This window comes from Lichenostomus cassidix, chromosome 2 (genome assembly GCF_008360975.1).
Source record: "Lichenostomus cassidix isolate B80296 chromosome 2, HeHo_3.0, whole genome shotgun sequence".
In the NCBI taxonomy this organism is placed as follows: domain Eukaryota; kingdom Metazoa; phylum Chordata; class Aves; order Passeriformes; family Meliphagidae; genus Lichenostomus; species Lichenostomus cassidix.
In genome coordinates this window covers 27,376,463-27,443,697 of record NC_139482.1, presented here as the reverse complement: position 1 = coordinate 27,443,697, position 67,235 = coordinate 27,376,463, and the positions used below count along the sequence as shown (strand labels likewise).

The window sequence follows — 67,235 nt, the reverse complement described above, 5'->3', positions numbered from 1 at the left end:
TGCCGTTCCCGCTGCCGTTCCCGCTGCCGTTCCGCTCCCGCTGCTGCCACCGCCGCCGGCGCCGCCTGCACGACTCGCCCCTGCGTCTGCTGGCAGGGGCGCCTCCCAGCGCGCGCCTAGCCCCGCGCGCCCCTCCCCGCGGCCTCCCATTGGCCCCGCAGCGCGCGGGAGGCGGGGCGCGAGGAGCGCTCCGCCTCGCCCATTGGCGGCCGGCGCCGGCCACTCATGGAGAGCCCGAGTCGTACCGTCCGCAGCCGAACGTTTCGGGCCGAGCGCGGCCGGGGAAGGGGCCGCTCCCCGCCCACGCCCTGCCTTGAACGGCCCCCGCACCTCCTCCGCCCCGGCCGTGAGGCGGAGCCGCTGCCTCACACGATCCCCGCGGGGAAAGCCGGCGCGGCCGCGCCCCTCCGCCTACGGCAGCCCCTCCCGCCCCGCGGCGGGCGGCAGCGCCCCTCCGCCGGCCTAGCGCCCCGCCCTCCCTTCGAGGAACGCGCGATCATTGGGCGCGGCTGGTGTCACTCCACTGGCCCCCGGCCTCCCTGGGCTCGGCTCTGCGGTGCCCCGCCCCGTCCCCGGGAGCGCCGCAGCTCATTGGGTGCGGTGCCATCGCTCTGGCGCGCCCCCTGGCGCCGCCGGGCGGTGCTTGCCGCGCACCTGCGGTGCTGCCGGGGCGGCGGGCCTGCGCCGCTGAGGGCCGGGAGCGCTCAGAGCACGGGCGGTACGGCAGGTGCTGCCCGAAGAAACGTGCCCCGGGCCGCCTCTGTGCTCTCATCGTACCTGTTGGAATCTGCCTTTGGCCTGTGCCCGCCAACCCGGAGACACGCTGGGAAGAGCGGGGAATGCCGTAGTGGGTGACACTGTCCTGAGGGACGCCTGGCGCACCGGGGTGGCAGCAGTGCTGGGTCTGAGCGAACAGGCATGGTGCAGGCCTGGCTTAGTGACAAGAAAGGTTTCCCACAGCACAGCGATATGTTAAGTAATTCGGCATTTTCATACCGGGCTGATTTGAGCGGTGATGTATTTCCCAGAGCTAATTACCAGTGTCGGATAACACATTTACTACATTTACTGTCTCCAGAGCATACAGGTTTTAGAGGAGGCCTGGAGGAGTATTTTGTCTCAGTTCTTGCTGTCTCACCGTGGTTCTGGTCCTTCCCGGTTCTCTTTTCACTTGGCGCCTTTGACGCTGCTGCCTGCGCAGCTGTAGCAGTGCAGATGTTTAGTTCTGCAGATGTTGGATGTGCTCCGGATCCCTTTAGAACAGCACACAGAAGCATCAGAGCAGAGCACACTACAAAAGTCGTCTTCTTCTATAACCCTTAGATAAATACGTAATCAATCAATCTTTTTGATAAAAGCGTGTGTTTAACTGTTAACTAAAGCTGTCGTGCTACTCGAGTCTAGCAGCCCAAGTGTGTTCTCTACTCAGTACCTCAATCACAGAACCATAGAATGGTTTGGGTTGGAAGTGGCTTAGAGATCATCTAGTTCCAATCCCTGTGCCATGGGCAGAGACACATTTCATCAGAACAGGTGGCTCAGAGCTCCATCCAACCTGGCCTTGATCACTTCCAGGGATGGAGCATCCACAGCCTCTCTGGGCAGCAACCCAAATCTTTGACCTGCTGGGCTTCAGTAAAAGAAAAGAAGCAGCCTTTTCAATATTAGTCTTGCCTTTTTTTCTAGAGGACTTTGACATTTCTTGATGGCTGCTGATAAGGGTTAAATTATAAGAATATTCAGACAATCATATTTCTTTTTTTTTTCCCTTTGAAAGCATTTTACTCTATATTTTAAATCACGGAGGATTTTATATAAAAGAGAAGTAATTTAATAGTAAAGGGACATATAATAGCAAAAAAAAAACCATCCACCATGTGCTGTAGGCAATGTTTCATGTTATTAAAGTGTTAATATACCCATTCTAGTCCTACTAAAAATAGCAAAATTCTAATTTGCTTACATCTGAGATTAATATTTCACTGCTTTTATCTTTGTTAGTTATTTACATCCTGATCTTGCAGCTGATTCTCTTTGAAGGAAGTGGCCTGTTTGTATAGGAAGGTGATTTTACATCTATGGAAAGGAAGGGTAAGTTACTACCCCTAAGGCCAACTGGTAAGGTTTCTGATTTGGCAGTATTTTACACTACTTTTGCATAGCATAACTGCACAGCATACAATGTAATAGAAAACCATTTATAGTGATGGTAAAGTGGGCCTTGATTATTTCACGGATGGTTTTCAGTAATTTAAAATTGGAGGAAACCAGCTAGAAATACCTTGTTAAGGAATATTACTGGAGATAATCGATTTATTCATAAAGCTTGACAAGCTGAAATAAATCAAATTGACCTTTATTTCCACCTACAAAATTAACTATACCCTATTTTTAATGGAAAAATAAGCCTATTAGATATTGTGATCTTCTAAACCTTCATGTCTGATTGTTACCAAGACCCCTTCAAACTTTAACACAGCTTCCTAATAATACATTTGACAGTTAATTCTGCTAGGATGGATATTGGCAGCCTCCTACCTTTACTGAAGGTATTTTGATTTTAAATATAAAATGCATGAGGCTTTTTTTTATCTCTTGATCTGCTGAAAAACAGTCAATAAATAATATTGTATTGAAAAGGGATACAGAACTGATTTTTTTTCCTAAGGTATAGCATATCCAACACAGTAGGTGGAGAAGAAATCTCATAGATTATGTATTTCTTTGGAAAAGAATTTTATGACATCAGGGAAGTCATTTTAAGATTAAACAGAAGTTAACGTCTTCAACAACATGAGCATAGCCGTATTTGTAAACATATCCATGCAAATAATCCATGCTGTCCAGAGAATGCTTGGACACTCCCTACAGTTAATTTGTCACATTTACCTGTTGTAACTTGCTATGAAGTGAATTATGAACTCTCTGGGGCTGGGACTATTTTTCACTGTAAGTCTTCCTTGCACCTTGATCTTAATTAATGCCTGTAGGCACTTCTGCAAAACAGCTATTAAATAACAATCCAAGTGGATCAACTCCTCCCATACACTTCATGCTACTTTAGAAGTCAAACGTGCAGACCGGGCAGGTGTTATGGAGTAATGGTGTCTAAATTAGTGGGAGTGTAGAAGAGTTGACACATTCAACCTCTGATAATTGAAGGTAAGGGTAAAGTAAGGCTTTGTAGAAGTCTTGAATGAAGGAGATGTACAGAAAGAAGTGTATCTACTTTCTTTTCAAGTGTGTAGCTAAATGGGAGGAGTGGGCTGTTTTTAGATGACAAGATGAAAATAACTGCAAGATACATGTAAGAGGAAACAATAGGAAAAGGCTTGAGCCATGTGGAGAATTTTTTATGCAAAATAAGGAAGTGCCTAATTTCTTTGTTGGAGTAATTTAACATACTGATACTTTTTTCATTTCCTATCTAATGTCTACAGATCTGAGTTCTTTCTGGCTCAGCATTCCTTAGCTCATGAAAACAACTGCAACTTCAATTTCTCTGGGCTAAAAACCTTCTCTCCTTTCCTGGATACCAGTTTACCAGTGTAAATAGCAATATAATATTTTCTACATATATTTCATACATATGTGCTATAAATATTTACCACACAGAAGAGGGCCTGGGACAAATCTTTGTTTCAAGAACAGAAGTAGTACCTGCATAACATGCAGCTTCTTCACTATGGTAAAGTAGTTTGGGTTTTGGTTTATTGTGGGTTTTTGTTTTTTTTTTTTTTAATTCCTTAATGGGCCAGGGATAATTTTGGTTCAGGGCAGGTTAGAGAGGGCCAGGCTTCTAATGCTGCAGTTATTAACTGCCTCTATGAAACTTAGATAGTCCTTATTAAGGATATGGACCATGAAATTGGTTGAAGTGTTGCCAAGAAAGAATTGGCGTAAAGTGGAAAGATAAGATTATTGGAAATTTTAATATTATTACCCATCAGAGACTTAGGTTACCTTTTAATACATATCACCTCCTGCACTGCAGGAGCTATCTCACAGTGCCCAGATAACAAAAATGTAAAGGATCATCAAACATCTACTTGCAAGGCTGTATGTATTCTTCACAAGAAATCATCTTTCATATGGAAATAGCTATTCATGGAAATTAAAAGCCAGCAGTTCATGAGCAGTTCACTGTAGCAGGACATTAAATCAGAGCTTTCATTAGTGCTGGTCATTTTAAAGGTAAATTCCACTCAAGTAGATATGACTGTTGTTATACAACCACATCTAGTGATGCAGTAGACTAGAAATTTCTTCCAAAGCAAAGACAGTGGGCTTGAATTTCCATGGCCAGATAAGCACAATATTCCTTTTGTTTCCACTAAATATCATCATTCTGAAGAACAGGCAAATGACATTTATTATCCAGTTCAATAGATAATCACCTTAGAGTTATTTTTTAGTAGCACCACGTGTTGTGTGTAGCAAACTTGATGCAAATCAAATGAAAAATCAAACGTCAGATAAATGATCCGGAGGCCATATACTGCAGATGTAGAGGGATATGGCCAGAACTATAGAACAGTAAAAGACAGAAGCAAATATAAGCAAATGCTGGAGGGGGGATAGGAAGGAACCAGCTGCATCACAGAACTGAATTAGTTGTCAAACACAAAGGAATGAAGTTATAAGAAGAATGGAATTATTGCAAGGACTTTGCAACGCCAGCTACAGATAGCTGGCATATTGTGATGGGATCCCAACCCCCATCTTCATGAGAGAGATGTGTTAGCAACCTCACACCACCAATTATTGCTGTGCAGTGTGGAAATCAAGCAGATTTCTCAATGTATATGAAAGAGAAAATCAGTTGCATTTCAGTACAATGACATAGCAGACTTAGGCTGGGGTAATGTGTATTAATGTTTGTGTAATAGCAATAATGTTTAGTATTACAGTAACCAACTGTAGCTTGGTTTTACATTCAAAAATTGAAGTTTCTTCTCTTCAACTATACCCTAGATCTCAGATTAGAGCTAAAAAAGTGCTGCTTTGAGTTGTTATATGGTTCTGAAAGTATTCCTTTGAGTTATTATATGGTACCATAAAATATTACAGCAGTTTCACCATGAATTTTGAGAACCCTCTTGAAAATGAGCAGTAAGAATGAAATAGCTGACAAATCAGAACACGAGGTTTTGCTCTGAAGACTCTCTTAAACTGATGTACAAAACGTTTTGCACAAAGTAGCCTTTTATCATCTTTGCTATGTCTGCCAAATTCTTTTATGATAACTTACATGCTGCATTAATTATTTTGCTTTGATTATTAAAAAGTAGTTGGTGGTAGAAAATCTAATTTATTTCCTCACAATAAATAACAAAGCTTACAGCAGTAGGAGATGGAGTTGCTGTGTGTTACAATTTAAGTTACCACTCTGATTAGACCAGTTAATTAAACTTACTCTCATTTCATATGTACCTTCGCATGAAGTCTAACATTTATGTTTTTCTGCTTTCATTTTCATAAGTAAACATAATACCACATAGCAGGCTAACAAACAAAAAGCCTCGTCTTTGATGCTGACAGACTTTCTTGCATCTTCACTTCTGTTTAGGTGTGTTAGCTGAAAGCAAGCTGTGCTAGCTCAAAAATGTTCCTAGTCACACTGAGCAAAGTGTTGGCTCAGGGTGACTGAAACTGTAACCTCTGCCTTCCAAGCACTGTGAATTTTGGTTGTTTCATCCTCTGATGGGATGGCTGTAATGGTGGTGACTCCGTGTTTGCAGAACACAGGGAACAGTCTGAGCACTCTGCGTGCATGAGGTTGTGCAAGTAGTGCACCTTCTTCCCGAGATCAGGTGGGACAGCAGAAGGGTTGCCCCCAACAGCATCTTTGTGTTAAGGACTTGTATTGCAAAACTCTCAGCCACACTGATTGCTCATTTAATAGCAGATTGTAATTAATAATGGTTAAGCATAGATTCCCTCTTCATAGTATACAAATTTTAGAGTCACATAATCCAAACCCACACATAGGACTTGTTATGGGGCAGTTTTAAAGAGTAGTAAAAAGAATTATTGTTGCAGGACCCCCTGGTTCCCACTCCCACTTCACTAAGCAGCTGGTGCTAAAAAACCCCCAGCAAATATGCTTATTTAATAAATGGAAAAAATACCTCCTACCTTAATCCTCCAGTATGTGAGGTAAGACTTCTTCACCATGAGCAGTTTCAAAGTGTTCAGTGTGTGATACTACATACGAGCAAGGCTTGGCTTGCATGTTTTCATCAATGGCTGTGTACTGATGAGAGACTTGCATTCACCTCAGCAACAGGTTCGCCACCTCCTGCCTCAGGTTTGTGACAGCACTTTCATTTTCATTGTTTTTTTTCCTCGGGAACTACTGACTTGAGTCAATCACACTCTTTTGCTGAGAATGCAGTGCTATTCAATTCTACTGTTTGAAAATATTGCCAGTTAGAGAATGGCTTCCAAGATCTTTATTTTCCCCCAGCACTTTTCCTCCAGAAAAGCCATGTGCACTTTAGATGTGTGTTTTTTTGTATGCCAGAGTAGTTCTAAACAGCTTAAAATTCTATCAAGCTGAGATTTCAGTATCAGCTGCCATCTTCCCACAGTGCTTCCTTTGAAAAGGGTCACAGAGTTTTTAAATATATCACTTTAATACGATGGGAGCAGTTTGCAAGCAGATTAAAAGTACTACAGTTACAAATATGAGAGCAACATGTTTTATTTTGTCCCTGCATAGGCAGATTTAATATGTGACAGTATTTTCTCAGCTCCTGAATAATAATGGAAATGTTAGTATAACCACTGCTGTTTAAGATATTGCTAGCACAGAGTAAAAATGAAGGAGAGAAAAAAACTGCAATTAACTATTTTTCTTTTCTAAAGAACTTTATAAATATTGTATAACTATTTAACATGTATAAGGGTGCTGAGATTTGCTGGAATTGTAAAAGACAGGAAAGAACAAACAGACCTTGAACATCAGAATGAAGAAGGCTTTTCTTTGATTAATTTGTATCTCAGTTGATTCACTGCGGTGGAAAAAAAAAGATACAAAAAAAGATACAAGTTCTGACTGAGGCTTCTGAGTAAGTGTTTATGGGATGAAACATTCATTTAAGCCAGTTATTTCCTAACAGTCCATCTGCTTGCAACAGTTACTTATTTAAAAGCTATGCTTTGTGTGGCTAGCACAGGTTTTTCCCACGAGAATTCTTCTTGTGTTTTATAAATAAAGATAAAGTTTGGATGTTGTTGGAACAGTGTCCCAGAACTTGGGCAGTGCAGGCCTGGCCAATCAGGCCTGGGGGAAGGCTTCTGACTGACCAATCTGGGTGACTTTTGAGAACTCCATATATGTGATGAAATCAAAACAATAAAGGTCATTCCTTCTTGCCACTGAGAACTGGTGTTTTCATTACTCTGCTAGCTGCTCAACAGCGACAGCTTTGTTGTTCAGGTGCTGCATATAGCCAAACGGAAGTGCCAGGGCAGGAAAAGCACACAGCACTCAGCTCACAGAGTAGGATTTAGCATATGGTTAATGAAATGCTTAAATGACAAGTATAGTGCACTGAAACCTGCCATGAGAGAATTTCAAAGACAGTCACAAGAAACAAAGCATTGAAGCTCCACTGATTTGCAGGGACCAGCCTATTCCTGTGGCTGGCCGGAGCAGGGAGCCTGTGCCTGTGTGGTGTGTGCACAGCTGGCTCTTGGGTGAGTTCCCACCATTTTGGCAACAGCTGAGAGGCGATGCCCATCCAATATACAGGGTTCACAGTGAGAACGAGCGGGCTGTTGATCTGTAATGACTTTGTATACATCAAGTTAAATGCACATCTTGAAGAGGAAATTCAGTTGCTCTTCCCTTCTAAAAGAGCCACAGCAGCAATAGAAACAGATTTCACAGAGATTGCATTGTATGGAAATAAAATTTTATGGGAGATATGCCTAAGCCCCCAGGAGAGCTGTGAAAAATCTGAAGTCTCTACTTCAGTGTATAATAATGTAGTAGTACAGTGATAATGTCACAGCTCCTTAAGCCTGATGCTCAGAGGCAACAGCTAAGAGAAGTTCCCACTGAGACAATGAAGTAGACCACAATTAATTTGTTTGATGTTCTCCAACCATTGTTTGGTAATTTATCAGTGCTCCTAATAATAGGAGCTTGCAAGTGCTCCTTGTAAATCCTGGTCACATACAGAACAAATAGTATGGAATATAACTACTTTCTGGCTTTCTGAAACAATTTCTTTCTTAGATGTGTGAACAGAAGACCTGCTGGCTCCCTAGATAGAGGGAAGGAGTTTATTTTTATTTTTTAAAGAAAGAAACAATTTATTATTAATTTTAGTCAGATATCTGGGCTCAAATGTAGTTGTCTTTAATGAGGCAATTATTAGATTAACAACGTTCCTGAAGAAAAACAGCCAATATGTGCTTTAACAGATAAATTAACTTGGTCTTTTTAAACCACAGAAGACTGGTAAAGCCCACTGAGCAGCTATGCAGTCCACTGGTCTCATTCTCTGTACTGCTTGCTTCACTTCCGACCAGAAGTCTTTCCCAGGCACTTCATTTTAGCTCTTTGGTGATGAGGCATTTGTGTGTTTTCAAAAACTGTGTCACTGGATGGATCTTTAACCTGTCATTTTAGTAACAGGCATCTCAAGTGCACAGTGAAATACTTAATCTGGCCCAGCAAAATAAAATATAAATTTGCACTCAGCATTATATATGACCCAATTCTTTGCTTGCAAAGGAGGTCATCATTCTGACTGGCTTTTCATTTGGAGACCTCCAAGGCACTAGGAGTTTTGAGGTAAGACTTACCTGCATTTGCCCCTCTTCCAATACAACAGCACTCCCAAGTGTAGTACATGCAGGTCCTACAGTTTTCTGTCCTACAGCTGTGTGGCAATTGCATCCATCCCCTGGGCATGCTTGGATTTTGACCAAGACATTAAATTCTGTTTTGAAGCAAGAGTGTGTTCAAAATCAGCTTTACAAAAGGGAATGGAAAGAGCAAATATTCCTTCACTTTGATTTCTGGTAAGAAAAGTAAACTTCAGTCAGCAGAATATGAATGAGAGCTAAGCATTCTAGATTGGATTTTTTTCAAGTGCAAACAGTTGTTTGGCTGTAAGTGATAAGAACTACAGAGTTTCAGTGCCTCCAAAGGAGCTCTTTGCCCCCAGGGCCATGGACAGTTTCACCAGCTAGCCTGAACTGTGTCATGAAGGTTTCAGTCTCTTCCATTGAGAAATGATGGGCATCTTATACTTAAGTACTGAATATTTGTTGTAGTTTCTAAAACTTAAGCCAAAAAAAAAAAAAAGGTAATTCTTCTCAGTTACAATACTTAAGAGTTTCAGTGAGAAATTACAGCCTATTACAGTGTGCTATAGCAAAAGGAAAACCAACCTTTATCCTAGGGAGCTCCCAGGTTTGTATTTATGATTAGATGAAAAAGGGAAGAAGAAACAAACCAGAGAGGAGGATGAAAGAGTAAGGTTTCAGGGAAGACAAACATTGTGTGGGTGGGGAGGAGTAATTTCATCTCCTTGCTCAGCTGTAGTCTAGATTTTTAAAATCTTATCAGCTCACCATGTCTTCTTTTTAAGTTAACAGTAAATCTCAAAATTACTTCAGTGAATGCAAGGTTAGGCCTACTGTTTGCTAAACGTTCAAAGCTAAGTCACTTGAAAATTTATTTGGAAGCTGATCATGGGGATGCTAGGCGGAAAGCTTTCTTTCACACTCCTAGGTTTCAATTCTTGGAGGGAAACAACAGTAAACTCACTTTAGAGACCTTATAAAACCTGTCCCTGCAAAATCGTTTTTGCTTTCCTCTCACAGGGAATATGATTCAAACAAACCACATCATACATTCCAATTTCATAACACTGGAAAAGAGAAGACTTTCAGAGAATTCAGCACCAAACTGCTTCTGCCACAAGAATTACAAACTCACATAAAAAACTGCCAAAGTATTAAATTTTAAATGCATAAATTTTTAAGCCTTTTGTTGACATCACAGCATTTTATCAGAATATAAGTTTCCCCTTCTCTGGCTCTCATGGCCATGCCACACTACTTAGCAGGCTTTAAACAAAGTAAGGAAGGCAGATAAACAAACTTGTGAAGGAACAGATTGTTTAGCTGAGATTTTTATCTCATTACTTAACTCCAGTGAATGGAGGCAATACTGCAAGAACCAGTAGTTGGAGTGCTGCAAGGGTAAGATCTGCAATTTTCATCTCCTCTTTGAAGGCCTTCCTCTTTACGTCTACCAGGACTGATCATAGAAGATTAAGGAAGAGTCCAGGCAGGAGTCTAGGGAGCAGAAGCACCAGTGGGATAGTAGAAACATAATCAATGTTTTTTCTAATTGAATTATTCCATTCAAGGCCTCTCTACTGCTGGAAAAGAAAAATAAAACAAACAATACCTCCTTATGTAAGGAAAAAATAAGCATGGACATACCGTGAACAGAAAGAATCTATTTAAGGAATTCTTCATGCTTTGAAGATTTTGTATTTTAGATGGCAACTGATATGATAAATACATGATACATTCAGCACATAAGTAGATGCAACCCCAAACTGAATCTTCAAAGGAAGCGTGAGAAAGCTTTAAAGACAACAAATGGTTATATCCCTTCCTTCTGGTTTACCGAAAGGCCTCTGAAGCCATAGGTCATTCTGTGAAAGCCTGTTACTAAATGTGAGATACTGCCTGCTGAGGGTCACTTAAAGAGTCCTGCCCTTCTGTTTAGGGACACTGACATCTGCACAGTCTTTCATCTCAGCACAACTGCAGATACAGGGATTTTTAGGTTAGCACCACTGCACTCCCTGCAAATTGTTCATCTTGGAGTCCCTGCTGAGGATTGATTGAAGGCATAGCAGTCTGGCACATACAACATATATGTGTTTCCGTGTTTTTCAGACCTGTGATAAGTCAGAGTTCAGATAAAACGATAGCCATTAGCAGTCACCACAGAAGCCCTAATTCCAAGCTTTTACTGGGACAGAGTGATAAAATTGTGTGAAACCAATAGCAGCAGCTAGCAGGTATTTATTCAAGAATGGAGACAACATTTAAATGCAAAACCAAAGCCTCAAAATTAACAAGAAATTTGGTAATCTTCATCCCTCCATCTGTACTCAGTGGGCACTTTTTATTTCTCTCTGCTCATATTGAGTGTGGACAGGACCCCTTATGCTCAGTCTCTGGATTGAAGCCATGTCACTGGATGTCTGTTATCCAGTATAATTCAGTAATAACAGAAGAAAGATCCAATAAATTATCAACAGCCACAGTCCTTAAGTCAACCACAAAACAGCACTTGCCAAAACCAAAATGAATTGTACTGCAGAGAGGCCTCATGTCTTTAACAACAGCAGCAGAAAAATTTCAGGACACAGATCAGACAAGATGCCATCCCTTTTAAAAGCAAATGATCTCATTCTCTACGTTGAAGAGGCACCTGAGGTTTTTGCTAGTTCTTTTTAAGCACAGCAGAACCTTGTCTTCCCTTCATACTTATAATCCCCAGAGCAGTTGCTCCCAATCTGGAGAGGAATTTATATGGACCTGATGCAGTTATACCCATAGTTAGAGCTCTAACAGAGTGTCAAGGCTGAACAGTATGGCTGTGGGGGTGAGGGATCTATTTTAGCTTATATTGTTTTATAACATAAAAGCTTTCCTTCTGAGCTGAGCTAGCCTCTGCCCTTCCTCTGCTGCCCTAATGTCACTGCTGATAGAATTGCACCCATTATTCAGCAGGTCTCTGAGGCATTGCACTCATCTCATCTAATCCTGCTCTGAGCAAGTCTCTGCAGCCTGGCACCACTAACCTGGGCAACTGTCTGGATTATGAGAAGTACCTACAAGATGACAGTGTTGAGAAGTGACTTCGCTAGGTCAAGCATTGTACAAACACACGATAAGAGACAGAGCAGCTTAAACAAACAGGGAAAGGATTGAGAAAATCCTCATTGAACAGGTGGAGAATAGAAGTACTGAAATTCAGTGATTTAATTCATGCAGACAACAGGAAATACCGGTACCAGAATCTTGTTTGCTGCTTTGAGTATCAGTCAAGTTTTCAGCATCTTTCCTCACACAAAAAAAAATTGCTTTGTGTTTCAGCATTTCACATGTGGGATTATTTGGATACTGAAGCACATCTGCAAATGCTAGGATGAGGCAGAGTCTGGCAGCAGAAGGCACACTACTTCTGGTAGAAGAAGACTACTGTTTACTGGGCCTAGAAAGAGCATAAGGGAATGGTTGGAGTGGGCTTCTTGCCTGTTCCTTCTAGTAGGACATTCATTGCCACTTTCCTTCTTACCCAAATTCAGTAGGAGAGTAGCTGATTAGTGGTGGCAAGGGCAGCAATCTTTGGGGGCATTAGAGTTATCTGCAGCCCACTCAGCTGGTTAAAGGGGGACTCTGATGTGCTGCCAGGCCCATTACAGGAAATCTGTGACCTTTTTGAGGCACTTCTGTGAAAATCTAAGCCTCGAGGGAAATTTGTCATTGTAATCTTCCAATCAGGGGTCTATTTTAATCACAATTGTTTCTGTAGCTGCTTCTTCTGTAGCAAGGGCATCAGACAACACAAAGTATGGTGAACTGTTGGGCAAATGATACTGAAACCACCTGATTGCATCCAGCCTTGATGTTAATATTGTCAAATGCTGGTAAATCACCCTTAGTCACTTCTGTGATATCTGTTGAAGAGCAGCAGGGAGAGCTCTGCTCTTCTAGCACTTGGTCAAGAGGCATTTTTAAAACAATCAACACGTTGCTGCAAGAGCAAACATGTCTGTCTCTGGGCCTTTCAGTGATACACCGTTCAGATCGTTCCAGTCTCCCCTGCTTGCCCCCATGCAGCTAATTTTTGAGGCAATGATCTGCAGACTAACAAACAATAAAAATCAATGCCTTCACTTGATGCTTTCATTTGATGTGCATACAGGCCCAAATTTCACTGCTGACTGATTAAAAGTGGTGTTAAAATGTACAGTCTTATGGTTCTCAATATAGTCGTACCATCCCTTTGAGGAGAGAATACTCACAGGGTGGAAGTGTGGATGTGTTTAGAAAGAAGCCTGATACAGACTGTTTCACCTTCTTGCTCCCCTAGAATAACTGTTTGCTATTATTTATAAGAAAAAATAAAAATCAACTTACATATTCTGTTCTGTAGGGGTAATTTTTTGTCCCTGCAATGCAAATATGCTTTAATATCAAGAGGAAAATGACATGCAGAGGGAGAAGGGCCAAAATAATCATCCACTAATTTTATGTCATGGTGGGCCTCCCAGTTCTCATTGGTCTGCCCTTCTCCTCCTTGAACCTTGGAAGCTTTAGTGAGGGTAGTATATTCGTTTTTAGCATAAAGTAACGAGCTAGTAGGCAGAGAAGGTCCAAGTAACTTTAGGCCAGTCAAGGAGGATGTAATTAGACATCAAGGACATACAGTAGATTAAAGATCTGATTGTGTTTTCAATTAAATCAGAAGCTCCTTTGATTTTAGCATCAGAACTCCTAGCCGTAAGAAGGGAAAAGTGTACTATTTCTTTATCTGAAGACAAAATTATTGCCTTTAAAAAAGAAAAGGCAAGGATTTGTAAAGTCAGCCCAGCAAAGCATTATCTCTAGTCTTATTAGATAATATTTTTTTTGTTCATATACTTGTATTTGCTCATTTAAGCTATAAAGACTAAACTTCAGTGAGATGCTGATGAAGCAGTTGTATCCCAAAGCAAATTGAAGGTTTTTTCCCAAAGCATCCTATAGAGAAGTCAACTCTGAAGAGCAATTTCAGTCCATGGAAAAAGAACAGGCTTGTTTGGGCTGTTTTTTTTTCATTTTAATCCTCTTACATTCAGTAAAAATGAAGACTACAAGAAGATTATGAAGTTCGTAACAAGAAGTGTCCTTGTGGCCCCTAAAGATGTCTAAAGATGTCCGAGAGCATGTCCTGCTAGAGTCTAGTGAGCAAAGTATTTTCTGTATGATTCCTCAGCTCCTGTGAGAGATAGTACCATAATCCCACTGTCTACCATTTCTCATCTCCAGTATTTTCTTGCTGCACTTGAAGCCTGTGTGAGTCTGCACTGGCAAGAAATCAGTGTTCAATTGAATTTAGCTGCATTTAACATAATTATTTACAGCAGATCTGTTTCTATATAGCACTATGTGCTATGGTCAAAATGGGTATTTAGAGCAGTGATTCCAGAAGTTGACTCTTGTCCTGTGCATAATCTGTAGTTATACTCTAAGATTATGGTATTTTATGTAATATGCATACTACATAATACTATGATGTTTTGTTAGTTCTAAGGATTCCTAACATGTTTCTGTTGCAATGAAATAAAACAAAGATGAAAAATGATGCTGTATTTACAACCAATAGAACCTGAATGCTTTCTGTTTGGCAGCATAATGAAACTCCTAAATCAGAGTCTAATTTTGCCATTACAAGTGGAGGGAACATACTATTACTATGTGATAACACTGCAAGACATACCTTATTTTTGATTGAACTCAACTGTATATAGATCTGCACAATTTTTTCTATTATGAAAACAAAGCAGATAGATTTGCTATGTGTATTCACAATTATGTGCATAAATACTTTCTTGAAAACAGCTTAATCTTTAACATTTCCAAGCACTCATAGTCCATCCTTTCTGTCCTCCCTCCTTCTCTTCTTCTTGAGAGAAAGAAATACATCTTTGTGTGTACTGTGCATATATGTATGAAAAATAAACTTCCTCACTGGCAAGAACAATGTTGCTAGCAGCTGTTGTGCTTAAAGCCCAGTGGAGAACACTATTTCCTTATGAGCTCTCAATGCTCTTCTCAACATCAGTAATCAACATGCCAGAACAATGTATTACAAACTCAAAAGCTCAGGCCAGGAGACCACAAAAGCTCCTCTGTCTTGTGTGAGGGAACTGAAAAGAGGCTTTCACAGTGCTGGAGAATATGCTGGCAGCCTGTGCCAGTTCAGAGCCCTCAGTGTTCCGGAAGATGTTTATGTACAAGAAGGGCAAATCTTGTCTAATCCCTGGTTCAGAAGCTACTATAACTGTTATTTTTTAAAAATGAGAAGAATCATATGTATGTGTTGAAGACAACAATCAGATAATTATAGGCTGCTCAGTGGCTGAGGCGCTGAAGAGGCCTTTGTGCTCCTTCCAGCAGGAGAAGGACTTCTTATCTACTCTCACAAATAAAAAGCAAGACGTATCCTTTAAAAAAAACCATAAACCTATTTCCTCCTATTTTATAGAATAGTTATTTCTGTAGTAATTATTTTTTCAAGCAAAAATCTATAAAACCAAAGAGTTTGATTAACAACAATGGTGTTTTTTCCTTAAGATTAAAATAACCTAATAAGCACCCAGTTCTTTAATTTTCACTTAGGTTTGCAATTGTCAAATTGTTGACAAGAGTTAAGCTTCCATTGGGTAAAATGGCACCAAAGTCAAAACAAGTAACTTCTCATGGCACTGTCCATCTAAAAAGGAAGGGACCTACTTGGGTTTTCAGGAAGTCTTCCTAGACACTGGAGGAATCACTGCCCTACAATGTGTCAGAGAGAGGAAGATTAGCTTGGCATACACAATACTGGGTTTTGCAACTTTATTTTAAATGAAATTACATTCTGATACAGCCCAGCTATATTGGTAGACATTTAAACAAATGTTTAAAGTTAACAAACTCTTATAATCTCATAGCTTCACAATTCTTTTGTCATTGATACTATGAGCTCAGACTAAATTCACTCTTTTGCATTACCCAGATTCAAAATCCCAAGCATGTTAAAAAAATACAAAAATGTCTAAGATTTCACTTTCCAACCTAACTTAAGAATAATAAAACCGCTGAAATGCTGTCATTAAAAAGCCACATTGATATGATTTACAGCTGTACAAACTGTTGTTTAAAATAAGCGTTATAGTATAAGTGATCAAAGCAGTGCTAAAGACGTGAAGTTTTCCCACTGCCCTTAAGTAGACTCTTCTGGCTAAGTTACAAATAAAAACTCCTTTGAAAATGTACTCTTTAATTCACCTGAATTAAAAAAAGCCCAAGGAAGTTGTGCCTGAGAGAAAAGAGAAGGCTGTATTCTATAGTGCATACTCACAGTCCAAATTTCCAGAAATGCTACTGAAACCAGGGGTTTCCTTGCTTTTGATGTGCTTGATATTTGTCTAAGACCTGCACAGAAAATTAGAAATACATCCTGCACCTGATAAGGTGAACAGTCTCCATGCCAAAAAAGAACTGAGTACTGCTGAGTAAGGCAACTGAGGCAAAGTATGGCTTAAGAGCAATCTGGTTAAGGCAGAGTATATGTTTTTGGAGCTGTTACTTCTGCTTCCACTTCAAAGCATTAGTGCACTAGAACACATTGAAGAGTTTTAGTTAAAAAGACCTGGTGGAGCTGGAGCTGGTTCAGAAATAAATCTAAAGGAATTAATCACAATATGCTCAACAGTCCCTTAAAAAAACCTTTGTGGATATCATATTCTTACAGCATTCAGTCTAAAGCTCCCCACATATACGTATGTATGTATTAACAGGGTAAACAAACATGTTAAGCATAGCTTTCTAAAAATATCCATTCCTTATCTGCCCCCTGCGAGCTATAACTCCCACTGTGGATCAGACATCATCTGAAATTTCCAGTGAGTGTAGCAATATGTGGGCCTAGTAATTAAATCAGATCCAGTCCTATCCTTGCAATAGTTAGTCCTCTATCAGGTCAAATTCTGCACAGTATTACGTTCATCTTAATCTAAAGGAATTTCTGTGGCATTAGTTTGGATTTTTAAGTGAAGGCAGAATTTGATCCATTTTAGCACATTAAAATAAACTGATTCACAGCTTCTGTGTGAAGAATCAGTAGATTAAAGCAAAGTGTATTTCTTTCTTTTAAGATTAAAGATTGGTAGCACTTTCTGTATTTACTACTAGAAAAGCCCCGCTTACCCCATTTGGCCAGTTTGCAATTATAATTTTCCCTTTCCAGTGCTAAGAATTTCTAGGTATTCACAGAAATACACCAAAGCTCAAGAAAGTGTAACAACAGATGCATCATATTATTGCATAAGCTTATGCTTAAAAATACTAGAAAGTAGCTGGGCTCTGATCATTCTTTGGCTTGAAGCTGGAGTCTCCTTGGACAGATCAGTTCTTCCATTTGTTGGAATCCCAAGCCAGGAACCAGCCTGTGAACGTGGGAGGTTCATGCCCTTGCTTCACGATTACAATGGGAGTTCCCTTATCTCTGCCAGAAGGATCTGTTTCAATATAGCGTTTGGCTAAAAGAAGAGAGGACATAAAACATGGAATACATTAGTTCATTCCTTTAGTATAAAAAATACATTAAAAGCCATAGTGAAAGAACACAGAGCTGCTATAATACGGTATTCAATTAATTATTTCAAAGGCAATGAGATGATCAGGTAATTTCTGATTTTCCCCAGCTGGGAGTGAAGGAATTTTCCATGAAGTTAAAACTGAGGGATTGTTCTTCTCATCAGTTCACTGCCATACAGCTGGGTTTTGGCTATTAAACAGGAGAAAGAATTTGCTGGTGCTGTAAGGATGCACAAGCTTCATTCTAATTTCATCCATGAAAAAGCCAGTGTAGTTTCCCTTGACATTGCAACCTGACATCAATGGATATGGAATCACAGCCAGGTAACCCTGGCTCCTCCAAGGAAATACATGCAAGGGTTTTCAGCCTGAACTCCAAAAGAATAGCTCAGCTATGTGAAGTCACACCAGGGATGACACATGATTTTTCAAGGAGGTACATGCCACTTCAGTTTCCTTGATTTGTTCTATTTGTTCTGTAATTGGAATTTCCTCCTGCAAATTTAACTTAGTGAAGGGTGGCACTATAAGGACTTGCTGGCAATCCTTTCTCTATATTCTTCAGTGAGGGTGCAGGTGAATAGGGACCTCCTTTTAAATTCTTTCTCTTTTCAATGCAGTTACTTTTCATAGGGCTCTTCTACATATTGTTAAAAAAACTCTGCAGCCCAATAATGCCACCTTGGTTAATTTCATCCTTCATAAACTTACCAAGTTTTAAAGCACATTTAAAGGTGAAAATAATCATCTCCTGTATTAAATCCTAATAAGCTCAATAACACTTTTAGACACTGAATATGTAACTACATTTCTTCTACATAATATTTTCCTCTTCATTAAGTAATACTGATGCTACTTCACTCAGAAATCTGCCAAATTGATGTGACTTACCTGATTTAACTGATTCCTGTCGCTCAGTTTCATTTGCATCCTTCCCAATCCAGATGAAAACCTGCAAACAGAGGAAAGGTATTAACTTCCCTGGTGTTACACAGATGTTGTGTACAGCTGGTAAAGTACAAAATAGATTCCTCCAGGAGAAAGAATATACACTATGAAAAGACTGCAGAGATACAGAGCTCTCACAAACCACAACTGATGGGTTTTTTTCTCCCTCTTGAGAAAATGTAGTTATGCCCTCTGAAATCTCACTGCCATGACACCGGAAGGCCAGACCTTTATTAATTCTGATGAAAGGCACTCTAATTACCTTTTCCATGGGTATTTCTAACACTTTGCCAAGCAAATTGCTCTTTGGGTGCAGGTAGTAATACTGTCTCTGGTTTGAGCTCTGTGTGCACATCAACATTTGTGCCCTGTGATCTGTGCTACCCTGGCTGACTGCTAGGTAACCCACTGAAAGACCCAACAACCAGAGCCTTGATCTGCAATCCCCCACACCCTTTTTTGTCCCTCTCCAGAATTCTCTTGGAAACCAGCTACATGTCCCAAGACTTCTTTACTTCTTACTTGAGTCAGTATGTCCCAACTACTTCCCATCCAGCTCTTCCCCTACCATCCCCCATCACTCCTTTCCATATAGACCATGGACTTTCCTTCTTATTCCCAAAGACCTCAGCCTTTTGTTCCTTAAGGGTCAGGCTGAAGAAGATAAATAGTGTTGGTCCCTTTCTCTACTAGGACTTTTTATAGGTGCTCCTGCTACAAGGATTTAGTGGCTTCTAAATACCTTTAATGCAGTAACTTTAAAAAAAAATTAATACATTTTTGTGATAAAGTCAAGAATGCTATTGAGAACCTTTTCAGAACACTACTGGGGCTTATACTCTTGCAGCCTCCATTGGTTTAAATAAGTGCCTGCCATGGTCTCATATTATGCTTGGAAATTCAATCACATGTGTGCACACTAGCACATCATATACCTCAAAAAATAGAGCTCCTTTTGGTATAATTTATACAGAACAAAACTGCTTCCATTCTCCCAAGATGATTGTTCCTCTCATCTTACAAACTAAGTGATAAGAATAAATTATCCTTGTTGTCACAAAAAGCAGTGGTCAAGTACACAGCTCACCTGCTCCCAAGCATCCAGCAACATGACATCATCTTCAGCTAAATCGTCCTGAGTGAATTCTCCTGGGACCTCTTCAATCTAGAAAGCATAATACTATTTTGAGGGTTTTTTTTTTTTTTGTTTTTAATGGTTTATCAAGATATACAATTTTGCAAAGACCTAGGCTATTTTTACAATGATAAGCGCAGAGGCTGATGACCCATTCTCTTCGCTCCTAAAGGATCAAGCCACTGATTTGATGAATGTGTTAAGGGTGTTTCTCTGAAAGGAAGCAAATCATAATGATATGTCATACAAAATCAGCTCTCAGTTTTTCAGAAATAGTAGGATATCCTCAGGAGAGGCAAAGATTTACACTGTAATTGTTGACTACTGTTAAGCTAAGACTGAGGTGTACCAGAGGAAGGGGACAGGGAAATTTCCATAGAGCCCCTTGAACCAACCAAGCTGGTATCAGCTGATACATTCATGCAGTTTACACTCATTAATGAGGAAAAGAAACTGCTTTGATTTGCAGTGGTGAGCTCAGCGATGAAATACACACCTAACCAAGCTTTCCAGTCACTTGACAATGGGGCATTACAGTTGACTAAGCCATTGAGGATTAGTCCCTGAAGAAAAGGCAGACTGCTTGCTTCTTCCAAGGATGTACAGGCAGACAGAAATGCAGTTTAACATTATTCTGTATGAGAGGGAGATATAATTATGTAGCTAGTGGTTCCTACTTTGAAAGGATTGTCAAGGGTTTGGCTCTGTGTGGTCATATAGGAGTGCTAAAGGGACGACAAGCAGATGGTGCAAAAGACATTCCTTTTCTCCACCCTGTGTTATGGTGGCCAGAGGGTCAGAGTGGTCTGACTCACCTCTTGTGGGACCTCTAATGGTGGTGATTCAGTTACTGAAGAAATGCTACAGGAAAGAGGGGATTTCATAGAATTTGGAGGGAATTTAAAATAAAAAGCAAGTCCATAGCTCCCAGCAGACTACTACAGAGAGGATGGTTCCTATTACTGTATTTCCCAGGAGTATTTTAGAAGCTTTTTAGAAGAATACACTTTGCTACTCTCATAAGATTTTAAAGCCCTTATTAAAGGATCCTATTTGTTTTATCCTTCTCCAAATGACTAGGCTGTGCCTTAAGGAGACTGCCAGCTGTGTCCCCTACCTAAAAATGAGTGCATCCTTGCCAAATGGTGACACAGCATTGCCCTCCCAGAATACGGTAAGTAATTAAGCCTGAATCACAGACTTAATACCCAGTGCATAGCTCTGGGTATTTCTGCCATGGAAGTAGGTCTTCCTACCTCCTTGAGCACAGGCCAATACCTTAAAGGCATAATTACACATCTTAAATCTCTATGGAAAATTTCAGACTGCTAGGGATTTTTGGCAAGCAGCATTTCTTTTCCGCACCACCACTGTCAAACAGATAAGGGGCAAGGTACTGACCTGTACTTTCTCAGCAAATTGATAGCAATCTGGTGATGCTCTGCAAGAATTAAATTGCTTTTGACTGGGCAAATGCCTTATCTTTTTGCATCTGCATGCCTTTAGTTCCAGGCTGGAGCAGGTTCTGCATGCAAACGTCTGCAGTATTAATTGTTCTGTTCATCCATTGCATTTGGATAGTTTAAAGTGCTGAATGTCCACTATCTAGCTCTTGCCAAACCTGGCTAACTAAGCCAGATCCCCAAATTAGTTTAATGACCACTGATTTCCAAGGCAAAATATACCAGAAACTATATAATTAAACAGAAAGGAAAGTATTCGTCGTATACTCACAATAAATCTGCCTGTCTTATTAGAACAACCGTACAAGCGAGGGGGATGATCTTCAGCCTTTGTCAAGAGTTGTGATGAAGTCTGGTATTTTTTTTTACCTCCAAGTGTTTTCCAGAATTCCTCTAAAATACATAATATATAATTTATTCACCAGCTGATTTAACACTTGATGTTTTAGCTTGTTAGACAGAGTTTCAGAAATCCCCAAACAATCTCTTTGCTGTCTCTAAGTTGAATGCATTTTTTTTACAGTAATTCCTGCAGTTTGTCAAAATACCAATATCAGTTGCATACTTAGAAAGAATTGTAGAATTGTAGAATGGCCTGGGTTGGAAGGGCCCTTAAAGATCATCGAGTTCCAACTCCCCTGCCATGGGCAGAGACACCTTTCAGTACACCAGGTTGCTCAAAGCTCCATCCAACCTGGCCTTAAACACTTCCAGGGATGAGGCATCCACCACATCTCTGGGCAACCTGTTCCAGAGCCTCACCACCCTCACAGTAATGAATTTTTCCCTAGTATCTAATCTGTACATACTGTCTCCATGCAGTGAAGTGTACTCTCAGCTCTCATACAAACCTGGTTCCTGGCCTTCATTAATTTTAGCAGTTTGGCATTTCAGAACACTGGCAATGTATTGAGCTCCTTGCTCCTCTTCTTTGCTTGCTCCTTTTCCTACCCAGGTGTAGCCAGAGTTGTTTGGCAGTTTCAGAACAAAGACATCATTAGAGTTTAGTGACGCTGCATCAACATCAACCTAGATTGAAAAAGAAATTGTTTTATTCTTCAAATTTTCAAATAATGTAATTACAACTTTGCATGTTTATATAAAATGTGTAGACATGTTAATCTGCTATGCTTTTGGTGTTCAGTTCTTCCCTAGTTCTATACTGATACAAATTAGACAAGAACTTAAGCCAGGGAACTGACTTGCAGGGCAAAACTTGCAGGACTGTTTGCAGTAGGAACAACCACCTTATAGGTGTTGCTGACTTCTTGACTATTCTTTGTCAACTGACTGTTCACTGTGTGTATTCTTACAGTTCCTCTGAACAATGTGGACTGGTTCCAGCCAGTTACAGCATATTGTCTTTGGTTGATTGGTTGGGTTCATCAAATAGAGCAGTGGATTGGATTGGACTGGATTGGACTAGGAGATCTGTATTCCTACCAGATGTGACTACCCAACAAGATCAGTCAGAGAAGCTCATGGCAGCTGCATCACTTCCCACTGGGAATAGCAGGTTTAGGAAGCAGGTGACCTTACCTCTGCAATCCTAGTGATGGCTGCTAGGTTCCTGCGGATTTGGAACAGTCGTGTCGGCGGAGCAGGTTTCTGACCTTCCTTCCTGGATGTCCCATCCTTGTAGACAATAAGTGGTTTGTTTTTGAACAAGCTCAGTAAATGTGCAGGCTCTTTGCCTTGAGTGACCCGGATCTATACATATGTAAAGAAATGCAGTAAAAGAAACAAAAGGACGCAAATGGTTATTTTTGGTCTTTGCTGAATAGCTTAGGGGACCTTAGCCAATAATGCTAAGTATGTTAGCAAAAACGAGAAACAGAAAGCTGAAAAGATCTAAAAATATCGTTCCAGACATATAGAGTAGCATTTGTGGGATTTTTTTGTCAATCATGCTGACACAAAGACAAGATTCAAACTTCTAACACAATATTTAGCTGATTAAAATGGCTGCTATCTTGTAATAAGAAAATCACTCATTTTCAAAAGAACTGTCATTTCATAGTGTTTTATAGAATGACTTAATTCCCCTGAAAAAGTATCTTGGAAGTTTAGGTGCCCTGTATTTAAGCAGAAGCAAATGCTTGTTCATTTTATTCATTATTTCTATATGTATTTTATCTACAAGAGGATGAAAAAGACAAGCATAAATTTCTCATCCATCGGATAACATGAAAAAATGAACATGACAACATGAACATGATAACATGACAAAAATGAACTTCCATTACAAATGAAAAAGATGCTACTGCCATCTAAAAAACCACACTGCACTACGAAGAATGACTATTTTTAAGTTAATGTACGATAAAAGTTATTTGTATGTAACCATTTAATCTTCCTTTATAACAGTACCACCAGCCAAAGTGGAGGGCTGCAACTCCCTGCCTTTCACTCCCTGAAAGAAAGGGAAAAAAGGGAAGGAGACATGCTGTGTAGCCAGCAGAGTAGGAGAAGTAAAGAGCCCTCGGTGAGGCCTGGGGCAGCTGAGAGCCAGGGTGCCCAGAGGGGGCAGCTGCAGGTGGGCAGGAACAGGTGCTTTTACTTATTTCACAGGTAGATAGGTTGGTACAGTTGTCTGATAAGGATACCCTAGGAGACATATACTTGTAAGGGACAAACTGCAGCAGGATTTTACAAATGGGAAAAAAAACCCCCAAACCACAAAAAACCTCCAAAAAACGACAGCCCAAAAAAACTCAAAAAACCCCCAATTCCCCAAACTGCAGAGCGAAACATATTCCCGCAAGCCTAACTTTTTAATAGTGAGTTGTGCTGTCATGCCATCTTGTGGCCATAAAAAATAGCACACTTAAAGCTTTCAAATAATACTGATAGAAACGTTAGGCACAGGTAATATATTCTATTTGTTTACATAAAAATGCGCATATACATACATAAGTGCACATATATATACACACACACACACGGATATGTACACCCATATATATTCCTAAACTCACTGCAGGCTCAAAGTACTTTTAAGTATCATGTCTATGGCAGTGAAATGAATCTCATTTAGCTTCAATAAAAAGACTTTTTAAGCACCTTACTATTGCAGTTGTTAATAATAACGTGTTTAAGATTAACATTAGCCTTAGGTATGAGGCAGGACCACATTGTGCTGGACACCGTCCAAATAGAAAACATGTTAGGAATATTTCAAGCAGTAATTACCTAGAAGTGTTCTAATCCTTCCTTAATATAATTTCAATCAGAAATCATAACTGATTAGTGGCTAAAAGTATGGGCTGCCATCTGAATTAACTGTACCTTAGTGGATGGGGGAAACCTTTTGCTTTTGTAATTAAGAAATGAGAATCACAGAATTATCTCCTGCTGCCTAGAAAATCTCTGCTTGCCCCTTGTCATCTTACTGCTCAAGCTTTTCTGTGAAAAGAGACCTCTCACATCTTCACCTACCCACCACTTCTCAGTAGTGATGTAAGGAGAGCACACTGTGCTCTTGAGAGAGAGCATGCTTGTGCCAGTCAAGCCAAGGATTTGCTTATCTACTAACACCTTTTAGTTGCCAGTGTCCTGTGCCTTGCCTTGCACACCCCATTTCTGCACATGAGGATGTGTATCCTGTTTTCATGAAGCTGCAAGCACTATGGGATGGGAAAACCCAAGTTATGTTCCTCACTAAGGTAAGGAAAAGTCAAACCCTGTTGCGCAATTCCAGCAGGCTTTCCTCCTCTGTCTGTCATGTGGTTTTCATATCTCCCAGTTTTGGCCTCCTAAAAGTCAAGTGTCTTGTCTGGGCTAAATATCACAACTTCCTCTATAATCAAAAGGAGACAGGGGAGCTCCCACAGGGCTATTGACTTGTCAGACTCCTGCTTTGGAGTAAGTTGCCCTGGGACAGTCTTATCATTCACTCTCCACTGGCCATGCACAGGGTCTGTAAGTCTTGGCAGGACTGAAAACTAATTTTAAAACAGTGGAAATCAAAGGGAAGAAAAGGCAGTTTTAGGTTCTGGCATATCTGTGTTCTTTTGGACAGCTGCATACAGAAATGATGATTCAAATGGGCAATCTCTGGCAACTTTAACAGGATCCCATGGTGCTTGGCTTGATACAGACCTCAGCAACTGACATTTCCAGTCTTTAATTGCTAGCTCCTCCTTTCAATTCTCACTGAAATTTCCATATATCACATGCTCTGTTGGATTTTATCCAAAAGACACTAACCTGCACAGCCTGATCGTTTAATAACCGATCCAGCTGAACAGTCAGAAATGCAGATGCAGTCAGTTCATCTTTTGTAGCATGGGCTCCTTGCCTAAGGAAGACCATGAGAAAGACAATGGTTAAGTTCAGCTTGAAAATAACCCAGAGCTTATGCTGTATCACAAATTCACAGTGAACAATCTTACATTTATATGTGTTCTACTCAGAAGGACATAAAGTCAACATAAAATAATATCCACACACTGCAGGTCTGTGCAAAGGCAACCAAACATACCACGTATAGATGATCTGCCCTCTAGGGTAAGTGTAGAGGATAATGTAACAGTCACCCCCATAGAACTGTCCATATGTCTCAGGTCCCACAGGAACTCGGCCACTGCTTTCCACACGCCAGATCTGGGGAAACAGGGAAATTGCTGGAGATTGTTGAACTTCATCCCATGACTCTTCACAAAGCATTTTACTATCTTAATCCTTGAGTGTCCTTTCTATTCCCAAGTGTCATTGAACAGAAGCAGGGAGTATTCTTCATGAAGTAGGTAGATACATCCTGTGCCCACTGAATGCATGAATGTTAATCATCAACAAGGGACTGCAATACACTTTTCTTTGTCTTGATGCTTTTTTATCACACAATCACTTAATAATGCTATGCTGAATTTACTTTCTTGAAATCTTGAAGTGACAATATGACATGGCACAACATTATGATCCATCATTAAACTAACATATCATTTTGGAGAGGCACACTGCAGTCAGATAACATGATTGCATAACATGCAGTTAGGTAGATTTCTTCCTATGTCATTCACTATAGCCCAGCTCAGTTAACAACTGGCTGCTCAAGCCTATGGACAATCAGAAGTGTGAGGTCAGAAACCTAGAAAATACACCAATGAGGCTGTAAGTATTCATCCCTTCTTTCTCTTCCAGAATCCCAACATGCAATCTGCATTCAACAGGCCATGTTGATACAATTCCATGGCAGACCTGTGTAGTCCAAAGATAGTCCTGAAGTGGGATATGGACTGATCTAGAAAGACTGTACAGTCCTCTTTTTATCTCCAAATCCAGGCTACCTGAGAGACACACTAGGGAGAAAGAAGGTTCCTCTAGAAACCAGATTGGATACATACATAAAGACATAAAATGGATTTCTCACTCCAAGGGCAAGTCTTCCCATTCCAGATTTCAAGCTGGTACGAGCTTGAAGTTTTTCCTTTAGACTAAGGATCATATTTAAAGTATATATTTACAAGATATTGTGTAGAAGGGGGAATATTTCTGCTGTTTGATTTCTCTTGATGACTGGTACATCTTTCATAAGCACCAAAAGAGTACAATCCTGATAAAGAGACTCCTGAGAATCCTGAGAAAACAGCTGATAAAGAGATTCACACTCTACTTCAACCTATCTTTTCTGATGCTAGAAGTAACACTTCCACTAATGTACCATTAATCTGAACAACAGGATAAAAATTAAAATACAGAGTAGCAGCTTAGCCCATTACAAGTAGCAGACTACGTTAATTAGATAGGACACAATTTATTACACCACAAAAATTACCTCTATTTTCCCTGAACCATCATCTACCATGTTATGCTGGGCAGCCATTTGTGGAGACTCATGTAACTTAGTAGCATCGAATTCAATCTGCTCAATTTTAGCCACTCTCTCTGTGACATACACTTTGCCAAGGCCATCGCTTTGATCTTTATCCTTCCAGTCTTTGAAAAACTGTTTGAAAATTGGCGTTTCACCTCCTTCGGGAAGGACTTGAATCTGAAATGAAGGAAGACACATGAAGCAGAAGGAAAACAACACTGACACAGTTACTCAAACAGAAACTTTTCTAGATAACACGTTAGTGAAATATTGCCCTTATGTTTTATAAGCCCTTAAAAATATTTTTTCTGCTGACTTAAAAACATCTTTAACAGAGCTCATGTTCTCCTGGTATCACCTCATAAACAGATCGCACCTGTGTGTTGGCTGGATAATTCATCTGCTGTATGAATTGTTCAGCATTCTTCATGGCAGCTTTTCTCTCTTGAGGGTTAGCATCTTTGCCTGATTAAAACAGAAGGATAACAGTACATGGGGAAGGGCAATAAACTCGCAGAACCTTCAAAAACCAGAGGTCCTGGAGCCAGGTTCTCTTTGACATTGCTCTTCCCTCAGTCTTGAACAAACGCAAATGCTGAACATAGCAAAAGCAAGAAGATTCACATGAAGTTGAATGGCCAAAACAGTACTTCAGTAGCTTTGAAAACAGTTAATTTAAAGTGGGGAAAAAAAAAGAAAGAGAGAGTGGGAAAAAGGGGTCGTTTTGTTTTGCTTAGTATTTCTATAAACATAAAAACCAGTTAATAATACCTGCTTGGCTCAATGTACCCCAGGTCTTTTCTCTGACTCTTCCTTTGCTGGGCTGCAATATGGTCAATACAGCTGAACTACTTCTGCTTCTCCAAGCAGTGCAAAAGAGTAAAAGAAACTCCTATTTTGTCTGTTTGGGCTTTGCAATTTATCCATTTCCCTACCCACTGCTCCTTGTTCAGCCTTGCTCAGTGTAAGACATCTCTGGAAATCTCTGTGGGATGACACTGTGAATGGGGTCTGTGTCCCAGCTGGCTGTCAGTGACTATATTCCAAAGACCTCTGAGTCTAATCAGATCCTCTGATAAGGTATTCATTGTATTCCATTTTCAATGAGACTATTACCAAAGTAATTCACACTTCTCAGCTTAGTGGAAGATTTCCAGCAGAGATGATAACTGCAGTCTCCTGTGCCAGGGTGAGACTCACAGTCTAATGGGGCTTTCCACACACTATTTTTACCAGCAGTAGCAAAGTAAGGATACTCACAGGAGTACACAATGCACAGTCAAAGAGCCTAGATCATATTTTATTTATTTTATACCTGACCCTGTTGGCTTGGTTCTTCTAGAAGCTGTCATATAGAGTGAAAATCGGGAATCAGGGAGTCAGATAGACCATAGGCCATCTGAGCACAATGCTCCCAAAGTGTTTTCTTTTAAAGGATGTTTCCCTAACTGCAAATAAAGTTTTCAAGCAAAATGTTTACAATGCTTCCTAAACTGACTTGAGATGCTTGACAGGTGCATCAACTAATTATCTGCTATTGCATGTGGTAAAACAAAATACAAATTCCACACAATAATTAATAAGCTGCCTCAGACAAAAAAAAAGAGATACCCAGCACTGGATTTAATGGCAGCACTACAACAATCCAGCTACAAGGTGTCAAGACCTAATTCCACAGCAGTAGTATTCTTCCCCAGGGAAGCATTCAGACAAAGCAACTGCAGACACTACTACATGCACTGATGATACCTGAGAGAAACATTTACAAGAAAAAAAGGGACATCAAAGTATTTGCAAGCTTATGCTTTTAGTTTATGCCCTGGACACGCACCTTTCAATTTCACACCTTTGTGGAGCTACCTACCCAAATGGAATGTTCAATATCCAGATTTTGTCCCAGAAGATAGGGATTTGATGATAAAATACAGAACTCATAGAATTATTTATGTTTGCTTTGTACTTGCCACTTATATAAGCATTCAATCACCCAAGCCTACCAATCACCCAAGATACCTCAAAAATAGCATCCTTAGACAAGACTCAGTCTTGAGGTCCTTACACGAGTGAGTAATCCTTGTTCACAGACTGCACTAGGGAAGAGCTGTGTGCAGGGTACAGTTTCCAGCCAGTATTAAATTCTTGCTAGTGTCCCAAGGGTGTTGTGTCAACTCTGTGTAGCTTCTGCATTTGCAATACAAGTGACCTCTTACCCTTCCACACAAAGATCTTCCTGGCAGCACCATTGTCCAAAATGAAGCACTCCTCAGACAAAAGCATAGCCATAGAGAAGGGGTTTTCCTCTGCTACCACAGACACCTTCATGGATCCACTTGCATCTGACACCTAAGAAAACAATAACTTCAAATTTAGATCAACTCTAGCTTTTATTGACAAATTCATTTCTGCTCCCAAAAGTACTATAAAAATCAGTTGGCATTCCTACAGAACTGGCTATATGAAATTTGTGTACTGCTGGAAAGTAAAGTAGCCTAAGGATTATTACTTTTTGTTACATTTCATTTTACATCCAATAGAGGGAGATGTAGCGTTAATTTTACGGAGTTTGTTGGATCCTTGTCTCACAGCTTCTTAAATTAAACCTACAGTTCAACTGCTCAAAGTTAAAGATCTGTGTTCTCTTCATTCCCTCTCATATGCTCAGCTGAACTGGTATTGTCCCTGCTGTCAAGCAACTCACACTGAAGCCAAAGGTACATATTCATGCTGAACAACAACATTTGAAACCATAAAAAAATAGTTCTACACTGACACCAAGTGAAATGCCCACATTTATAATCTACTGTTCTTTAATTGGAAATTCTAATGTAAGACCTGTTGCAGAATCTGCTTTGTAACCTCAACCACCACTGTTAGTTCATGGAGACCTTTTAAAATTCACTCCCGTGTAGCTGAAAAGACCAGTTATTACTAGTTAAAATAAGTTATTAATATCGTAATGATTTTTCAAGCAGTCTTTATTTCCTTTCATAATTAAATATTAATTTTAAATACACCATTATTTCTTATATTGTATGGAAGTACAGGAAGGAAATTACCACTGCACACAACAAATAAAAATCAACTATTATACTTACTCTGAGGGCTCATTGTAGAACTGTCTCCTGCCTTTGGTGCTCACTGTTGCATTGCAACACATTTAAATCTAGCTAACAGAGCTCTGTTAGCAGGACCCATGTACTTACACTAACTGATTTGATATCCACAGAGATTTCAGAGTTTTCAGGATTCAAAAATTCACTTTCCCTTTTGTAGTTATGTTACTACAATGATCCTGATCATATATGCAGGCCTTCTTCTTTTGTATTCCATTTTTGTTCCCCTAAGCCCCTGCTATGAAGAGAAATATGCACCAGATTTTCGACATGAAAGGAACGATTAATGTGAACTAAATGCAGCACACAGAGAACTACGACTAAAAATGGCCTTGTAACAATGACCACCTCATACAAGCTTCTTGTAAACCCCAGGTACTTCTATGGGTAGTGGAAAAATCACGTAAGAGACAGGAAGAGAAGTGGCTCTGTCCTGTGGTCTGTGTGGTGCAGGAGCTGCAAAGGGAGTGACTCACCCTCCCTCACACTTCACAGCCATGTCGAAGTTATTGTACAGGGCACCTAAAAGGTGACACACGTGGGGATCCAGTAGCACTAAATGCTGTCAGAGTGTTGCCACTTGTTGGCCAAATCCTTCTTGTTAAGTGATGATGGGGAAAGGAATAAAGTTATATATATATATATATATACATAGAAAATATAATATAACTGTCCATCTTTTAAACTCTGTTAGGAATAACTAAGTCATATATGTCTACTAAAACTCTCCCTGTTAATAATTAAGAAGACAGGATGATTTAAGAGCAGTTAATTCGTCTTTGACCTGCACTGAGTGGTTCATAGCCCATGCTTGTTTCCTGACTAAAGAGAATGTATTCCATTGTTTTTTCCTCAAATTACCTGGACTATCTTGATTGACATCCTTTGAGAAATTTCTCCATTGGCTGCAAATCAACTAAAAAACCAGCAGTTCTGTAAATGAACATGTAACTCCATATATGAGGAATAAATGAATGAATGCATGACTACTATTGAGTATAACTAAATATAAATAAATAAATAACTTACCATGTATAGTTTAGCACTTCTCCTGTTTGTGACATCAGCCTGCTCATCATCATCATCACCACACTCAGGAAGCTCTGGCTTGCTCCCTAAAACCTGTATAAGAGAATAACAAAATCAATGCAGTGAGAGAGTAGGTGCTGTAGCAAAAATACCCAAACACTAATTTATCATTGCAGTAATCAAACAATTGGGATCATCCTTATATGTAATCTGGTCTGAAACCAAACTCATGTCTGACTTGTTCACAAACATACGGATAATCTACATGATGTCTTTTCCACAGGCCAACTTGCTGGTCATCTATACACGACAAAAAACACATAGAAAGGTTTATGTGATCCTGTTCCATGTGTGTTAAATGTCTGTTTTCCCTTTTTCTTCACAATAACTTCTGAACCATCATCAAACAGCGAACTTGGGGAACGACATTACTCTTAAAATGTTTAACAATACTAAAATTAAAACTGACAGAATGAAATATATTAGTTGAAATTATAAAGTATTTCACTTAACAATATAAAATATCAGTTTATCAGCTCAATAATCTTAAAAGATACAGATTCTTAACCCCATTTTAAGGAGAAAAATTTAGCTATGGTCTTCAAAATAATTTATGGTGTGAGAAAAACATTTTCTTGCTCTACCACTAGAATATCAATTTTAACACTGTGGTACTTTTGCACTATGGGCAATATTATAACAACTATCACCACAAGAAATTTACAGAGGTTCATAAAGAATATGTTAGGTCAGGTTGTCATTATTAAGTCCTAGTTACCCTTTCTTAATGATCTTTCCTTAATAATTCATGTATGACCAGATCCAAAGGTTACACACAGAATATCCTGGATTTCTATGAAATTATGTCCCAGAGTGAAGGTAGCAATTGATATGTCTGAGAGACTAAATATTAACATAAAGTACAAAGGCAGTGCCACCCTTCCTATTAACTTGAGCATTATCTGTATAACATGCTGTGTATTTGCATACAACATGGAGTCACATCCAAAAGCATTGTAAATATTTGAAAACAGGGAAGGCCAACAAAGCATATAGCTGCAAAGAATTCAGAAATAAAAACAATACAGAATAAGTATTTAATAGAAAGCTGTCATCTGTGGAGTTTTCTGACCTGGTAAAGTCAGTAAAATAGTGAAATAAAACTAAAATAGCCTTAACAAGTGTGATTGTTGCACTTTAAGCTAAAATATTTTATCTGTGACTCACTGCAGACAAGAAAATAATGCCCTGAGTATTTAAGACAGATGGTACCTTTAGCTCTTCAGCAGCTATCAGTCACTACATGGCTGCAGATTTGCTATTGTATAAGCCTATATTGTATATTGTAAATTTTATATTGTATATTGTATATTTTATATTGTATATTGTATATTGCATATTGTATATTGTATATTCACCATGCTGGTGAATGGCTGAAACAGTGGGCATATGTGGTTTATTGGCACCAAATTTCTAAAAATGTTCCCCTTCCTACCTGTCTTTGTAATGCCAGGGTCACAAAATTGCCAAGTAACAGGCATGCATCTGTATCTTAACCGACACTGAACAAGTTTGAGGGTTTTGTAACACTTGACTTTCAGTAATCAATATGAGACTAAAAGTGTCCTGTTAAAAAAACTCTCAAAAATGTGTACTCACTAGTTCTCTGCTTAATTAGGCATTTACAGTAAAAGGAAAACAAACAAACAAACAAACAAAAACCCAATAAAAATTTTGATTTCTGACACAGCCAAAGTCAGTGTTGTCCCTTGCTGTGTATATAGAATGCTTGGGGCACCACAATTATTTTGCAGCACCTTTGTAAGTCATGTAAGGTGACATAAAATGCCCTTTTTTTTAACTATGCAAGTGTCATTCTGAATATTTCTAAACCAATAGTGCCTGTTGGTGTTTCTGAAAGCATTTTGACAGAAGCAGCCTCTATTCACAGCAATGTCCAGATGCTGCACTCTGGTGGCAATTAATGTAAGCAGCCTTTATAATTTGAAAACTGGGCATTAAATTTGGGCCCAGCACAGGTTAGATTGCTGGCCTGACCTGTTGCTGTCTGAAAACCAAATGCAGAAACGTTTTTCTGATCTAGACAGAGATTTATCGTCAGACACACAAAATCTGGTCTTAGGAAATCTTAGTTCATTGGTCCTAACACAGGGAGAGAGGTCAGAACTCCCTTTGTGCCCATGCTCACAGGTGTGAGATGAACTCCCCTGGAAAGAGTAGAGACATTCTGGACATTCTGGTTCCAGGGAAACCCATCCACAGCTCATTAAACAGCAGCTTGCACAGTAGCTTCTCTGGCCAGCTTCTCCAGCCCTGCACTTCAGCACAGGCAAGCAGAATATACAAATTACTAATTTCTGTAATTCTTTTTCTCAAAAGTGCCCAAAGACAAATGGAGAAGGGCCTTGAGAGTGTCCCCTTCTCCTGCATTTTAAGTCACAATTTCTTGTTGCTCCTGGCATTGTGGTGACGATTGTTAAGGACACAATGTGCTTCTCCTCCCACCAGGTAAGAAAACCCATGACTTGTAAGGAAGGCTGCGCAGCCAACACAGTTGTCAGAAAATGCCTTGAGCTGAATCACTTGTGGTACCTGCAAGTGTTGATATCAAAACCAGAAGATGATTCAAGGTTAAACGACCTAAGGCCTGTAAAGGCACCAATTGTGAAGACATATATACACACACATACTCAACAGATGAAGTGATATTGTATGAAATATATATAGTCAGTACACAACTGTACTGTATGCAGTTTCCAACATGCATTGACAGTTTGTCTTAAAGACTGGAGGATGAGACTGATCATGGAAGGAAAAATTCCACACTTAAAACACAAAGCATGAAAAAATTCTGAAAAAATGTTCTTTCACAAAGAAATGCCCTCCAGTAAAGTTGCCTTTTCTCCTTCTAAGGCAGACTCCCATGGTATGGCTGAGTCTACATGCAAATGTCTGCATGTTATGACAATTAAGAGTTTTATCAGTAAGATTACAACAGTATTTAAACAACAGCTAACTGCTATGTTGGAACTGGGTTATATCATCACATAAGCACATGCTGGCTGAGCTGCAGCTCTCCAGGGCACCTCCCTTTGTACAGATAACACTCATGTGATGGATCAAAAAGAAAACAAATCATGCCAGCTGAGACTGCAGTCAAAGGCTCCCAAAGCTCTGCAGCAAGGTACCCCAAAAAAATGACTTACACCAACAGACCATTTGAATGAGATTAGGTCTTCTGATACTTGTCTACATACACTCTTAGTTTCACACAAATCCTGTGGTAGCTAAATCCACAGGTCTTTGCTTATATAATTCTCTCTGTACAGTCAGGCTGCTCCACTAGGTCTGGACACCTTATGGCCCAGTGTACTGACAGCCCTAGGCTGGCTCTCCTGTGTGCTTGAAGGTTTGAGACCCTCACTTAAAAACATGCCAAAAACTCAGACCCATAAATCCACGCTACACAGCTGGAAATAGCAATGCTCTCTTGGGGACACAAGACAACCTAGCCACAATTTTCCCCAGACATACAAACATATTGTCCAAGAGCAGACTTTAAACCCTACATCTCATGAATACACAGGTGCACACACAGGCCTTGAAACCACTTTTAAAATCATCATCATCATCATTATTATTATTATGTTTATCATATTATCATTATTCACTATAACAATAATCAGAAGAGTAATCAGTAACAATAATCAGAAGAGTAATTAGGGACCCTGAAAGCATATCCATGCCCCATCTTCTTCATTCTTTGGGCTTAGTGTTGTTTTAGCAAAAGAATTCATTAACTCCATACCATTAGATCTTGTCTGAGGCCATATAACAGGAAGTCCATCTGCATTAATCTTAAAATTTTGGGGGGTTTAAGTTCTGTTAGACTTTTGTGTTGACACTCTTAGGTTACTGCAAGAATACAATTATGCAAACCAACAAAACATCAGTTCCTCTATAATTGCCCAAGATCACTCTTCTGGTAAATGCAATGTAGCTTATCCTGCCTGCAAAACCTGTTTAATATTTGCATGTGCACAAGCTCTTCTCCGTAAATATCTGCACCACCTCAGATAAGTGCAAAATACTGAGCCAATGCTTTTAGTCACAAGTGAAACTCCACCCTTAAAAAAGAATAGAAAAAAATCACAGACAAAAAGTTTTTAATCTAAAGGAATGTGATAAGGTAAATAATTTAAAATAAAGTAATCAAAAGAAATTTGGTAAATACTGTCTTCATAACTGGAGAAGCGAGCTCTGCATAATAAAATTGTTGATATTGATTTAATGGGAGCAAGAAGGAATTCAGTGAGGCTGAAAATCCAGCTAGAAAAACAATACCTGAAGAACATGTCAGGTGAAGGTTAATTAAGAGAGAAAACCAGCTTTATACAGTTTAACTTGTGTACACTAGCACTGTGTTTGATTTTCTTCTTCATATACACACTTTGGGTTAGGTTTCTGGGTCCGAAACTGAACTGTTTGTTGTGGCTGTGATCCCAAATGTCAGATCTCAAGACCACTCAAACTCCCATCTTTATATGCTAAGAGCAATAAAAAGAAAAGCAAGAAATTTACATAGCTTAAAGCTGTCTAAATGACCTGATATTTTATTACTTAATACTTTTGGAAAACAGTCAGGGTAGTAGCTCATAATTTACTTTCTTGCATGCTTTGACATAAGCAAATATATCCTGCTGCACAAATTCAACGTACACATGTAGGTTGTGACAGAGAACAAAGCCACTGTGCAGGACAACAGGTCTGAACAACAGACACAGCATGAACTCACTGGTAGATAAAAGCTTAGATTTTTATTAACCTTCAAACCAGAGAAGAATATTACAATGAACATCTCTCTGAAGTAAATATTCTTTCATATATGCACTTGAGCAGCCAGCAAAAGGAAAAAAACCCGTCAGAGAGAGGAAGGGACAAACATGATGCAGGCTAGTAACCACCTGGCTGCCCCTGGGTATCAGCACAGAGGATCATCAGGCAAAGGTGGCCTTAGGGCTTAGCTGCTAAAATAACTGGCCACAGTTTAATTTCTAATTGTTTTGGGTTACTAGCTCCTCTGCCAGATCATGAACACTGCTGAGGATATTCTGGGCCAGACAAAAGTGGCTTGTCACGTTGGTCGGATTATGAATAACCAAATAGGCTCATTTTACTGGTTATTGTAACCTGGAATTCTTCCCATCAATTTGAACAAACATTCATTGTCTTACAAAAAATTACATTCCCAATGGGAAAATCTTATCCTTTCACTGAACTGCTCCCAAGGTTTCTGCCTGAAATTGCCTCTCACTAGCAATTCTAGCAACAACAGATCTCATTACGTGCTCACCTTGAGCAGACAACCTCCCACCCTCTAAACAGAGATTGAAAATAAGATGGAAACAGCCATAATGCACCGAGAAGCAGACAAAAGGATGGTTTATGTTAACAAATAGTTCTGGCATGCTGTTAATTTCTGGGTGTTTACCACGTAATTTATCAAAAGGACTTTCTGGCATTAAGGTCTAAATCTCATCTGTATGAATTCAGATTGCTATAGAACAGCAAAATACATCAGCAGCTCATGGCAATTTTGATGCTTAGATTACGGCCTACATTTTTAGCCAGTTTCTGTTGTCTCAGGAATTTTAAATGCAAATCATAATTTTATTCAAAGCTCTATGCTTAACTGACTAAAAATAGGGCATTAGGCTTTGGCAGCTTTTCACAAAATATCTGCAACTTTGCATATCTGTCTGGTACAATTTGAATATAAAGCCTTTACTCACATGACAACAATATTCTAACATTAATTGTCTCTTCTATTAAACTGGCCATGGATGTTCACAAAAAAGGTATCTAGTTCAGTCTTGAGAGTACAAAATCGATTTTCTTGATAGTTTGGCTCTCAGGTAAAACAGGCTACCTTCTGTCCTGCTGGGACTGCACAGCTGGCAGTATCTAAACTAGTTATTTACTCTGAGACTGGGTGTGCATGAAAAGAGGAAATCCCCAGCCTACATTATCTTCAAATATCTGGCTTTTGGGATGCCTCCAAGATGGACAGTGATCCCATGCTAACGAAACCTGGAGGGTGAATGGCAGTAACTGCAAATGCAGCAGTCTTTTTGTTGCTGCATTACTGCTGCTGAATGAACATGGGAGAATTGTTCAGCATCTGCCCATCTGCACCACAATTAAAAATGAACTAAGCAATCATTGCAATAATTTTCATATTTTATTTTTTGGCATTTATATTAATTCTTTCTACCTAAAATTTTAATCTTACTCCTTTGTTAACATTGTCCTCTGATACCAGCAGCAGTATTAAAGACGGGACCCAAATCCTGCAGAAACTTGCACATATAGTTTAGATGCCCATTTTTTCTGCTGTATTGGAACATAAATTTAGGCACACACGGAAGTATTTGCAGCTTTGCAGATCTCTGTTTGAAGGCCTTGTGGATAAAATACCTTATGTGCTACATGACAGTGCATGCTTATGTGTTGGATAACAATGAAATAAATCAGTAACTAATGCCAACAGGGAGCCTCAGACATAAAGAATATTTATCTGATAAAATCCACGTTACTTTCAGCTTTTCATTCTTTAAGTACCTCCAGTTCTGCAGCTGGGCATTTGCAGTGTCACCACGCAGGCTGGTCCCAAGGCTGTGGCAGGCTGTACCAATATGCAAATAAAAAGAGGAGTATAGCAAACACTCCATGAAGCTTGAACTGCCATGATTGGCAGCCAGAGACCCTGCTAGAAAATCAGTGTTCCCATGGGATGCACAGCAGCTGGAAGAGCAGCAGGCAGCCATGACACACAGCAGCATCAGGGTGAGCAGAGTAGCTGCAGCAAGGTGTTTCAGCACTTATTCCATGAGATGGGAAGGTGGAAAAAGCTACTCAAGGCATTGGAATATTTTTGCAGTGCAACAGTGACTGTATTGACAAGCTCAGCATTTCCAGTCCCATACAGCAAATAGACCTGGTATGCCAGGGGATTCTCTCTTATATGACACCAAACTCTTCAGTCCAAGATAGAGCACAGATTAAGATCCTAATGTTTAAGAAAGCAATTCAGAGAGTATTTGATAGATTTTTCTCTAATGCTTCCTGCTGATGTTTCAAATATATTAAATATTTATTAGGACAGAGAGAGCAAGAATGTGCCTTTCACCAGGTTGTCTAGGAGATATATCCTGCTTAGCTCGTTGAAAATAATTTCCTCTTGCTAGTTTAGGTGCCCTTCACTAACTGATTTATGTCTTTAAGTTCCTACCCATCCTCAAATTTTGTGTAAAGGAGCCAGACTGTTCAGCTATGATTTATAGTTCTTAAGAGTTAGAAGCTGCAGCACTCATTACTGCAGTATTTAAATCCATCTTAACTTACCTACCTTTTATTTTTACAGGTAAAGCTAGGTAGTATCAAAGTCATAGGCAGCTATGTAAGAAGAAGACCTGGCCCTTACACCCTGCTCTGCAGTAAACACAGTAGTTATATTTACAGATTCCTTCAGCATTACACACTCAGTAGTGGTGGAAATACTGAACTGATCCCACAACACATGGGATGCTTTCTTCCATACAGGTGTGCTTCACTCTTGCCCAAATGTGAGAGGACTCTTATTCCAGTTTTACATGGCATGGACAGGGAACAGCAATCTGTGCACATGCAAAGTTATTTAAAAAAAACAAACAAAACAACCTACAAAGTTTTCCTCCCTGAGCCCTTCCTGCACTACACAACTCCCACTTAAGAAAATTCAAAGGCAACCTTGCACACAGATACCAGCTGCTCTGCAAGACGCTGGAAGGAGACAGAACTGCAGAGAAAAAAAAAAAAAAAAAGGGAAAAAATCCCGTCAAGGTGCATTTCTGTTAGGGAGATGCAGGATTCCAGGAAGAACCTCTCCCTGAGCTTTTTATACAGCAAATAAAATCCACCCTTTCAGGTCTTTTCCATGAAATTCCCCTGTTACAAGAAAGCACCTTGAAATGAGAGCTAACAACCCCACATGGAGATAAGTGCTAACAACTCTTGTCTTTGGCTTTCTCTTAATTATGCTCATTTAATAACTGAAAATTATAGTACTTTTTCATCAACAGATGTCTTGATAGTCTGGCACAGAAAGGAATAAAGCCATTACAAACTCTATTAATATTCTAACATGTAATTATAAGATTGTAATTGACTTACATGGTAGCCCTGCAAGTGCTACAAGCTGGTAAAGAAGGAAACATAACAAAGATGAGTGCTTTTCTCACTCACAAGAATGCAAACGAGACACATTATAATTTGATCGCAAGCACTTCCAGAAAATCATTAGGATCTTAGAAATTCACTAGAATACCTAGTATAGAGGCAACTTTCCTAGCATAAGAAATTAGGTTTTCAAACATCTGCTAGTAGAGCTGTTCATAAAGAATTTAACTCATCCTGTGCAGTATGACACACCTGAACATTTTATTTTCTGAAATTAATTTTCTAATGCAGGCACTGAAATTCATATTTAGAGACTTAATTAGAAGCCTGGCTTTTAGATGTGTTTGCCACTGGCAGCTCCTATTCAGTTCCCTGTCATTTAAGTACCTAGCTTCAGGCTGCTAAGACTGAAAACAGCAGCTTGAAGAATATTATGGGTAACTCCTAATGTTTAGGAAGATTCCTCCTTACCAGCTTCTGCCATTCTCTGGCAAAACCCCTCTTGATTTTCTGCCTGGGTCTGGGGAAAACACTGGGCCAAATGCTCAGCTGGTGCAAAGCAGCTAAGCTGTACTGGAATCCAGGCCATGCATGTTTTGTCTGAGTATGGGTTGTGTAATTTAGTAATTTAAATGCAAATTTGCATCACGAAAAGGGACTTTCCTTAATGAAGGAGATAGGCTCAGTCACTGTAAAGAGAACAGGACTCCTGATTTTGACAGCTTGAAGCTGGCACCCTGAAGGGCAAGGGGTTTGTGCTTTGTATCCACATTCTCAGTTCATCACAAAGTTTAATTAAGCAGTGCAATGTTTCGTAAACTGCCACTCCTCAGACTGAACAGGTGTTGCTGTAAAAGGTGCACAGTCATGTGTAGGATTTTCCCCCCGTGTAGGATTTTAAGTTGTATCCAACAAACTCTTACTGCTCAAAATGACAGGACCCAAATTCTTGCTGGCACCTGCATATATCCAAAATCATTCCAGTGAACAAGCATATTCATCTTCCTGAGGGGTAAATTTGACCCATAGTTTCAAAGCAGCCTGAGAAAGCTGTCCATTTAAGTAGCCAATGCAGCTACTAATAGAAACTACAGCAGTAGTTCTGCTATTTTCTGTGCATTAGCTTTCTTAAGTCTTGGCACTCTCATGAAAATGTAGTTACTTTCTCTGTGTGCCTGTTACTGAGTCTTTGCACTGGGGACTGGTACAACTTCCACTGTCCCCACCCCCCATCAATGCCTTTATTTTCCTTTCAATAGTGCCTCTACCCTGGGACTGAAACTCATTTCTAATATTTATTTCACAGAATTCCCTGGAATCATGTCTATTTTTTCCAGCTGTCTCAATTTAGATAATAAAATGCATTACTTTGGTTCACATATGTCCACATATGTCCACATATGCATTTTTTTGGTAGCGAACAGGTCAGGCTGGACCCTGTTACATGCAATTCATAGCTTATGAACACATAGCATTTGAATAAAACTGTGTACAAGCTACACAATTAAACAATTGTCTAACCCCTAACAAATACCTGGAGTTTGTAGTCCACAAAAAACTTACAATAAAATATTATTCTGAGAAGTTACCCCTCTTCCTCCTCTTGCATCACCCTAGCTCCCACTGTTCCTCCACTCCTCTGCATACAAAACAAACAAACCTCCCCTTAGCATGACTTGAGCTCATAATACAACCAAAAGCAAGGGAACAAGAAGAAATGCAAGTGTGGAGAGCAGCAAGAGCAGCTTTTGTGGAGCTGTGATGACAGATCCTGCTCTTGCTGGCTCTGGGAAAGGAGCAGGTACCAAACCGCTGTCTTCACTAGTGGGACACGTGCTGCTCTTCCAGCCTTATGTAATGATCCATGTGACAAGGCCAGAGACTGCAGGAACCTGCCCAGCTCCTTCAGAGAAACATGTCCTTGCACTCTCACACCCACTTACAAGTCTTGGCAAGCCTCACTTTTTCCCAGCTACCTCACTTTGCTCCATGCTGACCTTGGAAATTATTTTTGGTTTGTAAAAAGTTACTTTTAAGGGCTTGAATTTAATAAGAAAGGAAGGAGTGATCCTGCTTTTCCATCCATATGGGCTATGGATTTGTTCATTTATTTAAGGATTTCTGGAGCTTTATGTTTTCAATGTCTTTGCATTATTTGGGTCTCTAGAGAAACACCCTCTGTAACTTGCATTTGCGATGGCATCTCTTTATTGTCTGTGCACTTGGGATTTTATCCACAGGGCTGAGTTAGCACTTCGTAGTGCTGTCAGTCCCTTTCCAGCTGCAGAGGGAGAAAGGTGCCAATGGCTGTAATATGATCAGACCATTCGCGCGTAGTATTTATTCACACCACAGGCAAAAACAATCGTCAGTGAATAGGGTGGCATTCAGGAATTCTCGTGATTAAGCATTGCTTAGGGGCTTTAAAGAAAAAGCAGGGACGAAAAAGGCTGCTTTATCAGAAAGGAGGAAGAGGTTGCCCCTGTTGCTTAATATTTACACTGGCTGAATCTTTACACAAGTATTTTATGAGAAGTTTGGACCCACCTGTTGTAAGGGCACTAGAATGCTAACAAAACCAGACACACAACAACTGCAAATGCTGAGTAAATAAAAATCGTGGAGCTTTCTGTTTAAAGGCAGAGGAGTGATTTCAAAGATACACACTAAAATGATGATTCATTTTCTTGTGGTTTTAGATCTCAGCTGTCACATTTCTCAGGTTTCGTTGTTTTCAACCATGAACATGAAAAACCTTCACAAAATACAACAAAAGCCTCAGCAGTAAAACTACAGCAATCATATGATACCAAGAGCTGCAGTCTTAAGGGAGTAATTTGTAGGGGAACAGTAAAGCAGTTCTATGAATCTGACAGGCTCAGAGAAAACAGAACCATCTTGAAAAGTGTTAGCTGAACAGGACATGATTAAGTAGAAGGCACAGACACAGACTCAACACTTACTGAGTTTTGGTAAAACTCAGTCTGTCTTACTTTTTCATTAGTTCTTATACCCTACAGACTGACAGAGCTCCCTGACATACTTAAAATGCATCACAGAGAGATGAGTGTATGTAGACAAAAAGTACTATCAATGTAAAAATATTTTAGGGCAACTAATATTTCAAATTACAGAAGTAGAGGAAAACAAATAGGCTTTCTCCTCCCCTTTACTTCATCTCTAGAGTTACAGTACCAGATCACAGGTATACTGAATGGAAAATTGGATGCTTTGCATCTTTCCCTTGGGTGACTCAGAACTAATTTCTATGCTTCCTGCATTACTTGCATGCACCTTCAGCTTGCTGGCTGACTAGAAAACTTCACAAATACAGTAATTTCTGATTCGTTGTTTCTCTATTTTGCCACTGCTCTGATAATGGAAGCATAGGTTAGATATCCATTAGTCAAACAGTGGGCAGTAACTTCACTGGAGAAAGGAAGCAGGGTGCAATGAGTCATTGACTCATGCCATTCACCACTTCCCACAGTGTTACATAATGAGATCATGGGTAACTCTTTCTAAAATTTAGCTTCCCTAGTTTTGTCCTCTCTTCAGAATTAGAGCAGAGATTCCAATTATATTTAGAAAATTACTCATGCTGAGAGTGGCTACCTGTTATTTTGGCTGCTCTCTCAGGCCTCAGTGATCTCTTGCGTATCCAAAAGTGGGGCTCTGAGATCTCTGCTTACCACTGCAAGCAGCCAGAAAGATGAGCATCAGTGTCAGCACAGTGGGCCCAAGGGGAAAGACAGGGCTGACCCTAGAAGATTTTAGTCCTAGGTTATCTTTGAAATTTTATATTTAGTCTTCCTTTAAGAAAAAAAAAAAAAAAAAAAGTGCAGGTAGCTATAATCCTAACATGGTCACTTGAGCTACCAAACTGATTTAAGCATTGTTAAGAGCTGGTTTTGGGTTGGTCCCATGCAGGTGAAAAAATTCCTGTAACACAATTTGAACATTCAGGGCTAAGATTGAGCAGAATGGGTAACCACTCAGAGCAGAGTTGGCATTTGGTGAATTTTATTATATTCTGGTGTGACTGGTGATCAGTCACAGCCACAGCAGCAATTTGTCCAGGGTGGTCTGTTTATTTTTTAATTTTCCAAGGTAGCAACCCCTATATAGCACTGCTTATTTAAACCTGCCAGTCAGTACTTCACCTAAAATGCAAACATGGAAGTGCAGCCAGGTAGTTTAAATATCTTCTATGTGCTTGCACAGAAAGCTTCTGCCTCATCGTCACAGCCAGAGTTCTAGTGATTCCTGAAGCGTCTTATAAGAACTTCTGTGCACCCATTGCAGGTTTAAGCTTTTCAGACACACTGTGTTTCCTGAGTGCAAGCACAGGATGGTCACTGTGTGTTCCAAGTGGCCTGTGGTTGGTACAGTAGATAAAAACAGGGCTTGCTGCTGTCAAAACTACTCACATACCCAGCTTCTAGTAATTCCCCCTTCCCAGGGCAAGCAAGCTGTATCTTGCTGGTCTGCCACAGCAATTCATCCAGTCCTACAGCAGCTCCAGACAGTTATTACCCATGGGCAAATTCAAGCAGTGCAACCTGTTCCCAGTTCATGCTAAAAATGGTAGTTGGGAGCAGGTAACTGCCCTTGTCAGACAAATTCACCTAACCCACAGCACCACAGCTCCCAGCAGGAAAGTGGGCTGGCCAGGAAACACCACATCATCACAGCACTGCTGCCTCTGCTAATCCTATAGCAGGACAGAAGTGTGGCAGGGTTAGTTCAGCCAGCCTGTGTCTTGCCTCCACGGTGGGGAGTAGGCACAGAAGTCTTGCTTTTCTGGTTGGGAGTCACAACTCTGCTGATGGAGCAGGAATAAGATCACTATTGGCTCTTTCTGCTAGTACTCATGGTGGGTATGTCAGCTGCTGCCTGGTGCTTCTACTGACACTGCACGAGCAAGTTTGGCCACTGATATAGATGCAGATTTCTAGCTCACAGGAAGGGGAATCATTCCTGACGTTTGTCAGAGGAGATAATTTTAGGAAATCTCATTCTGATTTCAGTGGCATACTGGATGACAAAAGAAATATTTAAAGTATCCAATTCTTTTCTCTAGAAAATAAATCAACCTTTTTCTAAAAAAGCTGGAGATGCCAAAAATCCACCCTTCCTGATGTGGAGGGAAGAAACAAACACAATGTTAGCTCGACAGCAGTTAGCCCAAGGGAGTGTAACAGCAAGTTAAGAGACAATTTTGTGGGAGCAAGGAAAAGTCCAAGCAAAGAGCACTAGGAACTGGATACAGTGTGAGCAGGAATAAGGATTAATAGGTTTTATACATTTGTGAGTTTAACTACCCTCCTGGCTTGATAGCAGCACATTTCAGAGCTTGGATAGGCACAGCCACAGCTGAGCTGCAGACTCTTGTTATGAAAGCAGCACTTCCAAAAGCAAGGCTACCTAGCACAATGCAGGCTGGAAGGTAAACCCTGACTACAGATACAGTCAACTCAAACTGGCCTCATTACAGTGGTGGTGATAAAAGTAATGAATCTAATTGCATTGAACTACCCATTTTTGTTTCTTCTATATTCACAATCCAAAAGGAAAAACAGAAACTTCTTCATACACTGCTGTGCAAGTGAAGAAAAGATTTATTCCCTGATACAATAACAATACACTACAGGATCAAAATACAACCTTGGTGTTTTCCTGCTCTCATTCATGTGTCAAGGTTGCTACAAAACAACAGTCGCACACAAATGGAAGTCTGGCAATCAGATGCAAGGGGGAAGGCAGCATATCCTTGCCCCTCAGAGCTTATGGAGGGTGACAGGTGGGGCAGGGAGGCAGCCAGGCTCCCAGCCCTGCAGCTGGACGGTGTCCTCACTGGGGTAGCACAGAAGCCCAGCTTATCTTCATCTGCACCTTAGCCAGATAAGAGGAGCGAGCAAAGAGCTTCTCTGATCAATGCTTCCAACTCACATGTGAGTTTATCAGAAGCCCTGTGCAGAGCCTGCAGTGGTACCCGCAGGATGGGCTTGGCAGTAGCAGCTGTGGCCAGGGGACTGTGCCAGCAGGGTTCCAGTGCCACCCAGCCACAGCAGGATGCAACTCAATGCCGTGATTCAAATCAGGAGCAGGAGGTTGGGCTCTCATTGTCAACCTGTGCTCTTTTCAAAAGAGTTATAGGTGTAAAACATGTGCCACGTCAGAGCCAGTGGGAAAAGCCTGTACCAGGAAGTAAAAAGCCAGACCGAGAATTGTTAAACAGTTTTTTTTCCCCCTTCAAAAATCTGCAGTACACTGGGTGCCACCTCCCCAGCTTCTGAGCACAGCCACATCTGTACCCACACCCACAGGAAAAGTCTGTGCAAGCATATGGGACAGTCCATCCAAAGGGGTCACCACAGCCAGCACGGCCACAGGCTGGTGGCTCAGCACCTGCTTTGCTGCTCAGGCAGTTTCTAGTTACACTGCCTATGACCACACTGAATGTAAGCACCACCAAAAACAATGCCATACTTGCATGCACCATTAGCTTTCCTTCCTGAAGTTAATCTGGTGTACAAGAAAATATCCTAGCTGTACCTATTCCATTTTATTGAAGGACTGCTTTGTGACCCTGCTTCCCTCTTCCTTCTTTTCAGAGAACGAATGGAAAAAGCTTAATTTAGGACCCAAATGCCAAGTGACAATGCTTTTATTAGTATGTGGCCTACAACAACTCATGAGTGTTTGTTAATTTTTCAAGATCTGAAAAGTCTATAAATTGGGAATTTTTTTTCCACTCCATTTTGATCAACTCAGTTATGAAATCTGAAATCTGGGGTTTTTAAGTAAATGATTAAACTTTCTAGACATACAGGGAAGGGACTCACTGGGTTTCCTAGAGGCTAGGTGCATACAATCTTAAAATAGAAGCAGAAGTATGCAAAGCAGAGTGCTTGGCCCCCTGCACCAACACGCAATTTGCTACATTTTTTTTACTTTCTAGACACAGTAATCCTATGTCTTTCCTTCTTGGGTACTGTCCCAGCTCCATACTCATTCCTCACGCAGAGTAGACAGTGTGCTTCGGGTATGAGCCACACTGTTAATTCAGTCACTGTACAGCTACTCAATAAAGCAAACATTTAGTTCTTGTAAAAGTATTCTCAGATGATTAATTATCTCAGACTCTAATGCCTAATTAACTTAACACTGCTTGGATAATTAAGGAAGGAAAAGGTATAAACTAGCTTACTGTAGCCTGTATCTGTCTTCCTGGCGCTGGCCCAATCCGGTTTAGTTCCTGGGGGTGTATAAACTTTTTATTCACAGCTATGTTAGCAACTGGTTTGCACATTACAGTACCTCTATGAGCCGGTCTGGTTCGCTCCCTTCTTCCACAGTAATTAATTTAGATCTTCCATTCCGTTCATTGTCCCGAATGCCAACAGCAACCTGAGTAGCCTTCAACCGCTCGTATTTATTGCACGATGAGCCACACCACTGATAGATTTCCTAAAAGAATGAAAAGAACACACCCATTAGCAATAGGATCCAACATAGCAAAAGTATGAAACTCATTTTATAAATAATTATCTTACTCTGAGGCAGGGGAGCTACCAGAACCAGCCTCAGACAGGTCACCTGATCCAGCCACACCAAGGACCGCCAGTTTTGGCAACTCTCATTATTCATCCAGAACTTGAAGCATTTCGGATTAAAGAATTTAGATTTCAATCTTGATGAAAATTACTAACAAAGGGCAGAACACAAGCTGCAGGGCTGCTAGAAGCTGGGCTGGAAGGAGCTAGCCAAAGGAAATCACTCTCCTTGGCTGGTTGCTTCCCCCACCTTCTCCTGGAAGAAAGTAATTTGATTCTTCACATGATTCTATCAAATAGCCCAAATAGTACAGCAATAAAGGTGAACAGTAATTTTCAACTTTAAAAAAAGGTTGAACTGGTTTGTGTTCATCTGCATTGCAAATTTTAATCAGAGCCCTCACTGAATAAATTACGTAGGCTTAGTTTTATGGTGCATATACAACTGTATAAAACTTAGATTTGAGATAAAAATCTTGTTTCATTAAAAAAAACAAAAAAAACCCCAAGTTATTTCTGCTAACCAGCATTGGTCTTTAACAGTATTTGAAATGGTGGTTTTTGATAAGTGAGGGATGAAGCACAGCTTCTCAGTACTAGCAGATGCAAATTTTTAGAAGACAGCTAATACTGATGCCACCTGCATGTAAAACGGTGCTAGTAACTTCCAATAGTTACTTTTCACCAGTTTGGACATAAAATCCCTCCACAGTCTCAAGGATCTCACTGTTCTCTTCCAACCTCCCTTCCCTTCAAAAGCATCTTCAAAGACAAAGTTTTAAGCTTTATCAGGATCGTACCACAGATTCCCAGAACTGTGTCCCTCTCAACTTGCAGATGTTATGAAAGCTGTGAGGTTTTCAGCTTGCCTTTAACAACTTGACTGCAGGCTTAAGAAAAAAAAAAAAAGCTTCTAAATTCTGGTTTAAATACAGTCAGTTTACTAAATATCCAGAATCTGGAGACATAGCTGGCATTAGGTCTGAACCTTCTCTAAGATCTCTCTACATTCATCCAGGAAAACAAAATGTCTGTTCATATTTAGGGAAATAATTTTCTAAAAAACTGAATGTATAGAAAGTAAAACATTCCACCCATTCTGTTCCAAATTCAGGGAGATTTTCCACACAGACTCCTTAGCATCATTCTCATCTTGGCCTGCCTCCTACTAATTGAGCTTATTTGCAATTATGTGAGAAAACAGGAGTCACTAGAGATATAGGAGCAATAAACAGGAATTCTTTATTTCCTTTAATCTATAGAAGCAATAAGGAAGAGAAAGAAGTCATATAATAGAGCACTTGGGAAAGAGGTAAGGCAGCTATTGCCTTATCTCAGTGTTGATGCTGTGATTGGTGGAGATTCCACATTCAGAAAGGTTAAAAGTTCAGCTTCAGTTGTACCCATTGGCCTTCTCTTGCTTTTTTGGTAACTGGTGATAACAAGTAGTTGCATTTACAAAATGAATAGTATTTGCTGTACAGACCACAAAGGATATTGTGAGACTTAAATTGTCACTGCAAATTACAGAGACCTTTACTTCTTGGACAATAAAGTCACATTTTCTTTTCTTAGCATCTCCTAAAGGCCCCACAGCACCCAAGTTACTCCACATTCAGAGTTAATCCTCCCTATCTGCCTACAGTCAGCAAGTGACTGAACTGAGCTCTCCTACAGTCCACATGCTCTAGGCTTCAAATGAGCCTGAGGAAAAAGGACCTTTAAAAATCTACAGTAATAGATTTCAGATTTTTAAACTTGCAGATTCCATTATTTTCCTTATGGAATCCCTTTTCCAAGTTTTATTCTGCTGCATAAACCACCGCTTGAATCAACAAGCAGTGTCTGAAAACATTCTTGATCTGGAGATTCACAAGCTCCATCTTACATGGTTATTTAAAATATACTGATTTTAAGAGATAGAGAAACAAGAATCTGATTATTTTTAGCCCTAGAGAATAAAGACACTATTCTTTATTAAAAGCCTGAAAATTAAACTTCATGTACTGTATAATCAAATAGAAGGAAGTGAGCAGCCACAAGTCATTAAAGTGTCCCAAAGTACATAATATTTTAATGTATTCACTATGAGCACTAAAATATCTTAGGTATTCACTGCTGGAAGCTTTCAGAAGCTTGGATTTAGTTAATTTTCTCTTCTGAAGTAAAATCATCTCATTTTCAATGTATCTAACTTTGAGGCCTCATGTTTGAGAACCTGAATATTTAGAAGTTTGCCTTCCTGATATAACTTACCCATGTCAACCTCCAGGCAGATTCAGTTTTTCAACAATTTAAAGCCAGAAAAAGATTTTTAGACGTTAAAGCCACTTCTTGAGAAGGCTAATATTTAGATGTGGATTTACTTGAAATTCAGTCAATTACTCATATAATCATGTCCAAGAAATGACTGAGCTTTTGGATCATATTTTATTATTCATGTATTTATTTTCTGGACACAAAGTGCTCAGCTATGGGCAAAATATGGTATTTAGCTTTAGCTTACTCACTACTTTCACAATTTCCTAGCTGTACTACACCTTCACTATTTTTAGGCTTGTTTTGCTAACTTTATTTTGAATTGGCGGGCTGACACGAAATGTTTCCATTAAAATGAAAACAGACTTCAAGTGTTCACTCCCCTCAAAATAAAAGGAGTTTCATTCATCAGTAATTCCTGTGCCAAGCCCAGTTTATTTTCAGAAGTTTGCACTAGCAGTATTTATTTTTTTTACTCTCTTAAACAGAATTTTGGGAGAGATGCCCCTATGTTAATGTCTGTTGGTATCAATATAGTTATTAGATCCTGGTGGGACAATTAACAGCTGAGGGTGAGAAAATATTATAATGAATAATCACCATGAGCACCCCAGAATTCTTGAGAGAGGTTGGGAAGGCAGGCTGGGTCTGTGCCATGTCTGTGGTCATCAGAAGGAGGTCTCCCCTTAACTGCACATTTTGGGGACACAGTCTGATCTACTCTTAGAGTACAAGAATTCACTGCTCTTACTCCTAATAGCTCCTCACCTGCAGAGTGACCTTGCGCAAGTCACATGAGATTTCTACAGCACATTAAAAATGACCCAATATTTAGCTTCTACACAGAAATGTCCTTCTGCTTCAGGATAATTAGGCATGGCTCATGTGTAACCCTGAGCAAGAGCACCTTGGCATTTTTCCCTGTATGGAGTGGGACTGTTTTTGTAAATAAAGCAGAGAGTCCTAAAGAAAGAGCATGGCGCTTTTTAAAATTTTTTCCTTAAGTACAGAAAAGTGCTAAATCAAGAAAATTAGTACCATGTGGTGGGGAAAATAGCTGAACCAAGTAAAAATAACTAGAATACAGTACTTTTTGTCAGTTCACTGATACCCAGGGTTTCTTCAGGAACTAACAATATATATTAAGAAGAATGCTTGGATTCAAGCAGACTAATACAGTCTTCTGAAGGCATTTTTCTCCTTAAATTATTTAATTTTTTTCCTTTCTTTACTGCTGAATTCTTGATACAGGCAGGGAAAAAAACCCCTCATTTCACATATCCATCAAATCTACCTTTTACATTTGTTGAAACTGTAATACAGTGAACCATTCAAAGTTGTGTTTTCATAATCCAAAACAAACTCCAAATTCATTCAGCCAGAATACCACTGAGGCCACCAGGAGCCTGGCCCTAGTATAATTAGAATAGTGTCTTTGTAACCAGTCTTTGGAGTCACCCATTTGACTCAAGTGGAACAAATTTTTAGACTAAAAATAAGACAGATATAGCAGAGGCATTCACTTACTACATTCATTTTTCCTCTCACACCTGTTTTGCTAGTATGCACTCGGAATAGCTCTTGCTATACCACAGTGCATTAAGAGGCGAATACCAGGAGGATCTTAATTCTAAATAACAGCAGCTCAAGCAGCAAAACATCTAGATTTCCTACAACATCAGGAAGTAAACTAACTTAACTGGATCCTTGTGCATGTATGTCCAGTCCACCTGAAGCTTAAATGATGACCTCTGGTTCAGCTATTTTTCTGCGTACAAGTGTGGGTGAGAGAAAACTTTCCAGCCCATAGAGTATGAAGAAAAAAATCCATACTCTGAACACTTTAAGTGTAATACTGAAGTGGGGGAAAAGGGCTTAATATTTTTCCCCCCCATATGATGACTTTGAGACTGTAACAACTTCCAGAATGCTGGCATTTACACTGCTGGAATAACTGGTCCACAGAATCATAAAAAAATTAAGATGTCTGCTTACCAAGATACAAATTGTATAGACAAAACAACATTTTAATGATGTTAATAAGTCTATACAGTTAATGAAGAACCAAAGCACTTTAGTTCTTCAAGCTCTGCTACTTGTTTGGAAGCTCCATGCCACGGCATGAGCAATAGTTTAACTCTCAGCTGGGGGAAACTGGGGAAGAGGCTCATTGTAGGAGAAACATGTGAATGGAAAAACATAGAAAAACTACATGAGTCAGTTGTTAGAGCCAATGAAAGCAACTAGAAACATACAGTGATGAATTGCAAAATCCAAGAATCTGCTCTTCCAGCCCTGTCTATACCTTAACAGTGAGTTTAGCAAAGCAGTTAATATGCCTGTTGTGAACTGCTCTTCTCTAAGGGAAGAGAAGCAAAGCCACCTAAAACAGATAGTGAGGCAAGAAGGCAGGGAAATTACAGAATCAACCAAGACAATTGTGCTTAAGGTTGCAATGTGATGCTGAATCATAGCCCATGGTCATAATCATAAGCCACATATCTGTTCTCTTGCTCTTTAAAATGCAGAAGTTACTTTTCTTTTTGTAAACATAATTTAATCTATACCAAGTTAACAGTTGTTATGAAAAGCAGCTGTCATAAAAAGCCAGCCTTTTTGCTTGATACATTTCTTCTAGTGTCTTTGTTGCAAGGCAGCAATTTTTCTTCTTTTGACATGCTTATTGTGCCAGGAGTTCAAATAGGAACACACTGACAGATACATGATGACAACAGCTGTGTTCAGGCTCATACTTTTGAGTTCTAACTTCATAATTTTCACATGGATTCATGGAGCCCTTGAGAAATACAGACATTGATTGCTAGATAGTACAAGTTGTTTTTAAGAACATTGCAGGAGCTTAAATTTCAAACCAGCAAGCTCTTGGCTGTTTATAAATCAGCTGGTAAGTACCACTATAGGATTAGGAAGAATGGACAACTGAGTACAGTTTACCTTCAATCTTCATTTAGCTTGAGCTGTAGTTATCACCTCGCCCATCTGCACTCTTCCTTTGGGAGAAGGGTAATGTTCTGTCTGCAGAACTGCTATTGTGCTGACAAAACTTTGCAGCTGCAATCAGGCCCAAGCTCAAACCTTATTGGTAGTTATCATACATGGCCCTTCACCCCCTTATTTTAACAACTGTCTCTTAATTTCTTCGAGGAGGCTGAGCAGTGCACAGCCCTCTGCCTGCCCTCTGCAGTCACTTAGCTCACAGCACCGCTGCTGTCTCCCATCAAGAGCTTACTCAGGCAGAGAAAACCAAGTCTTACATTTTACAAAGCTCTATCCAAACACACACACAGAATATTTTTGCTGGTCAGTAAAGATACAACTTCAGACAACCTTCATACAGCATGGCTTCCCAAACTGAGTTGGGAAGCTTTCAGTAAAATCAGCTGATCAATTAATATTGTTTTATTTTGTTGTTAGCCCCATTACTTCTGCTCCATATTTCAATAACTACCCAAATTATTAACACATCTCAACATTCCACTTTTGTAAATCACCAGTATACATCAATATAGACAGGGCTATTTTCAAAATGCTGACAAGTTTCCTTCCCACTTTGAACCAAGAACATTGACAAAAGATAGGGAAGTTTTTAGCACATCTTATCAGAAATATATACATGCACAGTAATATTTACATATGGGTCTAAAAAATACTAAAATAGCCTGGAAAACTGTATGTATGTTATTCACTAAATTATTCATCTTTTCCCTTGCCTTCTGTGGTCATTTTCCATGCCCTATCCTGCTCCTTGCTGTTCTAAGAATTGTCTTGGTGATGAAGGAGGAAAAAGGGATGTGTCTAAGGGAAGGTGACTAGAGGATGGGGAGAAACAGAAAGAGCTGCATCTGCAGGTAAAGAGGAAGGCCAGACAGTTTAAGGCCAGAAAGAACTGTGAAACCCATCCTGGTGCCTCTCAGGTGGGATACCAGCAGTAGTTCAGGACAGGATTGGAAGGGCCTTAAAGGGAAGCCACATGAGGAGCAACTGAAGTCACCTGACCTGTTGAGTCTCGAGAAGAGGATACTGAGGGGAGTCTACAACTTCCTCATGACGGGTGGAGGAGAGGCAGGCAATGATCTCTTCTTCTCAAACTTATTTCCAGCCAAGGTTTGACTCCAATAACTTAGAATGCCGGATCCAGTGACATGACCCAAGGGAATGGACTGAAGTTGTGTCAGGGGAGGTTTAGGTTGGATATCAGGAAAAGGTTTTTCACTCAGAGGGTGGCTCAGCACTGGAACTGGGCTCCTCAGTGAAGTGGTCACAGCACCAAACTGATGAAGTTCAGTAAGTGCTTGAACAACAGTCTCAGGCACATGGTGTGACTCTTAGGGCTGAACTGTGTAGGATTAAGAGTTTGACTACATGATCCTTGTGGATCCCTTCCAATTTAGCATATTCTGTGACTGTGTGGCAGAAGATAACACCTCCTGGGAGGCCTTGAGCAGAGCTATGCCAGGACAAGATGCACTAAGGAGTGCCTGACAAAGTATGGTGTGCTCTACTTCAGGCCTTCTCAACAACTGCCCTGCTCTTGTCTTGCCTGCCCTGTCCCAGAGGCTCCCTTACAGAGACATTCCCAGGTTCAAAGAGGTGTCATGGAAACCTCATGTAGAAAAAAAAAAATTAAAAAAAAAAATCTTAAATCAGGGTCTAGCACCCCAGGCACTCACTGTACAGAAACATCAGTACAGTCACAGTTCTCAGTTCATGGTGTTACAGAAGACTGCATGAATTAAAGGTCTTCACACATTTCTGACAGAATAAAAGGTCTTTACACATTTCCTATGGATAGTAACTCCCCTCATATCACAGACAGTGCTTTCTCTGCCTTCTGCAGCTCTTTTCTGTTCCAGCCAAGAGAATTCAAAGGAAGCAAGATCAGACCTGGGCAAGGTATTTGAAGTGCTGTAAATGTGGTTTAGTAACACATCCAAGGTGCTGTGTGGGTTGTGCACATGTGAGACAGCCCCTTGGGATACTGACCACTTTTAAGAGCATGGTCAGACTTGGAAAAGAGTTTTCCCAGGTGTGTGGAATGGCTGCAGCAACAGCTGGTTGATTTGCCAGTGGATGGGAAGTCCACACTGTACTCAAATGAATAGCACTAAATATGGCAATGCAAAACTCCAGTCCAAGAAAAGAGACAGGCAGTTACAACACTATTTTTTAAACTTATTTCCAGCCAAGGTTTGACTCCAATAACTCAGAATGCTGGATCAAGGTAGAATAACCTTCATTCAAGGTCAGATCGAACAGGGCTCACAGCAACCTCAGCTTGTTGAAGTCATCCCTGCTCATTGCAGAGGGAATTGATCTAGATGACTTTTAAAGGTCCCTTCCAAACAAAACTGTTCTATGATCTAGGTATGAGATAAACATTAGAACTTGAACTGTAAATATGTGAACCTAGCTGGAAATGCACACAAGTACTTTTTGCTTAAAGCATTACCCCCTATAAAGGAAACACTAGTGATTAGTAACGACTTTATTCCTAATCATTATTACCTTTCGTAATTTTCCCTTATCTGTTCAAACCATGAGTTTAAAATATTGCAGTAATTGAGCTCAGTGGGAAACAGGAAATGATTTTTGTTATATTAGATAAGTGGCTTGATAAAATGTAACAGGAAATGGACTAGAGAACCAATTTTTCAGTGCCATGGAGACCATCCTTCTCGTTAGCTAAGAGACTGGGGAAGTAAATCTTGGAAATACATCTTAAATGACACACTACAATAATTTGATATTAAAAGCAGTGACCATAAGCTCATTTTATGCAATTACTGCCCATTATTCTCAGACAACGAGTCTGTAGTTCTCTGCAATAAATCCCAAGACCCAAAAGCAATCCTATTTAAGATTAATTTTATTTCAATTAAGTAAAGGAATCTACTTTAGCCAAAATACTTTTTTTTTCAACGGAACTTTAAATTCAATTAAGAGCTCCTATAAAGACTCATAAATAAAGCCTTGCCCATTTATAACGGGCCTCTAGTAATGGAAAATTTCAATCTGAAGTGCAATTATTTCAGCTTGAAATATGGTTCTTATAAAACTTGCTCAAGATTTCTTGTGACAGTGTATTTTCTATCACCTCCATTTATATAGAGGTACTTGACTAGACTTGCATATCTTCATCCTGAACTATGTCACACATTGCCGTTTCATCTCCCACAAGCATGGTCTGGTTTATATAATAACCTATGAGGAAATTACTATGAAGGTCTAGATGCTAAAACATTTTTTTCCTTAACTTGTCAATACATCCAAGAAAACCCTTCTCTCTTATACAACTGACATGACAAGACCAAGAACTGTTTCAGTCATGTGATTTCACTGACATTTCCCATAGAATGGCAAAAAAAGAAAAAGGAGATCTAGATATTGTTCACATCTAGTCTTCCTTCCCACGAAGGCACAGGGTTGCATTGCTGAGTGACCTCTCTCTTGTCAAACAGTGACTCAGAAACAAGTGATGTTACATTAAAAACAGTAAAAGGCTCCCAATGTACATTGAGCATCAGATAGACTCTAAAGCCATATTACATTTAAATTGCTTAGTGACAGCATTCTCCTCTCACTGAAAGGGACAGGCCCCAAACCATATGTGTAACACTGTCACACACCCATAGTGCATTTCATCAGTGTCACTGCCATGCCTGCAGAGGGACCTGAGTAATTACTCAAGGTGAACAGGGTAACTGCAGCACTGTAAGGGTCAGGACAAGTTGAATTCATGAAGTACACCCAGTTCCACAGCATGTCCATGGAAGGTTAACTCCAGAAAACTCAAGCCTGATTACAGCCTTACTGCAAAAGCAACATTTTCTAGCAATGTTTAGTTCCAACTTTTCCATCTCTCATGGGTTAACTCTGAAAGGGAATTTGGGTCTTCTATGCAAAATGACATTGAGAGATTAGTTTCAATATTGATCCACAGGCTGTTCCAGATGATTAAAGCACACTGACAGAGGAATAGGAAAATTTTCAAAAAACTAGTTGATGTTCCATCTGAAGGCTGTGAAGCATAATAAAAATGAAAGATATATTGGTATCAAGTAGTTATATTGATTATCTTCAACTGTCATACTAGGGGACACTTTTCAGAGGAAAAGGCCAAATGCATACCATGAATTCAGAAGAGCTCATTTTTCACTAGGTCAGGGGAACACTGAAATCTTCAAGTAGCTGACCACTTCCTTGTGAAACACTAATGTTAAATTCAACTGCAGATAAACTATTTCCTTTCACATGCTTTCCATTTTTTACGTGTGAGCATATCAGGCGTGGAAGTAATTTCTAATTAGTAGCTAGCATCTAATTAACATGGACTACAACCCAGCTGCTACTTCTAGTATTCGGAAGTCTTAGTATATATTCTGAGGTGACAGTACTACACTTCAAGTCATTTGAAGCAAGCAGAATTACCTTATCTATCCATATTCTTCTGTCTTTACTTGATTTTTGCAGAAAGCCCTGAAGCGTGGGATTGCTTCTCAAGTGATCTCTTGAAATATTCAAGTACTTTTATAACCACTTTTGCAGCTCTTTCTTTAGGGTCAATTGTCACTATCAAAGTTTGATGACTATGAAGAAATGCTTTTAAGAGTGGTTGAATCTGTGTTCTGCTCTGAACACTGATCCCATTTATCCGGTAGATAGTGCCAAACTCAGACTGGACTTACTGTGAACTGTTTAAGCTGTTCAAACACCAGTAGTGAAAAATCCCAATGCCTTGAATGGAAAAGAGAGCTGTGTCTTGATAGATAACGTGTGCATACTCCAGGAAACATTTAGGGCAGTTTCAAACCTCCCCAGTGGTGTGACGCTTAAACTGATTTTCTAAAGCAGATTCTTTCTGTTGCTCCACATAAGCGACAAAATCAGTTTTGCATTTTATGGGATGACTCAAATCTTGAAAGGGATGCAGCTCTCACTTTTCAGTGTTTTGCTCTAGAAAATACTTACATGTCCAAGGTCAATAATGAAACAGTCTCCTTTGTTGAAGCTGGTCCAAGCCAGGGGGACTTCTGTGGCTCTTACAACTCTCCTGCCCTTGATATGCAGAAGCCTCTGGGCACTCATATCATTTGTAACAACATGATTAAATCCAGAGGCAACACCACCTGCCTGAATAAAACAAAACAAAGCAGCCAGCTTTATTTCTGGAAACTTACTTTTTTTTTTTTTGCTACAGATGAGGAGCTAGCAGTGGAAAAAATGGTTTATGCAGTGAGAAGAAAGCCAAAATAATGTACTGCTTAAGAGTGCTGACCACAGACCAGCCAGACACCACTGCTGCTGGACTCTCAGGTGTGAACCTTTACCCAAGGGAGGAGATGTCACCCTGCTTCAAAGCGTTTTCAGATACACAGGGAAAGTGAAAGCACAGAATTTACAGCACTCAACTGCCTCCTCCAGAGGATGAGGTAATACTGAACCCCATTGTTAGGACAAAAGTCAAGGACTGAGGAAAAAGCAGAGAAATATGCAGCTCTTTTTGAAGTCTTCTGAACTTGAATCTCAGAGGTCCGGGTCGTTTTAGTCCCTGGTTACATGTAGATGGATGGATAATTCCACAGCATCTCTAATTTTATGAAAGTAATATTTGCAACTTAGGAATCACCTACCAAGGAGTACCAACTAGGGGAAGTTGGAGCAAACTCTTGATTTACAATCTCTAAGTGTAAATATAAACATAATCCTGGAAACTGGCTTGGATGTCTGCCTCTGTGAGGCAGCATTCTCCACTCTTCTGGGAGACCCAGACCTTGGGCTGAAACAGAAACTGGCTCTTGAAATTAGGAAGAAAAAAATTAAAACATAAAAGTTTGGGCATGTCACTTCCAAGCTCACTCATGCAAGCAGAGTTAAAAGCTTAAAACTGGTTGTGTAGACAGTGAGAAGTTACAAACCTTCATAATGGGAAAAAAAGACTGACTGCACCATTGCTTCCAGAGCTTCTACTGTGGGGATATTCTCAGGAGATACATTACTTTATTCTTTAAAAAAAACCCCCAGGTGTTGCAAAAAAAAAGTTACTTTTCAGTTATTCAGCTTCTGGAAGTGACACCAGGACACTGACACTACACCTTTCCAAAAGATAAAATTTTTCAAAAAGTATTTGGGAGGTTGTTTTATCTATTTCAGAAAAAACCCACACCTGCAGTAGGACTGCAAAAACATCATTTTTAGTTTCAAGTGAGGTTCCGATCTTTTCCACTCTATTCTCATTTCTAACCACTTGAGCATGCTCAGTTCTGCATTTGAACAAAATTATTAGGCCTGTAAGACAGAAATTATTTCTGTGAGATTTAACATCTCCCAGACACAGAGAGTCCCTACTATGTGTTCCCTTAGACACGCACGTAGGAAATTTCAGGATAACTGTTTCTGGGGGGAAGAAAAATTGGGAAATGCATTAACATATCAGAAGAGAAAAACAAGCTGCTGCTTTCTGTACAAACACTGGGACTCCTACAGTTTAAGATGGGTAGTTCAGATCTAAACCCACCAAGCATTAAGACACTGTTTTTAAAATCTCCATTTACAAAGAAAAATATTTGATTTTTATGTGGGGAACAATGTTACATAAAATTTCACAATATATACTGACAGACTCGTTACCTTGTATTTAATTCCTCCTTTGAAGTAACCCACAAACTCAGTAGACTCATATCCTTGAATTTCTCTGCTCTGCACAGGCTTTCCTCCTAAATGGTCATCCATTTGAACAGCAAAGATAGCTGCAGCTGTGCTTTCATCCTGGGTGCATTCTTTCCCTGAAACAAGAGGAAATTTGCCAATAAAGCATTAATATAACTTTGAATTCTGTTGGAGAAATTATTTCTGCAACAACAGGGCACTGCCTTCAGCAGGTTGCATAGTCCATGCTTATGTGGCAATAAAGCACTGAATCATGTGCATTACTGTTCATCACTTGTTCACCACCAAATAACATGATCTTCCAGACCATTTCTTGACTACTTGTAGAACTACATTCGTAAGGAAAAAAGAGTGAAAAATAGCAAAGATCATCTTCTCTTAGAATCTTCAAACAAATGAATAATTTAATTGAGGTTAGCATACTAAGTGTGAGAGATAATGATCTTTGGACTTTGAGCTGAAATTGAAAGAAAGGTCATGTGGGAGGATTGTCTGAATGGTAAACCATATATTTATGGAAAGAACAACTCACCAAGCCATAAAGCCAAATTAATTCAAAAGCACTACTCTTCACACTGCAATGCAAGCAAGGTATTTTGCCTGGTACAGCCTGGGAGAAAGAAAAGCAGCTTTGGGGCTCAGATATTTGCTTCATGAGGTCACACTTTGTTTTGTACCTTATAGAGATTAGCCTCTTCCCAGGACTGCGGTGAAATAGCCTCTTGACCTAGTGTGCTAATGGCCTAATCATGCTGAAAACAGGCTGTATATTAAACCAAAGCTTTTATTGTGTGCTCATACATTTTTGATGAACATTTTCAGCAGTTTTAATTGTTTCAAGAAAAGCACAAATAGAACCAAGTCTGAAAAAACAATCTTCTCAGTAACTACAGAAGAGTAAGGAAAAGGTGAGGTCCTCCATTTAGCTCCTGATCACCCCATGATAGAAGAACTTGCCATGTTCCAATGTGCTTTCTCAGACCTGGGTATCACCTTAAAGTTGGTGGTAAAGTTTTGGAGGTTTTGGGAGTAGGTTTTTTTTTGTTTTTCTAAATAGGGATATTCATATCCATTAGGATTAGATAATTCTCAATTATTACTTGCAATTACATAACAGGGTTCAGACTTGAAGAAAAGTGGGTTTTGAACAGTCAGAGATAAGAACTACTATCAGACTTGGTATTATAGCTGCTATACAACAAAATACTCAGTGAAATTCCATTAAAAAAAAAAAATCAAGTGAGCATCAGTCCAAGCCAAAGTTATTCAAGCTTTTATGAAAACCAGATTTACCTTACAGTCTAGGCACAAACACCTATAAATAAACCAGAGCATAAAGGAAAAAGAACAAGTTTTTACCAAACTAGATCCTGGTTCACATGGGCATATCTTATGACTTAATCTCTGGGGACAAGGGTTAAAAAATAGTTAAGAAACACGATGCATGATTTTATTAAAGATACTAACTGGGGTATAGCCAATCTCACTCCTACAAGTAGTCTCATACTGGCACAGTACATGCTGTTTCCACCAGTGATGGTTTCAAGTCCAGACAGCTCCTTAGGATTAGTAGTACAGATACTAATGCATCCCTCAAGTGCCAATACAGACAATTATGCCAGGATGTTGGATCAACGTTAAAATTGGATACAGCTGCACTGACACAGATCCCCACTGATTGCTTGGCCATGCCAACAGTGTTGATACACCCAGGTTAGCTTGCTCAGAAATTATCCAACCTTAACAGCATGTCAACCTATGTGAGACATTTGGTAAAACAGTGGCTCTCCCAAAGGAAGCTTCAGCATGGCAGAACAACTTTGGGGTCACTTGACCCATAGGATGCCAATCACATCTCAAGACTGTCAGCAAATTGAGGTCACAGACCATCCTCCCGTAGTCTAGACCTTCTTCTAATCCCTTGGCTGTGCCCAAGCAAAGTATGTAACAGGAAAATTTGATGTTCTGCTTTTATTCTGAATTTGTGGGTCTTTTTTGCAGGTTAGAATCCATTCACACTCATAGCCACCATAACATAGCACAGATGACAGGTAAGAGGAGAATTGTGTCACCAAACGGTAAGGCTCTTGTATGTACCTAAGCCCAAAATCTTCAGTGTTTCCACCTATCACAAGAATTCTTTCTTTACATCCCAAAGTCTGAGTGATAGTGACCACTGCATCTGTCCAGAGACACTTATGGGAAGTGTCTTTTCAGAAAGATCCTATTGTGATATTCCTGGCACAAAGGTTATACAGTTTTTGCTTAGAAGGGAAAAGTTTGATGTGCGTAACAGGAGCATCAGTCAGTTAAAAATACTAAGATGATTCTATGGCTCTTGCCTTGGGTGTGACTGGCCCTCCCCATACACCTTTTTTTTAAGTCCTGATGTCCTGTTGCTATTAAGCATGCAGCAGTGAGATTTTTCCACTCTGCTGCTGAAGTGTCCTGCAAGCAGGAAGGGATTTGCCAGCAGTGAGCCACCCTGCTGCCACCTTGCCAGCTGTACAACAACCATGGGTGCCCAGATCACCTGAAGCCATTTAGAGTATCTGGACACCACCACACTAGCACAAAATGTGCACCAATGTGTACAACTAAAGCTCTTCAGCCACCAGCAATGAGGATTTAATTGCTGCAAATGTCAGTGACTGTTCTGCCTTCCCTTCCCAAGAATTGCAAAGAGTTCTTACATCATTCTCTGTGATGTGTCTACTAAACCTTCACAAAGACATGACTAGTTCCAGCTTCATTAACAAAGATCTACACAGCCAAACCCCACTGCTAACTAGCAGCACTGTTGACAGAAGCTCTGCCAGAAATTCTTTTACACTGCCATCTATGATTATTCTCTTACCAGAGACAGACACTATCCCACTTGCCAGCTAGAAAACTACTAACACATGCAAAACTCACCACTCAAACATCTATGCAGAAACAATCCCAGCTTTAGCTGCAATTCTTTTTCAGTACATGCAAAAGTAGAATGGGAACTACAGCAACTCAAGCACATTAATGTTAATACACTCATCTTTATATCCATTCATTGAGATGATTGCCTGCAAACACAAACTTGTTGGTCAAACAAGAAAAAAGTAATAGGTTTCAGGCAGCTACCCAGCAACCGCTGTGGAAGGATGACTGTGGCCAGATGGGGAAATCACATGAAACCTCCAGGAGATGAGGAAGTCACGTAAAACGCATCCTTATGTCAGACTTCAATTCTGATGTACAGTGCGCCAGCCAAGGTGGAAGGCAAAAGACATCAGCCCAGTTCCAATCCCAGGAGGCTGTCAGACTGATATTAAAGAGGCTTTATAGAAAAGCTGGTGCTCTTTGCACGTGATCCCTGTATCATCAAAAAGCAAAATTAATTTAGCTGAAAAAGGCAACACCCAGGCACTAACCAAGGCAACAACACCACAGGGAGACGGCCAAGAGGAAATTTCCATCCAGATTGAAACAAAGGTAAGAAAACTCTTCACGGGGGTAAAGGCAAGATTTCACTCACGAATCTCTGCTGGGAGCAGCCAAGACTTGACTTTAACACTTCAGCATTTTTCCAAACTAACACCTCAAAGTGAGCAAGCGTTCACCTTTCTGCCGTACCCCACTGTCCCACCACTCAGCCCCTCACATGGGAAGGCATGAGGCCTCACATCACCCAATCACCCCAGTCCCGGGCGGCAGCCCTACTTCTGCCTCCACCTCGAGCACCTCCGCCTGGAAGCCTCGCACCGCAGCCCCTCCAAAGGAAGGGGAGAACCCAGCCCCGCTGGCCTGGAGCCCGGCAAGCCCCTCAGAGCAGGGCGGGCACGGCGGGCTGTCCCCTCCCGCCCGCGGCTCCCTCGGGCCCTACCGAGCCAGTAGTGCAGGCGGTAGGCGACATTGGCCCCGCGGCGCTCCGTGCGCAGCACCAGGTACGCGTCCCCCACGAAGAAGTCGCCGTGGCGGCTCGGGGGCACCGGCACCAGATCCAGCCGCTCGACGCGCCACACCTGCAGCCCACTCTGCTGCCCGGCCTCGGCGAACGCCTGCGGGGGCCGCTCGGGAGCCATGGCTACAAGCGGAGAATGCCCGCACCCCGCGCGCCCGCGCCTTTATATCGCCGGGCGCGGCCCGGGCGGGGCGGGGCGGAGCGGGGCCGGCCGGGCTGAGGGGGATGCGCCTGTGGCACCCCTCCCAGCGCAGCCGGGCCGACTGAGCTCTTGTTCAGCTACGGGCTTTTAACGCGCCTGTAAAACAAACTTACCCGGAGTCTCTTTTGCTTCTGTGCCCAGCGCCGTAGCAGGGGTACTATAAAAAAATCAGCCACCCTCACTGCAAACAGAGAACGTTTCTCCCATCGTCCCATCTTCTCTTTATATTTTCTCGAGGAAAAAGGTGGTCTTACACTGTGTGTACTTACTATCATCTCCCTTTCAGTGGACACCCTGTCATCAGTTTGCCAGACTGAGGTGCACAGGCACCCTGTGCTTTATCTTGACTGTCTCAAATAACAGGAGAAAATCCAATAAAAGACAGGAAAGAAAAGTACAAGTGGGCTACTCCAGTGTCTACGGATGTGGTAGCACTGTGCAGTTTGCTTCTATAATTATCACATCTGCCTTGTTTGTGTGAGCTGCTCATACCAGAATACAAAGGGTTTCTATAGCTTGCACTCGCGGTGGAGCGCTTTTTCATCCCCGGCTGGAATGGCAGAGCACAACTCTCATTCACCCAGTAATCTCATTTCTTTTGTCCAATATTGACAGGAATCTTTCGGGGGGTGGGGGTGGAGGGGAAGCTATTTCCCTTTCTCAGAAAATTTAAAGAGTTCCTCTGGTGTTTTTCCAGAACTGTGCAACAACCCAAAAGGTTTAAACCCATTTCCTACTTGTCTTTCTCCTTTATAAATGTGTGGTACATCAACACGGTGATTGCAGTTTTTATTGCAATATGAAAATTCTAGCAAATCTCTGCTTTCTGTCTGATATTGATAGACAGGTAGATGCAGTGCAAGCTGTCAGTATATCCAAAGATACATTTAAGAAAGGGTTTTGTTTAGCTTCATCATCTTATCCACCTGGATAAGTTCTGAAGCTCATAATTTCCCCACTGGGTTGCTTTATCAAGTTAACACAAGAAGAGTGCAAGTATCCATCCGCAGGCAGATCAGGGCTCCCTCTGTAAGTGGGAGAGGCACTGCTAAATGCAACAAAGCAGCTGGAGAGCATCTCTGCTGGCAAAAAAAAAACCAACAAAAAACCCAACAAAAACAAACCAACCAAACAAACAAACAAAAACTTAAAGCACACCACAATGAAGAAATTTGTGTAACTATCTTCTCATGTTCTGTTTCTACTGTCTTGAGGAAAAAGATGGCCTTACTCTGCATGTACCTACCATCATCTCCCACTTTGGTGGGCACCAGGCAGAGGTCAACAGAGCTCAGCTTCATTTTCGCTGTTTAAAAAAGGAAATTGTGTGTGCTCTGTTTTGTCTAAGGTCCAGCTGAACATGCTTCAGCTCACCTTCACAAGTTCATGGCCAAGCATTTTATCCCTCATTCTGCCAGGGCTGCAGTAAGCCCCGCTTGATAAAACAGTATAATTCCCAAATGAAATACTTTGTTCAAGATGTTCATCATGTGAAGAAGTAAAAAAAAATTAAAGAAGAGTAGTCAAAAAAATCCAGCAGTTCCAGTTTCAAGATGGTATCAGAAATATTTTGAAATAGTCCAAAGTGATTTCTCAAATTTGCTCTCCCATTTATGCCAGTTGTTCTGTTTGCTTTTACTCACTTAATTACACTAAGAAGTTTTTCTAATTGCATGCCTTTTTGCATTGTTGTGCATTAGTTTGCTTCAGTCAGTGAGGGCAGAACTTACCACATACTCTATAATTGTATGGGCTTACTAATTCTTCTGAAGTTGTCAAGATGAACTTGCTTTGGAATTCTGCTGAGTTTTGCCCATGCAGGAGCTCAAACCAGCCCAGTGTTATACAGCATCATGTCTCCTACATGTTCTGCTTGTCTTGCCAAGATAAAATTGTTCATGCACAGATTGCACAGGACAGGTAGGTTAAATTTATATCTCCTTATTATAGCTTTAAATTTTAAATCGACAGGCTAAATACTGCTCTAAGTGGAATCCCTCTATGAGATGCATGCTAATGTTTGTTTAGCATTTACCATTCCCAGTATCACACACCAGTGGACAAAGGTTAGAGACACAAGAATAGTTTAATTGTTTTGTCTCAGTGTCTGTGGCACTACTGAGACACAAAGGTTGTAAGTACTACAGCAGTTTTCTCATGCCAGGGTTTGTCTTACTAGGATTATGTAATCACTTACTGGCTGCTGGCAAAGAAAACCTTGGACTGAATTTTGCATCCTAAGTGCCAGGATACTTGTTTGTACTTTTCAATATTTTAATTTTTCACTGTTTGCAAATCTGGCTTTTGCAATCTCACTTCTAATGAAAGTTATACTATCTTCTGTCCTGATCCATCTATTTTTTGTAGCAAAATTAAGAACTAGCATTGTAACATGACAGATTTTCAGGAATTTTTAAATGATCAGAAACTTTCTAACATGGTTAATCAAAAGGGAAATTCTGGAGAAAAAAAATTGAGAAGTATCTTAGGACTTGCACGTTCAGCAGTAATACTAATAATTACTTTTTATGTGCTTTTGCATGTCCTTTGACATAGGAATTGAAGTGGAGAGTACTAAAAATAAAATTGTTTTTGTGACTCAGAAGTCCTTGGTCATATAGTAATTACTGCACTCATTAGAAATTGCACTGTAATGGAATTTTAGACTACCTTAAGATTTCAAAGAATCTTTTTCTAGTTTACTAAAGATTATATCTGGCTGACAAACTATGGCTTTCTCAGAAGGATGATAGAGGCCTAGCACTGTTTTAGCCTTGTAGTAGCAAGGGGAAATAATTTTGCCTCACATCCTTTTCTCAGGGGGAAGGCCAGATATAGCAGTTGGCTGCTGTCACAGCCCAGGAACACAGTTATGGGGTAAAGATGTCGATTTCTGCCTACTCAACTGTACTGCTTGAGGTATGGCCATCAATAAATGCCGGACTGTTAGAAGAGCTTCCTGCTCCTCATCTAGTCCTTGAAACTGCAGATTCAAATGTATTGAATTTAAAGCTTTGGTATGACTCAAATTCAAAGATTTATGAAAATCTTTGCCATTTAATTTTGCTCACTTATGTCCTAAGTATTTTATTATATTGAAAAAGGGATCCTCTCCCCTCAAAGTATTGTTATCATATACTGCACATATGCAGGGGTTGTGTGCATACACATGAAAACCAGAATGCAATGTCCTGACTTCTGATTTTTTCCCAGTCGGGGGAAAGATTCACCAAAACACAAGGTGGTGTTTCCAGGTGACATAAACAGGGAACCCAAAAGGGCTCCCAGGAGTTAAGCCCCAGCATCTTTCCCAGCAGGAATAATTTTCAGTATATACAAAGTCTAAGGTTTGAGTTCTTCCACAAAGCCTGAAATACAGTTCAAGGAACTAACAATGGAAGTAATGAAAAGGAATGTGGGGAGAGAATATTTTCAAATGTCACATGTGTTTCCTTCTACAAAGCTTATTTCTTCCTCACCACAATTGGCAAATGCCCTCCTGAACTCTATAACCCTACCTCAGCAAGGGGATCACAAATGTTTTGTTTTGCCTCCAGTTTCACAAGACAAAGTTTGCTGTACACAGAGTATGTGTGTCAAAAGCACACTCTTGTCCGAACAGTCACAAAGTCAACCTCTGTTCTCATCTGTTCTGTTGCTGAATTACAAATCAAGTTATTTCAGATTTACCCTAAATACAGCAAATCACTTCAGAGATCTGGGCTGAATTCTTATTCCAATATCCATCTAAAAATAATTATTAGTGATGATGTAAGTGCTGAAGGAGAAATAGACCACAGACCTTTAAAAGCCAAGTTATCAAAGCAGACTGTAGAATTATGTTACCACTTGCTAATTCTCTCCATTCTCTCATCATCCTTCCATCCTGCTTGGTAGCTCAGCTTCAACCAGAGACCATGCTGAAGTAGGACTGAAACCTAGATTTCCTCCCTATTGGCAAGGTTTGAGTTATGAGTCTGCCAGATGAGAGGTATGAAAAACCTGACATAAAAGTATGAAGTCCTCCTTTACCTTCAAAACAGGAATCTGGTTTTAATCCTTCAAGTCCAGAGCAAATAAAGGGCCTTAGTATGTTGCTTTGAGGCAGGTATCTATGGCATGAAGGGGGTAAGATTAAAGCTACACTGTATGCTCCACTTGGCAACTGGCTGGCTCCTACTGCATCCTGCTCTGCTTTGTGAATTCTCTCACTCACTGTGGCAGTCCATGTGCTCCCTGGATAGGCCATGAGGGATGGTTCAGTGGCACCCACCACTCTTGTCTGTGCAGGTAAGGACACCACATGCCCAGCAGCTGAGAAGCTCTGGCTCTCCAAATTCATTCTTCAGCAATGGGATGAGTAGGGCATGCAGAAAAAGTAATCTGAATTTTGGCTTCAGTCAGAGAATCTAGGCAAACATTTTTGACACTGGGATAGTGAGAATTGAAG

At 40.2% G+C, this 67,235-nt stretch overlaps 1 protein-coding gene across 1 annotated transcript; it reads right to left on the bottom strand.

Moving 5' to 3' along the window:
- Positions 1 to 15,636: 15,636 nt before the first annotated feature.
- Positions 15,637 to 62,741, bottom strand: SCIN (scinderin). Its single transcript, XM_085050821.1, has 16 exons — positions 62,506 to 62,741; positions 58,608 to 58,762; positions 56,949 to 57,110; positions 46,465 to 46,614; positions 30,904 to 30,996; positions 28,972 to 29,104; positions 27,138 to 27,226; positions 26,723 to 26,938; positions 25,430 to 25,551; positions 25,156 to 25,246; positions 22,486 to 22,656; positions 21,798 to 21,975; positions 21,218 to 21,339; positions 19,436 to 19,513; positions 18,292 to 18,352; positions 15,637 to 17,342 (listed from the first exon to the last, which is right to left on the bottom strand). Exons 1-16 carry the CDS (start codon positions 62,702 to 62,704, stop codon positions 17,209 to 17,211), a joined length of 2,154 nt encoding a protein of 717 aa, XP_084906947.1. The 5' UTR covers positions 62,705 to 62,741; the 3' UTR covers positions 15,637 to 17,208.
- Positions 62,742 to 67,235: the final 4,494 nt, after the last annotated feature.

Bases quoted from the DNA above. Each gene is read 5' to 3' on its own strand.
- SCIN (XM_085050821.1), bottom strand. From the start codon at position 62,704: ATGGCTCCCGAGCGGCCCCCGCAGGCGTTCGCCGAGGCCGGGCAGCAG. The intron at 26,939-27,137 runs GTGCGATCTGTT...CCTTCATTTCAG, and splicing joins ATTATCCAGCCAACACACAG to ATTCAAGTCCTTCCCGAAGG. The intron at 21,340-21,797 runs GTTTGTATGAGA...TATGTATTTTAG, and splicing joins TAATGAAGGCCAGGAACCAG to AGGAATTCTGGAAAACACTT.